Consider the following 51,723-nt stretch of genomic DNA (forward strand, 5'->3'; position numbering starts at 1 on the left):
AACAGCTTCTCCAAGCTCCTCCCTTTGACCACCTTGTGTTGCTCGTGCCCGCCTCGGAACTCCGTCTCGTGTGGACCCTCCACCGCTCCAATTTGTACATTACAATTTGAAACTCGAGTTACATTCGAGTCTAAATCTAATTTACAACCAGAATATAAGACGACGCGCAGGCCGTGGGAAAAAAATAAAAATACAGCACACACAATCATATGACGGCACGCAGGCCGTATTATGAATTACAACACAAATCCAATCTTATTGGGTATTTTGGGCCATGACTATCACAAATTAATATAAAATTCAAAATTATATATTTTTCATAATTTTTCTGTAATTTTAAAAATAATTTTTACAATTTTTATGAGTAAAATTTCCCGGCGGTCCCGTTTAGCGGTTTCGGGCGCAATCGCGGAACGGATCCCCTTGCGGGGCCCAGGGGCAACGCCCCTACCCGCGATCTAACCATCGCGAGGGTTCCTTTGCGATCCAACAGCGTCTAAACCCGCTGTCCCAAAATGATTTGGGTCGAGACATTGCCATTTCGGAAAAATCTTCCCGGCGGGTTCGTTTTTAGCGATTTCGGGTGCAATCGCGGAGCAAATTTCCTTGCGGGGTTAGGGGCAATGCTCCTACCCACGATCTAACCATCGTGAGTTGCTCCTTTGCAATCTAATGGCACCCGACCCCGCTGTCCCAAACGGATTTGGGGCAAAACGAAGCCGTTTAAAAGAAAACTTTCCAGTAGCCGAAGCCTACAAGTGCCGAGACACTTGTGCTTCGCTTCTACGGAAAAAACTCTAAAAACTCAATTTTTACAGAAAATCACAGAAGGTATATTTTTCATAAAAATACAAATGAACTCGTACAAGTCTTTGCACGTGACTCTGATACCACTGTTGGGTTCTTCGGACCGCGAAAACCGCTTTTTCGCGTCGCGGAAACCCTGAGTCACCCAAAGCCATGGATCTCGTGTAAAGATTCGTAAACAAAAATTATCGAAAAACCTTTTTCTTGTACGAGTTTGTAAAAACTTTAGATCTACACTAGATGAGAGTTATACCTTCGAAGCGAGCCCTTTCGCGTTCCCGCTCGTCCAAGGAGTTGCCGGATCTCAAGTTGTCAAAGTAGACAACCTCTATATGTATCCACACGGACACGTAGGTGGAGAAAACCTTACGCAAAGGTATGCTAGCACCTTGGTAAGATTCGGCCAAGGCAAGGAGGAGAGAGAGAGGAAGAGCTTCAAGAGGAGGAAGAAGAAGATACACCACTTGAATGGAAAAAATGAAAAATACATGAATCCCAAAGTGGCCGGCCGCTCTACCTTGTGAAAACTCCCAAATTAATTGCATTAATTGCAATTAATATGAAGTTATTAAGAAAATGACTTTGTAACTTCCATGAGGTGGCAACCATGATGATGTGGTGCATCATCATTGGTCCACATCAATGCCAACTCACCAATGAGGTGGCATAAAGTCAAGTCAAACTTGACTTTTAAACTTCCTCTCAAGTCAAGTCAAACTTGACCAAATCTCTTCCATGGTTGATCTAATCTAACCATTTGAATCAAGCCAACTTAATATAATGAATCTAATTCATTAAATTAAGTTGATTTAATGAGTCATAATCTAAATTAGACTCATTGAATACATGAATCAACTTGAGTCCAACTCAAGTTAGCCCAATTAGGATTACTCTTAATCCAATTTGATTCATCAAATGAATCTAATCCTCTTGGTTCATCATATGAACCTAATCTCCATCTAATTGTCCTTAGTGTGTGACCCTATAGGTTCTTGTAACATTGGCAATGTCCTAAACACATTTAGAAGCATAAGTAATGAGCGGTATCTAGCAACACATCATTACTACCCAAGTTACAAGAATGTCGAGATCCGACATCACCTTGTGACTACCAATTGTGACTCCTCACAAAATAATGACAAGTGTCCTTCTATCCTAGACATCTAGATTGATCAATATGAGGCATAGACCGTGTCATCCTCTAATCAATCTAAATCTTGAACCCCAAGTAGACTCACTCAATCAAATGAGCTCAACATCTCATATTGACTCATTTGGGCATGGCCATGCACTTAGTGGTCTCACTCTATCAAGAATATTGATGTCTCTCCCGTCATATGGGAGGGATAGATCTCATCTACATCACTCACATCCCTCTGCATAATTTGTTACATACCCGGTAATCGCCTTTATAGTCCACCCAGTTACGGGTGACGTTTGACGAAACCAAAGTACATAACTCCTTATGTAGGGATCCATGGTGACTTCAGGTCTAAGGACTAATAGTCACACTAATAGCCACATGAGAAAGTATATGACACTCATATAACGATCCATGATACTTTCTCATGGCGGGTCATTCAGTATACATTCTCCAATGTATACCCATGTGTCAGCTTGATATCTCTATATCCATGACTTGTGAGATCAAGTCATCGAGCTGACCTACATGCTAGTCTTATTGCATTAACATTATCCCTGAATGTTAATACTCGACTAGGAATGATTTAGAGTAATGTTCCCTACATCATCTCACTATCGATTCAACTAATCGATTGATATAGGTATGAACCTTCTACTCAAGGACGCTATTATACTTAGTCTATTTGGCACTAATACAAATAAGTATAATAACCAAACAAATGCCTTTATTAATATACAAGAATATGATACAATGAGTCCATACAATCATCAAATGATTGGCTCTAGGGCTCTAACTAACAATGTCATGTGCAAGATGTCTTAAAGCATATCATATAATACTTAAACATAATATCAACATGAGGACCTGACTTGTACCACATACATACATAAATACGTGCAATCCCTAGGACAGGGTAGCTAGCCCCAAACCTACTAGGGAACTAGGTCTGTACTACGACCGTCGACCTAGGGGCGTACTAAGGAGCTCATCCCTTTTTACTAGACTCGTTCATAGTCCGTCGGCCTAGGGGCGCTTATGGAGCCACCCTTGATACAAGTCATATAAAGTAAAATAACATGTCATAGTTACTTATCATATCATGAAGAGTGCTCTTAGTCCCAACTAATAGGGAAGCAACTCTTAGGTCTTTACTTGTCATATCATAAAGAGTGCTCTTAGTCCCACTTCATAGGGAAACAACTCTTAGGCATTTACTTATCATATCATAAAGAGTGCTTTTAGTCCCACTTAATAGGGAAGCAACTCTTAGGCCCTTACTTATCATGTCATAAAGCATGCATACTTGAGCATAGCACATCATAAGAGTCATCATAATACATGGTTCATAAGCATACATGAATGAGTATATTACTACATCATAGGAACATAATCATGCATGGAAAATATTAACTAGCATCTCCTACTTCATATCATAGCATGTGAGACACATAGTAAAATCATAATTGGGTCTCTAACCCTAATTTCATGTAGTGGCCGAAAGTTCCAAGCCTAGATCTAGGTTACAAGCAACATAAAAGCATGTTAACCCTAAATCAATTTCATATCATAAATCATTAAGAACCTCATGAGCATATTCAGTTTAGGTTCTAAGCTTCCTAGGTCCTCGGTCTTGTTATGGCCGAAAGTTATCATGCCTAGTTCTAGGTTATAAACCACATAAAAACATGTGAACCCTAAACCAATTTCATACCATAAATCATAAAGAATATTATGAGCACATTTAGTTTAGATTCTAAGCTTCCTAGGCCTTTTAACTTGGTTGTGGCTGAAACTTTGGGGTATGAAACTAAGTTCCAAACAACATACAAGCATAAGAATATCAAGCTAACTTCATATCATATCATAAGGGAAATCATGAGCATGCTAGATTTAATTTTAAACTTCCTTAGACCCTAAAACTCATCATGGCCGAAACCATAGAGAGACATGTATCTAGATTTCAAGCAACATTCAAACATGATAACCCTAAGTTAGCTTTATATCATGCCATAAGGAGAGTCATGAGCATGTTAGACTAAGTTTTTAAGCTCTCCTAGGTCTTAAATCCCATCATGGCCGAAACCCTAATTCCCTAAGGTGGCATGCATTTAGGTTCCAATCAACATACAAGTATGCAAACATTAGGTACTCTTCATAACATATCATAAAGCAAGTTATGAGCATGGTAGACTAAATTTTTTTAACCTCTCCTAGCCAATTATTTCTATCATGGCTGAAAACTTTATGAGCATGAATTTAAGTTTTAAGCAACCTACAAGCATAAGAACACTAAACTAATCTCTTATCATAGGGTACATATCATAAAGACATAGTGAGCATGTTTAGTTTAGGTCTTAAGCCTTCCTAGGTCTCTTATTTACACCTTGGCCGAAAGTTTAAGAACATGGATCTAAGTTTTGAGTAAGCATACAAGCATAAGATCATTAACTAACCTTCTATCCGAGGATACATGCCATAATAACATAGTGAGCATGCTTAGTTAGGTTTTAAACTTCTCTAAATCTTTTATTCATGTCTTGGCCGAAAGTTCAAGAAGTGACCTTAAGTTTTTTTTTAAGCATTCTAACCTCATGGAAAACACATAAACAACTTGTACCACATATGAGGGGATACTTACATCCTCTTGCTTGTTTTTCCTAAGGAAGATGGTACCCTTGTGAAGAGGAAGAAGAAAGCTTCCCCCTTCTTGTTCTTCCTTTTGTTTTCTCTTATTTGTAAGGAGTAGGTCTTGAGGGCTCCTTCTTGTGAGCTAGTTTCCTTAGGAAGGAAACCTTAGCTTGGATTTCGGAGATGAGAGATAGAGCTTTAGATCTCAGTGGATGAGGAAGAAGAAGGAGGAAGAATTAACCAAACTTTCTTTCCCTTTTCTTCTCTCATTCCTATTTATTCCCAATGAGGATGAAAAGTGTCCCAATTCATCCCCTTGCCTTCTCTATCTTCTCACTCTCTTCATTCCCACGAAAATAGCAAGAGAAGGAAGAAAAAATGCAACTTGTTCTTTTCTTGCTTCTTTTCTTAACCAAGAGAAAGAGGAGGAAAGCCACTTGTCTTTCTCTTGTTCCCTTATTTAATCATACTCTTTACCTTTATCTATAATTTTCATTCTTTGCTATTCATGTGTCATTCATGATTCTAGTGGTTATTATACACCAATTTAACTTTATCATTTGTGGGAAGTTCAAACCTTAACTTATCTTTCTTTTTATTTCTTTTTGGTTCTATTTCCATTTCCCTTTTATTCTAAAAGAAAAATACCCATAGGTATAACTTATTATTTCATGGGTGTTACAATCACCTCCTCTTCAGCGGGTTTGTGGAACCTTTTTCCTCTACGGTGTAGGTCTACTACCGACCTCGTTCCTTGTCTTCCCTGTTGTATCATCAAGTTGTGCCCTGGCATCGTCGCCACCTTCTCTGTCCCGGCTCGACACCACACTGGCATTTGGATTTCACCAAAGAGGAAGCTTCGGACCTGTTTAGGGTACGATGTGTTTGGTATCAGGCTTGTAAGGATCTGATCACACTTTCTGTATGGGTATATTATGCTTAATTGGCTGATCGATCTTTGTAGCTTCAACCAGTCCTATTGAGGGTGATCCACAGATCATGTCACGCCCCCAGAGGAGTCTCTGCCAGACAAAAATCCGGCAGCATGTCCCCTGTACCGGTGACAATCTGAAGCATCAATACAAGCAAAATACATCAGCCACATGCGGCTGGAATATTTATATACACAACCACGCAGTTATAATAACAGCCTATACGGCTGGAATGAAACAATCACAACCACGTAGTTATATATAAAACAGCTCACACGGCTGTACTAAAAACCAACAAAGCGGAAAAACGAAAACAGAAAGCCCAATACAACACAATCAACACACTGCTAGCCGGCTAGGCTTTATACAACAAATAGAACACCAAAACCATAAGATAGCCACATGGCTATACACAAATACAATGCCAAAAATAAGAAAAGAATATACAAAAGAAAACAATCACGATCTTCAGATGTGACGTAGGACCCGGCAGACAGGATACTCCAAGTGACACCAACCATCTACAGGCTACCTGAAAACATAAATGTATACATGCGGTGGTGAGTATAGGTAACTCAGCGGGTAATAGAAAAGATAGTGCATAGTCCATAAACAACATGGAGATCACAAGTATACAGTCTCAGTAGGGAATAAAGAACATGATCATACTATCATAATCACTGCATCTGAACATACCTGACATAATAACCTGACATAAAAACGGTACAAACCACAACTAACATAAGGACAGATACATATCCAATCCGGAATCGACGCAAGGTACAAAGATCAATAAACTCACTAGATCTGCAACAGACATACCCGTGACACCTGTGCAATATAAGTACGACTGCATATACATGTAAAATAAATGACATGTATGCAGCATGGCAACCAAATGCAACAATCATATCGCAAACAAATGCAACATACCACAAACACATGCAACTAGTATCTAGTAGGCATGTATGCAAATATAACCCCCAGATGCACCGTGCATGCATGCTCCATGGTCACCCCCGCCACCTCTCCGAACACCACGACCCCTGTATGGCCGAGAGGCTTGGGTCTGTGATGACTGTACTACCCTCCAGCCCACTATATAGTGGTCGAGGCGGACAGTCCGCTAGTAGCTATCTAACTACATAGCATCAGGGTCCCTGACTGCTCACAACGCCGGATCTCACTAAACCTCGTGACCGGGTGGCATGACAGGACTAGCAGCAACTGCTCCAACTACCACTACCCATGAGTGGCCGAGTGTGCGGTGCTAAACCAAACCAACTGATGACTCTCTCACCACAAGGGAGATAATGGTCATTAGATGCAATGAATGATGAACATGATATATATATATATAATCATCATCCATGCAACAACCCTAAACCCCATAAATACCTCCAACAAGAGTATAATCGTCATGATAAATCCACACATCCCACCAAACACATATACACAACTATACGCGTATAATCAACCAAAAATCTCCAATAATCCACTGGACACATATGCACCGAACGTAAGTACAATCAACATGTATCCTCCAATAATAACCACATCAGACACGTGTATAACCCATAAACATACAATCAACACAACTCCTCCAAAAATACCTAACCAAACACGTGTGTACACACAACATGCAAATGTAGGGTCAACATGATGACTCCTAAAATGCATACCAAGCTACATACAATCAACATTATATGCATAAATCAGCATGATAAATCCAACAACTCGACAATCCCCACTATGCATACACTACACACGTAATCCCAGCAGAGTAGATATCAAAAGTTGAGACTGTATATGATAAAACTAGATCATCTCTAAGCTCAAGCAAAGTATCAAGCAGGGAAAACAGCAACCGAACACGATATAAGGTAAAGTAACCTAATCCGTCAAATAACAACCATGCACTAAGCTCAAAGAAACTATAAAGAGGTCAAGGAAGAAATACCCGCCTTGATACGTAGATCGTGTCCAGAATAAATCCCACGTCATGATAATCATCCCATATCAAGGTCCTGCATCAATCAATATATATATATTTTATTTAGCTAAATTCATATGAATTAAAATTGCTAAATAAAATCCCTACCCAATTAGGATAACTCCACTCAAATCTGATCTCTGATTAATCCTCCAAATAATCCTAATCACACTCCTTCTAGATCCCAACATAATCCATAATCTATTAATCAATCCAAAACTCATTAATCAACACATCTTAAATCCAACTCACATAATTCATCATCAATCAAACACTAATCCAACTCATCATAAATCCTTCTAATCATAAACTAAACACCCCACATCTAATAATCAATCTAATGATCCCAATGACAAACCTGAAATCATGATATTCATCCACCCTACATAATCCATCATTTAATCCATTATACCATCTCTATTAAACAACCAAAATCAATCTCACATAGTTTATATACCACACTTAATCCAACCCAAAATTAAACAACAACTCACCTAAATTTATGAACACTAAATTAGATGCATACACCCTAGCAAGAACACCTAATAAATCACTGATCCACAAATTCCAAACCCATAATGAATCTATCCTCCATCCACAATTAACACCTCAAATTCCAGAATGAAATTCATCCAATGCAGCCAAACAATCAATGAATTTAATTCATCAATACATCATGTACTCAATTACTCCTACACATACCTCGATCAAGCTACTGTTGATGCTGGTTTGAGTGCTGCCGGCACCAAGAACACCACAGCAAGAACAGAACAAAACCTCCTGATCGGATCAAGCAATGAATCAAGCAAGAAGATCACCGATCCAAACACCAACCGAATTAATAACCTAACCTTACCTCATTCGGTTGTCTTCAAGGAATTCACCCAATCCGTGACCTAAATCAACCTCAAAGAAGAGGATCAAGATCTGATCCTGCGATGTCAGTAGGAAGAATCAAAGGGTATAGGTCTGAAGCTAGGGCACAAATCGAAGAAATAGAAGGAATAAGGTTCGGATTTCTCACCCTTGATGCCCTAATTGCCCCCTTCACGCCGGCGATCGAGTGGATCTCGCTCGATCCAGTGACATCAGTGATCGGCGCAAGGAAACGTGAGTGTCTACAGCTCAGAGACGAAAGGCATCGACCAAATCTGAGCTCCATCCAGCGGCACGAAACAGGAACTAGGGTTCGGCACACACGATCGATTAAGGGCGGGGAGAATCGACCGCAGAACTCATCGGAACAGACACCCCTCGACTGAAGACAACCCTAGACTCTGCCGATTCTGTCGATCTCCAACGATGTACTCCTCAGTCGACGTCGACGGTCGCTGAAACTTCGCCGGCTTCGGTTCATCCGCGAGAGAACAGCGAGAGGAGAAGAGGGGAAAGGGTTCGAGTCGGGTGGAGAATCGGCAATTTGGTTTTGGGAGAAAAGGAAATAAAGGAATTTATATATTAAACATTTCCTCACTTAAACGGGTATCTCAAACAGGCTTTATTCGCACCCGCCGAACGATCCCCTCAAAACTCGTCGTACAAGTTCCGAAAAATTCCTAGAAAATTTCTAAAAATTTCGAAAAAATTTATAAGGCTATTTCTCAAATAATCCTATTAATTAAATTTTCCGATATCTCACAGATCAGGTACTGTTTCCCGATCGTGAATCCCTCCGGTCGTGAGCCATCAGTGAACATTATCGAGTTAGGTGAGTTTTGGATTAGTTCATGTACTAATCTAATCCAATTTGATTGTAGACTATTGGGGATACCTAATCCATTGTAATTATGAAATGGGTTAAGTTAAACCTAGTTGGATTTGGATTAATGGTTGGTTAGCTAATTAAATGCATAAGGGAATTAGCTAAATCTGTATAGGTTTGATATTACAGGACTTTGATTCGGGACGAGCACATCGACATAGAGGTTGATTAGCTCGATCTACATTGGAGGCGGGTACCTTGACCTATCTATTTTGATATGTCTTGTTGATATGTTTAGTAGATTTTAGCAAGTAGCAATAATTATGTTTATATATGCATGGCATGTCACTATTGCATGATTTGTTTGTTACTTGTTTAGCGTTCATGCCCTGTTTATTATTTATGTTATGGAGGTAGTGACATGTCATGCTTTATGATATATCGGACTGGTTAGATATCATACCTGACATGTGTACCTAGATCATATTATTTGATCCATGTATATGGTACATGTTTTTATGGAAGTAGATAGGATCAGAATATTTCTATGCTTAGTGTCATGCACCATCTCGCATGATTGCATGATGTGCGCAGTCGGCTCCATTATTGTTGAGCGCATCGCCAGTTACATGGATATGCACACACAACCATTCATGGATTAGTGATTTTTATTCAGGCAGTGTGTGTGCAGCATGTTGCTCTGTTTGGATCCGTTGGTCCGCTCATGGGTAGTGTGACGCAGCGTGGTAGCCGGCAGGGATCCCTCCTCTGGATTGTCTCGAGGAGATGAGAGCATTGCGCTCCCCCACTTATGATTTGGGGTAGGAGGATAAGTGTACTCTAACAGCATCCCGTCCATTCGGTCACTCATCAGGAGCAGTGACGACAGAGTACACGGTTGTCACAGCCCTATCCACTCGGTCTCACCATCGTGTGTGAGATGGCTGACTGGCGTCAGGGGTGACCAGGACATGTCATTGACATCATTTGCATAATGCATTTATTGCTTGTGGTTGATGCACTTTATATGCTGCATTTTTAGTAGATGCATTGTTTGATATGCTTACAAGATATGCATTTATTGCTTGTGTTTGCTGTACTTTATATGCTGCATATTGGATGGATGCATTGTTTGACATGCATATAGGATTTACGATACTCTGGGTCTAACGACCTTGATAATCCTATACCCAGGTCCTGGTTAGTACAGATACTCCTTTGTTTTACAGTTTTACATTTTCTATATGATATTCAGGATACTGTATGCATATTTATTATTACTTGTTATTATTTACTATGCATGTCAACTAGACATCCGTTGAGTGTTGGACTCACACCTCGTTATTACTATTTTCAAGTTGAGGTTGTTCAGGAGGTTCCAGTCGCTAGTCCCCCACCACTGCGCGTCGCGACGAGTTTGCACATTTTGGTTTATGTTATTGTCTATGTTATTTAGACTATGTTTTCAGACTTGTAGCTTTTAGCATTTCTATCTTCTATGTTTTGTTATGTGTCGATGAATTTGTATTTGAATGTATGCTGGAGTTTTGTGTTTTATGAGTGTAGTTGAGTAGGATATCGGATTTGTGTTTTATGGGTGTAGTTGAGTAGGATATCGGATTTGTGTTTTATGGGTGTAGTTGAATAGGAAGTTTTGCGATGATTTCCTTATCTTTGCTTTAGTTTAGTTGTTACTATTAAACTGCGTCGATGCTTGCTTATTGTACTTGTATTTTTATTGTTATTGTTTTGGCCATGTTGGCCGATGTATATGTGGCCCTGAGGGCATTGTAGAAAGTTTCAGATTGTCACTCGTACAGGGGAGATGCTGTCGAAATTTATTCTGGCAGGGACTACCTGGGACGTGACAATTTATTTGGTATTAAAGCCAGGTTTGCAAGTCAAACTCGTATTTTCGGATTTGTACGAATTTCCGTTATGATTATATTTCGGACTTCCGTTTTGGATTTGTATGGATTTTCATCGATTTTCTCATACAGGATTCCGAGGTTATGTATGGGGGCTGGACAACGATGGAACATCTCCTGACAGCAATTAGGTAAAAGGTAATTTTATAATTTTTGTTACTTGTAGTAATATTTGGGTTATAATTGAACAGATATGAGGCGAGGTGCACGTGCTCCCGTGCCGAGACATGGTGCAAGATGACCACGCAAGAGGACGTTGGAGTCCCTGGCAACAGAGTCGCCCGAGACGTCTGCTGGAGTCAAGCCTGCTGGTCAGGGACAGACTCCGCATGGTATTGCGGGCGCGCCGAGCTCTCAGACTCCGATGGTTTCAGAGGTAACTACCCCGACCATATCCGCCGTACCCACTCCTACCGTATTTACGGTACCACCAGCGGTACCACTGGCATACCCAACACCACCACCACCAGTGCCTACGGTATACCAAGCACCACTGCCACTGGTGCCCACTGCATACGCGACACCCGCACCAGTAGCAGCAGTTGCTCCACCTCCGGTACCACCACCCATCGTACCTCCTGCCTCGTCTACCTATGCTGACCCTACAGTGCCACCAATGACACCTGCCTCAGTCTATGCAGCAGCACCGGGGATGCCTCCCCCGGCCTATGCAGCGGTACCACCTGTTATACCAGCTCCAGTGGTTCTGCCAGTTCCTGCAGCCGTCCCTACTCACCTCACTGATATAGTCGCGGCACGAGCTCGGATCCCAGATTTGGTAGAGTCGATGAAAAGTTGATTCACCCTCTTCTGCGGAGAGACCGATTCGAGTATGGCCCACTCATAGATAGAGACCATGGAGCGGACTTTCTTCTACATAGCTTGCTTCAAGTGGGAGAAAGCATAGCTGGCTGCTTTCCATTTACGGGACGATGCCGATATCTGGTGGGATACGCAGCGCTCCATCCTAGGCGAGCAAAACATCACCTGGGCGAGATTCAGAGAGGCTTTTGAGAGTTAGTACTTGTCACGGGCGTATCAGACGACTTGTCGACGGGATTTTCTGAACCTTCGGCAGAACTATTGCACCGTGACATAGTACAATGCTGAGTTTAATCGGTTGGCCAGGCTTTGTCCAGAATTAGCTGCTGAGGACAGATCCCGCATGCTACAGTTTGTCCAAGGACAGGATGGGCATCTGCAAGTAAAGCTTGTCGATTTTGGGAGTTCATCCTATTTAGAGACGTTGGACAAAACCCTCATGATTGAGTCAGCTCAGCAGAGAGCGTTTCCGGACAGAAAAAGGAAGCAGATGGATCAGACATCAGGACAAATCCAGCAGGCACAAGCGACTGGACAACAGCAGAGTGGTCGCAGTCGGCCAGGTCAGGGTACTTCTGGGGTTTCTGGTCTGCCTCAGAAGTCAGGGCGATCTTCATCAGGATGTTCCCGGTCTTCTCAGCAGAACCGGAAATAGTCAGCCAGCGACACTCACTGCACCAGATGTGGGTCTAGAGACCACGTCATCACAGCCTGCTCCTTGGCACAGTTAGTTTGCTATTATTGCAAACTGCCCGGGCACCTAAGCCGAGATTGTTCGCTGAATGCTCAGCATATGGCTTCCGAAGTATCTGGTCATAGGGGACAACCCAGTCAGACAGGAGCTTATCGAGGAGGGCGGAGAGTCAAATCTTCGCATAGGTAACAGAGGACAGCTCCCCCGGCAGTAGCTGCATATGACATGCATGGACAGGAGCACTCTGGTGCCCTCATTGTACCACAGAGTTTTGTTCCGGGACCACAGTATCTGACTCAGGGGCAGTATTAGCCACTGGTCCGGTACCAGTCACAGCCCTAGCCGTTGGTCCAGTATCAGTCACGGCCTACCTATCCGTCTCTGGCTCAGTACCCGGCACTGTCATAGTGGCAGGCTCAGACTCAGGCGCCGCAGCCTTTGGCAGCACTACCACTTCCACCACCACCAGAGACTGGACGTATTCATGCGGTTACCAGAGAGGATGCACAGCGGGCTGACAGATCCGTTTCCCGCGGTACGATTTCTATTTATGCCTTATCTGCTGATATGCTGATAGATACTGGTAGCTCGCATTCATTTATATCCCGTACCTTTATACAGGAGATTGGTGGACTACCTACTCTTAGACCGCAGAGACTGACCGTCTCCCTACCGTCTGGTGATACATTGGACGTCACTCAGGAGGTCAGAGGTTGCCCATTAGATTTTGGCAACATGATACTTATGGTTGATTTATTAGTGCTTGAAATGGTCGAGTTCGACATTATCCTTGGCATGGATTGACTGTCTGCATATAATGCCACAGTTGATTGTCAGGCGAGGGTGGTCACATTTCGATCTCCGAACCAACCCTCATGGGATTTCACTGGCATCAAGGACGATGTCATATCAATTCTTGTGTCTATGATTCATACTGAAGAAGACAGTAGTTCTCAACTCCCCGACATTCCAGTAGTTCGAAAGTATCCGAATGTATTTTCAGAGGAGCTACCAGGTTTGCCTCCCAGAAGGCAAGTGGAGTTTTCTATTGAGTTGATTTCAGGAACCGCGTCGACATCGAAAGCTCCTTATCGTATGACACCAAAAGAGTTGAACGAACTGAAGGTTCAACTCCAGGAGCTTTTAGACAGGGGATTTATACGTCCTAGTGCTTCTCTGTGGGGTTCTCCGGTATTATTTGTCAAGAAAAAAGATGGTACTCTGAGGTTGTGCATCGATTACAAACGGTTGAATGCAGTGACCGTCAGGAATAAGTACCCCTTACCACAGATCGAGGATTTGTTTGATCAGTTTGTTATCGTTTTCATCAATGACATATTGGTCTACTCGTGTTCCGAGGAGGAACATGCGCAGCATTTTTGCACAGTCTTGGAGACTCTTCGATGACATCAGCTATACGTGAAGTTCAGCAAGTGTACTTTCTGGTTATCCTCAGTCGATTTTCTGAGACATGTGGTCTCTAGCAGAGGTATTTCAGTAGACCCTCAGAAGATCAAGGTTGTCACCAGTTGGGAGCAGCCGAAATTAGTTCAGGAGATCTGCAGTTTTCTAGGACTAGCTGGATATTACAGACAGTTCATCGAGGGTTTCTCCCGGATTGCTATGCCGCTGACACGCCTAACCAGGAAAGGCGTGAAGTTCACTTGGACTGAGGACTGCGACACCAGCTTTTAGGAGCTGAAGCGGAGATTAGTGTCGGCTCCAGTTTTAGTTTTGCCCGCTGGAGAGGATGGATTCGTGCTCTACACCGACGCGTCTCTTCAAGGTTTGGGCGTTGTTCTGATGCAGCACGATAGGGTAGTCTCCTATGCTTCTCATCAATTGAAGGAGCATTAGAAGAACTACCCAATTCATGATCTGGAGTTAGCCGCTATTATATTTGCTCTGAAGATTTGGCGACATCATCTGTACGGCATTATATTTGAGATTCTTACGGATCATAAGAGTCTCAAATATATTTTCACCCAGAAGGAACTTAATCTCTGACAGAGGAGATGGATGGAGTTCCTGAAGGATTATAATTGTACCATTAACTATCACCCGGGGAAAGCTAATGTGATTGTCGATGCACTCAGCAGGAAGTCCAGAGGGACTTTAGCTTGCCACCGGGCTTCAGTCACAGACTTGATTCAGGGTTTCTCCGAGTTAGGCCTTGAGGAGCAGGGACAGACAGAGCAGAGTATTCTTGTTACCATGGTTGCTCAGTCATCGATCAGGACGAGGATCCGAGAGGCCCAGGCCGGTGATTAGCATTTTCAGTTCATTGGCAGCCAGATAGCTTTCGGGCAGCAAACCGAGTTCACACGAGATGAGGAGGGTATTATATACTTCCGAGACAGATTATGCGTACCTCAGTCTCACCCGGTCTTACAGGAGCTACTTTAGGAGGCTCATCACTCTCGATTTGCGATCCACCAAGGAGGGACCTGCATGTATCGAGATTTGAGGCATTCCTACTGGTGGAACGGTATGAAGAAAGATATCGCAGAATTTGTAGCTAGATGTCTTGTCTGTCAGCAGGTGAAGGCTGAGCACTAGAGACTTGTCGAATTACTTCAGCGGATTCCTATTGCTGAGTGGAAATGGGAACACATTACCATGGACTTTGTGGTGGGTTTGCCGAGGACACGACGAGGCCATGACGTGATTTGGGTAATCGTTGATCGATTAACCAAATCAGCGCACTTCTTAGCGATCCGGAAGACTGATTCCCTGGATCGATTGGCAGATCTGTATTGCCAAGAGATCATCATATTACATGGTGTCCCTTTGAGTATTATTTCAGATAGAGATCCACAGTTCACGTCCCGGTTCTGGTAGAGTCTGCAGCAGGCCTTAGACACTCAGCTCCGTTTTAATATAGCCTTTCATCTGCAGACTGATGGACAGTCAGAGCAGACCATTCAGACTTTAGAGGACTTGCTGAGGTCTTGTGTATTGGATTTTGGAGGCAGTTGGAAGGACCATTTGCCATTGGTAGAGTTCGCCTACAATAATAACTTTCATTCGGCTATCCAGATGGTACCGTTTGAAGCGTTGTATGGTAGACCTTGTCGGACACCCACCCTCTGGGATGTGGTTGGGGAGGCCCAGCTGTTGGGACCTCATAGAGCTCAGCAGGAGGCAGAGTTGGTCCGTACTATCAGACGAAGAATATCAGAGGCGCAAGACCGCCAGAAGAGTTATGCTGATCGGAGATAGAGACCCCTGGAGTTCTCTACAGGTGATCATGTATTTCTGCGAGTCTCACCCACGAAAGGGGTGAAGAGATTTGACCTCAGAAGTAAGCTAGCTCCGCGCTACATTGGACCTTTCCAGATCCTGGAGAGGATTGGAGCAGTAGCTTATCGTCTGGCACTACCACCAGCCCTGACAGACGTCCACGACGTATTCTATGTATCTATGCTGAGGAGATACATACCCGACCCGACACATGTGCTGACAGATATCTCAGTTCCCGTTCAACCTGATGCTACCTACGAGGAGGTTCTGGTACGGATTTTGGACAACAAGGAGCGTCGCTTGCGGAACAAGACTATCCGGCTGGTTAAAGTCGGATGACGACATCATTCAGACGAGGAGGCTACTTGGGAGCTCGAGGATACGATCCGAGCTCGATACCCTCACCTGTTTACTTGAGATAGTGGATTATTTTCCATTCAGCATTTATTCTTTCTGTCTATTGTTAGTACCTGCTGATGGTAGATAACGAAAATTTGGGGACTAAATTTTTATTAGAGGGGAGAATGTAAAATACCGAAAGGGCGTAAACCATAAGGGAATTTTTCGGAATTTTCAGAAATTTTTCGGGAATTGTTCGGAGACAGTATGACTCAAGTTATAAGAATCAATATTAGACCTCGGGAAAATTTGTTAGACTACCCCATTTAAACGAGGAAAAATTCTATTTTTCTTTTCCTTTTCCCTTTTCCACTTTCTTTTCTTTTTCTTTTTCTATTTCTTTTTTTCTTTTCCTTCCGTTCACGCCGTGCCCGATCCTCTTCTCCTCTTTTCTCTTCTCCTTCTTCCTCCCCGAGCCCGATCCCCTTCCTCTCCACCGCCTGCGCCCCCGCCCGATCGCCGGAAGGAAGGGCCAACGCCAGCCCTCATCTCGTTGATGCCCTAGATTTCGTTGCTGCCACACCGATTTTTCCCTTCCTCTCGGTGCCAGCCACCTATTCCTCTCTCCCAAACCCGATCGACTCCCAACCTCCACCGTTCTCACCGACGCCGATCACCCAAGTCCCGATCCGGTCATCTTCCTCCTCATCCCCTCTGCCCTAGCGCCGCCTTGCGACATCGCTGACCATCGCCTCCTCTTCAGCGGGTTTGTGGAACCTTTTTCCTCTGCGGTGTAGGTCTGCTACCGACCTCGTTCCTTGTCTTCCTGCTATATCATCAAGTTGTGCCCTGGCATCGTCGCCACCCTTCTCTGTCCCGGCTCGACACCACACTGGCATTTGGATTTCACCAGAGAGGAAGCTTCGGACCTGTTTAGGGTACGATGTGTTTGGTATCAGGCTTGTAAGGATCTGATCACACTTTCTGTATGGATATATTATGCTTAATTGGTTGATCGATCTTTGTAGCTTCAACCATTCCTATTGAGGGTGATCCACAGATCAGGTACTGTTTTCCGATCGTGAATCCCTCCGGTCGTGAGCCTTCAGTGAACATTATCGAGTTAGGTGAGTTTTGGATTAGTTCATGTATTAATCTAATCCAATTTGATTGTAGACTATTGGGGATACCTAATCCATTGTAATTGTGAAATGAGTTAAGTTAAACCTAGTTGGATTTGGATTAATGGTTGGTTAGCTAATTAAATGCATAAGGGAATTAGCTAAATCCGTATATGTTTGATATTATAGGACTTTGATTCGGGACGAGCACATCGACATAGAGGTTGATTAACTCGATCTACATTGGAGGCGGGTACCTTGACCTATCTATTTTGATATGTCTTGTTGATATGCTTAGTAGATTTTAGCAAGTAGCAATAATTATGTTTATATCTGCATCGGCATGCCACTATTGCATGATTTGTTTGTTACTTGTTTAGCGTTCATACTCTGTTTATTATTTATGTTATGGAGGTAGTGACATGCCATGCTTTATGATATACTGGACTGGTTAGATACAATACCTGACATGTGTACTTAGATCATATTATTTGATCCACGTATATGGTACATATTTTTATGGAGGTAGATAGGATCAGAATATTTCTATGCTTAGTGTCATGCACCATCTCGCATGATTGCATGTTGTGCGATAGTCGATTCCATTATTGTTGAGCGCATCGCCAGTTACATGGATATGCACACACAACCACTCATGGATTAGTGGTTTTTATTCAGGCAGGGTGTGTGTAGTAGGTTGATCTGTTTGGATCCGTTGGTCTGCTCATGGCAGCGTGGTAGCCGGCAGAGATCCCTCCTCTATATTGTCTCAGGGAGATGAGAGCATTGCGCTCCCCCACTTATGATTTGGCGTAGGAGGATAGGTGTACTCCGACAGCATCCCGTCCACTCGGTCACTCATCAGGAGCAATGACGACAGAGGCACGGTTGTCACAGCCCTACCCACTCGGTCTCACCATTATGTGTGAGATGGCTGACTGGCGTTAGGGGTGACCAGGATATGTCATTGGCATCATTTGCATGATGTATTTATTGCTTGTGGTTGATGCACTTTATATGCTGCATTTTTTGTGGATGCATTGTTTGATATGCATACAGGATATGTATTTATTGCTTGTATTTGCTGCACTTTATATGCTGCATATTGGATGGATGCATATTTTGACATGCATACAGGATTTACAATACTCTGGGTCTGACGTCCTTGATATTCCTATACCCAGGTCCTGGTTAGTACAGATACTCCTTTGTTTTACAGTTTTACAGTTTTGCATTTTCTATATGATATTCAGGATATTGTACGCATGTTTATTACTACTTGTTATTGTTTACTATGCATGTCAACTAGGCATCCGTTGAGTGTTGGACTCACACCTCGTTATTACTATTTTCAGGTTGAGGCTGTTCAGGAGGTTCCAGTCGCTAGTCCCCCACCACTGCGCGTCGCGGCGAGTTCACACATTTTGGTTTATGTTATTGTCTATGTTATTTAGACTATGTTTTCAGACTTGTAGCTTTTAGCATTTCGATCTTATACGTTTTGTTATGTGCCGATGAATTTTTATTTGAATGTATGCTGGAGTTTTGTGTTTTATGGGTGTAGTTGAGTAGGATATCGGATTTGTGTTTTATGGGTGTAGTTGAATAGGAAATTTTGCGATGATTTCCTTATCTTTGCTTTAGTTTAGTTGTTACTATTAAATTGCGTGGATGCTTGCTTATTGTACTTGTATTTTTATTGTTATTGTTCTGGCCATGTTGGCCGATGTATATGTGGCCCTGAGGGCATTGTAGAAAGTTTCAGATTGTCACTCGTACAGGGGAGATGTTGTCGAAATTTATTCTGGCAGGAACTACTTGGGGCGTGACAATTTATTTGGTATCAGAGCCAGGTTTGCCAGTCAAACTGGTATTTTCGGATTTGTACGGATTTTCGTTATGATTATGTTTCGGACTTCCGTTTTGGATTTGTACGAATTTTCGTCGATTTTCTCGTACGGGATTTTGAGGTTATGTATGGGGACTGGACAACGATGGAACATCTCTTGACAGCAATTAGGTAAAAGGTAATTTTATAATTTTTGTTACTTGTAGTAATATTTGGGTTATAATTGAACAGATATGAGGCGAGGTGCACGTGCTCCCTTGCCGAGACGTGGTGCAGGACGACCACGCAAGAGGACGTTGGAGTCCCTGGCAGCAGAGTCGCCCGAGACGTCTGCTGGAGTTAAGCCTGTCGGTCAGGGACAGACTCCGCATGGTACTGCGGGCGCGTCGGGCTCTCAAACTCCGATGGTTTCAGAGGTAACTACCTCGACCGTATCCACCGTACCCACTCCTACCGTATTTACTGTACCACCAATGGTACCACTGGCATACCCGACACCACCACCACCAGTGCCTACGACATACCAGGCACCACTGCCATCGGTGCCCACTGCATTCGCGGCACCCACACCAGTAGCAGCAGTTGCTCCACCTCCGGTACCACCACCCACCGTACCTCCTGTTGCGCCCACCTATGCTGACCCTGCAGTGCCACAAATGACACCTGCCACAGTCTATACAGTAGCACCGGGGATGCCTCCCCCGGTCTATGCAGCGGTACCACTTGTTATACCAACTCCAGTGGTTCCACCAGTTTCTGCAGCCGTCCCTACTCACCTCACTGATATAGTCGCGGCACGAGCTCGGATCCCAGATTTGGTAGAGTCGATGAAAAGTCGATTCACCCTCTTCCGCGGAGAGACGGATTCGAGTGTGGCCCAGTTCTGGATAGAGACCATGGAGTGGACCTTCTTCTACATGACTTGCTCCGAGTGGGAGAAAGCAGAGCTGGCTGCTTTCCATTTACGGGACAAGGCCGATATCTGGTGGGATACGCAGCGCTCCATCCTAGGCGAGCAGAACATCACCTGGGCAAGATTCAGAGAGGCTTTTGAGAGCTGGTACTTGTCACGGGCATATCAGACGACTCGTCGATAGGATTTTTTGAACCTTCGGCAGAACAATCGCACCGTGATAGAGTACAATGCTGAGTTTAATCGGTTGGCTAGACTTTATCCAGAATTAGCTGTTGAGGACAGATCCCGCATGCTATAGTTTGTCCAGGAATTCGATGGACATCTGCAAGTAAAGCTTATCGGTTTTGGGAGTTCATCCTATTTAGAGACGTTGGACAGACCCTCATGATTGAGTCAGCTCAACAGAGAGCGTTTTCGGACAGGAAAAGGAAGCAGATGGGTCAGACATCAGGACAGATCCAGCAGGCACAAGCGACTGACAACAGTAGAGTGGTCGCAATCGTCCAGGTCAGGGTACTTCTCGGGTTTCTGGTCAGCCTCAGAAGTCAGGGCGATCTTCATCAGGACGTTCCCGGTCTTCTCAGCAGAACCGGAAACAGTCCGTCAGTGACACTCACTGCACCAGATGTGGGTCTAGAGGCCACGTCATCACAGTCTACTCCTTGGGATAGTCGGTTTGCTATTATTGCAAATTGCCCAGGCACCTGAGCCGAGATTGTTCGCTGAATGCTCAACATATGGCTTCCGGAGTATCTGGTCATGGGGGACAACCCAGTCAGACAGGAGCTTTTCGAGAAGGGCGAAGAGTCAAATCTTCACATAGGCAGCAGAGGACAGCTCCCTCGGCAGCAGTTGCATATGACATGCATGGACAGGAGCACTCTGGTGCCCTCATTGTACCACAGAGTTTTGTTCCGGTACCACGGTATCTGACTCAGGGGCAGGATTAGCCACAACCACTACCACTGGTCCTGTACCAGTCACAGCCCCAGTCGTTGGTCCAGTATCAGTCGTGGTCTACCTATCCGTCTCTGACTCAGTACCGTCACCGTCATAGTGGTAGGCTCGGACTCAGGCGTCGCAGCCTTTGGCAGCACTACCACCTCCACCACCACCATAGAGTGGACGTATTCATGCGGTTACCAGAGAGGATGCACAGCGGGTCGACGTATTCATGCGTATTCATGCCTCGCTGATATGTTGATAGATCCTGGTAGCTCGCATTCATTTATATCCCGTACTTTTATACGGGAGATTGGTAGACTACCTACTCGTAGACCGCAGCGACTGACCGTCTTTCTATCGTCCGGTGATACATTGAACGTCACTAAGGAGGTCAGAGGTTGCCCGTTAGATTTTGGCAACATGATACTTATGGTTGATTTATTAGTGCTGGAAATGGTCGAGTTCGACATTATCCTTGGCATGGATTGGTTGTCTGCATATAATGCCACAATTGATTGCCAGGCGAGGGTGGTCACATTTCGACCTCCGAACCAACCCTCGTGGGATTTCACTGGCATCAAGGACGATGGCATATCGATTATTTCAGCGATTCAGGCTCAGAAGCTGCTGTCACATGGCTGTTAGGGATTTCTTGTGTCTATGATTCATACTGAAGACGGCAGTAGTTCTCAACTCTCCGACGTTCCAGTAGTTCGAGAGTATCCGGATGTATTTCCAGAGGAGCTCAGAAGGCAAATGGAGTTTGTTAATGAGTTGATTTCGGGAACCGCGCCGACATCGAAAGCTCCTTATCATATGGCTCCAAAAGAGTTGAACGAACTGAAGGTTCAACTCCAAGAGCTTTTAGACAGGGAATTTATACTCCCTAGTGCTTCTTCGTGGGGTTCTCCGGTATTATTTGTCAAGAAAAAGGATGGTACTATGAGGTTGTGCATCGATTACAGATAGCTGAATGCACTGACCGTCAGGAATAAGTACCCCTTACCACGGATCGAGGATTTGTTTAATCAGTTTGTTATTGTTTTCATCGATGACATATTGGTCTACTCGCGTTTCGAGGAGGAACATGCGCAGCATTTTCGCACAGTCTTGGAGACTCTTCGATGACATCAATTGTACGCGAAGTTCAGCAAGTGTGCTTTCTGGTTATTCTCAGTCGGTTTTCTGGGACATGTGGTCTCTAGCAGAGGTATTTCAGTAGACCCTCAGAAGATCGAGGCTGTCACCCGTTAGGAGCAGCCGAAATCAGTTCAGGAGATCCGCAATCTTTACAAATCTTTCTATCATTCTTCCTAACCATAAGAAAGTTAATTTTTGATTTATTATTTCCACTTTTAAATGTGACTAAGTGTTCTTCTCTTTTCTTAAAAAAATGTATTAGCTAATATAAGGTCATATGCTATCGCAAAATCTAATATAGTTTTCCCTTCCTCATTCCTTGTTCCAAACACATAACTCCCATGTACTCTCTCATATTACTCATTTTTCACTCCGACATGCCCATTTAGATTACCTCATATTAAAATCATTTCATTTAGCGGAATATTTTGTAATATTTCATCTAAGTTCTCCCAAAATCTTGATTTGGTAGCTTCATCTAATCCTACTTGTGGTGCATATACGCTAATTATGTTCATAGTTTCTTTCGCCACTATTATCTTAAGGGTTATAATTCTATCCCCTTTTCTAACTACTCCTAAAACTTTATCCTTTAACAAATTATCTACAATAATACCCACTTCATTTCTTGCTTTACTCTTTCCAGTGTACCATAACTTAAAACTTGAGTTCTCTATCATATTTGTCTTCTCGCCTGTCATGTCCGGCTGAAGGCATAGGCCAATAAGGCCTATGCCTATAGCCTGAATATAATTGGGGCCCATTAATATTATATTTTTTAAAAATATATTTAATAATTGAAATTTAATTTTAATTAGAACTGGACGTTTCATTTCAAGAATGCCGCTTCGGTGCTTTGATTTCCGTGCAGGCATGCACAGTAATATATACTTTACCGTCGCCGCTTCGATTTTCTACTGTGCACATTGTACAACCATCAACCATCTTTGAAGATTGCCGCTTCGATTTCCATGCACAGTGATACACTGTATAGCCACCTATTCCAACGAAAAACAAAACTTCAATTAATTATATAAAATAATTCTCCTAGAATTCTATATAAACCACTACAGAATTTGATTTACTCATGTTTTCGTTCTCTAAGTCTCATACTCTCATCCTGCTCATATTTTCATCCTCTATAATCTGTATTTTTTGTCCCTCATCATCTTGACGGTGATTCTTTCATTCTCAGAATACTGAATACGACAAAACGCCCTCGGCCCTTCGTATTCCTTAATCGCCAAGTAATATTTTTTTAATTTTTTCTTCATTCTTGAAATGTTCTTTATTGTTCTGTATAAATAATAAATTATTGATGAAATGTACCCAAATATGAAATATGGTCGGAAAAATAGATTATTAGCAGTTGTATGAAATTTTTTTTTCGCATTTTTCCTCTCTCGCAAACAAATTACTACCATCGCTAACTTGATTTATGCACTTATCTCATTTATTATATATTTGTTAAGTATAGTTTATTATAAAATATAAACGGCTTAAATTAATCGATTCAAATCAAATTTAATATTTTATATTTTTTATTATATTTGTGCAGATAATACTCAATAATTAGTTTGAAATATCATCAAATTAAAACTACACGGCATAAATTAAGTTTTATTATTCATTTAATTCTAAGTAATTTTATTTTGATAAAATAATAGAGACTTATATTTTCTTTTCTAATATTATTTTAATATAAATATGTCTATGAAAAAATATGATTCTGGATATATGAAACGTATGAAAAAAAAGAAAAATAGAAGAATTTATTCAATCTCAAAAAGGCGCACTCGATAGATTTATTATTAATAATCAAAATTAAAACTCAGAAAATAATATAATTGAAAATTTAAATGAAAAACTAATTGAATTTTCACTGGAAGATAATACTTTAGGACAAAAAGAAATCTATCAAGAACTTTCTAATGATCACAAAACAAATTCATCAAATATTAATATTAATGAAGAAAATAATTATAATTTAGAAGAAGAAAAAGACGACTTAATAAATCATGAAAATAATTTTTTTAATAATATTGATGAAACCATTATTCAAAATATATATGATCCAGCACAATGGAAAAATATAAATACAAATTTAATAAGATTTATTAGTTGAAAAGGGTCCAATTAGAGAAATTAATATTTCTTTTCCAAATGATGAAAATTCTAGACATTTTTCTATGATTCATTACATTCGAAAATTATCAAATGGAGAAAAACATGATAGAAAATGGTTAATATATTCAAAAGAATTAGATAAAGTATTTTGTTTTTGTTGTAAATTATTTAGTCAAAAATCAATTACAATTCAATTAGCAAATGAAGGGTGTCGTGATTTGAAAAATCTTAGTGCCAAGCTTAAAAGTCATGAAACAAGCAGTGAACATATTATAAATATGAATATTTGGTTTGATATTGAAATGAGATTGCTTAAAAATAAAACCATTGATCAAAATTTACAAGAAAAAATAAATAAGGAAAAAGAACATCGGAAGAATGTATTAATAAGAATTATTGTTATAGTTAAAAATCTTGCAAAAAATAATTTGGCATTCCGTGGCACAAATGAGAAAATTTATCAAGATAACAATGGAAATTTTTTAGGTTTAATTGAAATGATAGCAGAATTTGATCCTATAATACAAGAACACATTAAACGTATTCAAAATGATAAAATTCATAATCATTATCTTGGTCATAATATACAAAATGAGTTAATAAATATATTAGGAAAAGAAGTAAATAATATTATAATTAAAAAAATAAAAGAAGCAAAATACTTTTCAGTTATATTTGATTGTACTCCTGATGTAAGTCATCAAGAACAAATGTCTCTTATATTAAGATGTGTAGATATTTCAACAAGTCGAATCAAAATAGAAGAATATTTTATAGAATTTTTAAAAGTAGATAATACATCAGGAAAAGATTTTTTTGATATGCTTATTAATATAATAAAGAAAATTGAACTGGATGTGAATGACATAAGAGGACAAAGATATGATAATGGAGCTAATATGAAAGGTAAACAACAAGGTGTACAAAAGAGATTGTTAGATATAAATTCTAGGGTTTTTTATACACCATGTGGTTGTCATAGTCTTAATTTAGTACTATGTGATATGGTTAATTCTTGCCCTAGTGCTATAACATTTTTTGGTGTGATACAACGTATTTACTCATTATTTTCTTCTTCTACAAAAAGATGGAAAATTTTACAAGACCATGTTTCTAATTTCTTAAACCATTATCACAAACACGTTGGAAAAGTCATCTTGAAAGTGTTAAAGCAATAAAATATCAAGCTCCACAGATAAAAGAAGCTTTATATAAACTTGCAGAAACTAGTGATGATTCTAAAACAAAAAGTGAAGCAAATTCTTTAGCAACATATGAGTTTGAAAATTTTGAATTTTTATTAGGTATGGTTATTTGGTATGATATATTATTTGCAGTTAACACTGTTAGTAAATTTTTACAATATAAAGATATGAACATTGCTATTGCATTAGATCAGTTAAAAGGTCTTGTTTCTTTTTTTAATGATTATAGAGAAAATGAATTTATATCTGTTGTGATTTCAGCTAAAGAGATTGCAAATGAAATGAATATAGAACCAAAATTTCGTGAAAAGTGTGTAATTAGAAGAAATAAACGATTTGATGAGAATAAAATTAATGAAGTGAAGCTTTTATCTAAAGAATCTTTTTAAATTAATTACTTTAATTATATTATTGACCATGTCATTTCTTCACTTCAAAGTAGATTTGAACAATTTAAAATATATGAAGATAATTTTAATTTTTTATATGATGTAGAAAAGTTAAAATTGCTTGATGATGAGTTTTTAAAAATAAAATGTTTAAATCTTGAAAACTTAACACATGACATGTTATCTGATATTGATGGTTTAGATTTATTTTTAGAATTAAAAGTTTTAAGAGAAATAATAAATCCAGAATTAAAAACCGCACTTGAGGTATTGAACCTTATAAAAAAATTAAATTCTTTTCCTAATGCATGGATAGCTTATAGAATATTATTAACTATACCTGTTAGTGTAACTTCAGCAGAAAGAAGTTTTTCAAAATTAAAATTAATAAAGTCTTATTTACGTTCAACAATGTTCAAGAAAGATTAAATAATCTAGTAATTTTATTAATTGAAAAAAAAATATTATCAAAACTTGAATATAAAAATTTAATTAATAATTTTGCATCTCAAAAAGTTAGAAAACTAAATTTTACATAAAAAATTATTTTAAATTAATATTTTATTTTTTAAAAAAAAAATTAAACCCACCATTGTCGGTCCCAAGTCCGAATGAAAAAGGGTGAGAGAAATTTTTTTGTAAAAAAATATTAAAGGCCTAAATGTTTTTTTTTTGCCTAGGGCCTCGTAGAATCTTGAGACGGCCCTATCGCCTGTCCATTTTGTCTCTTGTACACACAAAATATTAATTTTTCTCCTAATTATCATATCTACTACCTCCATTGATTTACCAGTGAGAGTTCGTATGTTTTATGTTCTAAATCTTAGATTATTAGTTTTCCTATCATATTTGTTCTTATCTAACCTATGGTGAGAGAACTCTTGCCTATTTAACACTATACCCAAGTTCTCATGGAGATGTAGCGATCTTTGCTGAGATGTTACAATCGGACCTGTAACGCGAACTCTTGCATATTTTCACTACACCCGAGTTCTGGAGATGTAACGGTCCTTGCCGAAACGTTATAGTCGGACCCTGCAACGCGTTCCTTCCGGGGAACAACCTAGCATTAGCACAATAGTTTAATGGATTCATTCATTGAATATTTGTCATAGTTTGACGCTGGCTGACAATCTAACGTAACCCTCCTCCTTTATTCGGGTTTGAGACCGGCCATGACCAATCGTCATGGGCGGAGTTAACCGATCTCCACGAAAATTTAAAATTTGTCATGCTCCAAGTTTGAATCGTGATACTCTAAATCCATCCAACGTTGCCACTGTATTGTACCGGGCGTCAAGTAGCTATCCTTGATAGTGCAACGGTCTCGATTGATTTAACACTCAGATGGCCTATTTGTTCTTTTCCACGTCTTCCAAGAGATTACACTGAACCGTGAGATGAACCGGGTTTATATATATATTGTTCCTTGGTTTATCCCGCAACCCTTCCTCGATCCCTGTCCCGATCGCCTCCTCCACGTTCTCTCTGCGAGCTCCGACGAGAATCTTTTCTTCCCGATCGTCGTCATCGACTGGAGGCATAGATTTGTGGACGGTGGTGGATTTTCTTCGAGGCGGATCTCCTTCCTCCTCCCTCGAAATCTTCTGCCACAAGGTCCATTGCGGCTTCTTCCTTTTGTTCGATTAGGTAAATCCTTCTTTGTCTGTGCCCTACTTGAGTAAAGGTCCTGGTTACAGTTCTACGTGCGTGTTACATCATGTGAAATCTTCTGAATTTAAATTATTGAATTTTATTTTGTGCTTTTGTGATTCAAGGAAGTAATATTTTCTTATGCTGTCAGATTTTGATATTATCACTTAAGCATTGTTGGTTGATGAGTGTTAGCAATTAACCCTGGTTGTTTGGAGGAACTAATGCTTAGCAATCAACCCTGGTTGTTTGAAGGGTATTAGCCCAAAACAAGCATTGAGAGTGAATGCTTCATTGGAAGATTATAAAGGGAAAGAAAACATTTAGGATTATATGTGCTTGATATTATTGCTTAAAAAACATTAACCAAATCTGTAGCTATGACATGATGAATTCTATAAATAAAAAGATTAAAATATAATAAGATTTAATAGTATAAATGCAATGCAATTATTAAGGATGCACTTCTTCTTTACTATTGACTTTGAGCCTAAGTTACCTGTTGACAGGGTAGAAACGCAGATAATAGTTGATAATTTTACACTTAGATAGGACACGCAAGGACTTTACTTACTACTGGGATTGTTTTTGGCAACACTTGTAAGCATTGACTTTTGGTATTATGACGTTGTGTTAGTTTTTCTTCCTTCTTTCTTTTCAATTGAACTATTGTATTTTTTTTACCACTTAACGTTCGTGAATTAGCTTACAATAGATTGTCTTGTCTTGTTTCGTTGAATCATCTTAATTGAATTACAGGCTATTGGGATTTAGGAGCATGTACCAATGGGATGGAACATTGTCTCCAAGTGAGTTTGATATTTCTGTTGCTGATCTTTGTGAGAGATGGAGAGAAGTTGGCACTTCTCTTCCTCAATGGGTTTGGCTACCTGATCGTGCACTAGGTGCTTTGTCATGCAATGTGGTAATACAGCATGCTATTTGTTTTCCTCTTTTTGTTGTCCCATTAATTGATCTATTTCATGAAGGTGGCTTTATCTTAGCTATCCATTACAGGCAGCAGGATACCTAGCAATCGAAAATATTTATCATCAAAATGCAAGTGAGGTTAGTGTGACTGCTAACTACTCTTGCATTAGTAGAAACTTCTAGCATCTAATTTCTTCCGTCTCTTTTCTTCTTCAGGAAGGAAGTTTCGAGGAAAGCATATCCAGGGACGAAGAGCCTTTTGATGAGGCTACCTTGGTAAACTTTACCTAATAAACCTCTTTTTTAATGCATTGGCCATTAGGAAAATTAGGTATTAAAATATTCTAAGCTTTAAATTAAAAGCACATTATACCCATAGCAGTGGCATGTGGCTTACTGATCTATTTGAAAAGTTGTCTAGCTGAACAAATATTGATTTACATATACCCAATCTGATTCCACTCAATATTGGTGGAAAAAACATCATTTGTATGCAATAAAGCTCAAATCTTATATATATATATATCTATATATATATAATCAGTTTTTTATTTATGCTTTATAAATGTGTGTGTAAAGGGCAGTTCGGTGCACGAAGTTTCCGCTAATGTGGAGTAACGGGGAAAAATTTATTGTACGCAATTTTATCCTGTTTTGTAAGAGACTGCTTCTAAGACTCAAACTCATGACCTCTAGGTCACGCGGGAGTAACTTTACTGTTACACCAAGGCTCCTCTTCAAGAGGATTTATAAATGTGTGTGTGTATATATATAACATTACTTATAACATTTTTTTTTTAAAATCCCTCTTCTTATAACATTTTTTTTTTAAAATCCCTCTTTCCTTTCCACCAAAGAAATTGTCACTCTTTCCATCCTTGGTTAGGAGGGAGATTATAATTTCCTTCCCTCCAAGGGTATACGAACTGCGTAATATTTCTTTTCTTTTAGTAAGACTTTTTCTTATTCTCTCTTTCCTTCCCACTTATCTATTTGGGTCTTATGCTTGGTTTACTTGGGTGAAAGATAGGAGATACTAAAAGACTAACAAGATTACATATGGAACTCCATACATACACTTTTTTACAACTTTCCCTCCCCTTCCCCTCTTCGCTTGTATCTTTCCATCCAAGTAAATCCACCCTTCATATTACTACTATGCTTATTCACTACAGGTAATATATATATATATATATGCCTTAACTGATTATTATATCCAACTCTTTTATTTTAGGTTTCAAGTAACAAAAATGACATGCATATCTATGATTACCACATACTCTACAGCTTCACTTAATATATATATATATATATATATATATATATATATGCTTTAACTGATTATATCCAACTCTTTTATTTTAGGTTCCAAGTAACAAAAATGACATGCATATCTATGATTACCACATACTCTACAGCTTCACTTTCAGGGTTCCTGTTCTTTATTTCCGTGGATATCAATCTGGTATGCCAATTACAGGAGATTTGTCCATGAAGTTGCATTTGCCTTCCACTAAGCCAAGAATGATCTTTATGCAGATGGTTGTCCTTTGAAGTTAGTTGACATCGAGAAAGACCTGCCTGCTTACTCTCTCAAACTACTTAGGGAATCAAAATGGGCATTCATCACCCAGGAGGTAATTCATACATCCTTTTCCCCCTTCGTTTTCATTATATTACATATCGCCAATATGCCTAAACCAAGTTCAACTCTGGAGACATCAGGATCATCCTTACCTCCATCGACCATGGTATACTTTACATCCCTGTGGTACAGGTGATTGGATGAAGTTTTTGCTTTGCAGTGATGCTCCAAATAAGATCCCTCCTCTTCATGGCTATTTATCTGCGTGGCTATCAGTCATAGGTCAGGTTGTTGGGTTGAGAATTCCTATTGGGTTATTTAAATCAGTGTAGATGGTCTATGGCTATGACTGACAAAAACTTTGTAATTTCACAAAAGCTTATTAATGCTAAATTTTCACATCTCCCTCGTAATGGATTTGTACTTTTTCATGATATTATGGTATTGCATGTGTAAGTTGTCAATTGGGTTTGGCTGTTGGAGCTGTTAATTGGGTTAGGTTGCACCTGTGGCCTGGCTCATCCCAATTGAAGGAAGCTGATAGGAGGTGGAGCCTAGCTCTTCTCAATTGAAGGAAGCTGATAGGAGTTAATGACTGCTCTACAGTAAGACCTAAACACTTATTTAACTGAAAAGCATCTATTTGAAGTACAAAGAATTAGTCTTAGACTGAAGTTGTCAAAATTGAGATTCTATCTAAGATGTGAAAAGGTTATTGTAGTGTAGATAAATAAAATTATTTATTTTGTACTTGTGTGTTTCTAAACCATGTTATGCAGATGCTTATAGATGTCAAACTCTATTCCCAATGATTTTTGCCCCCAGGGTGTACACAGCTGGGGGCGCATAGTTTCGTGGCCGAAAGGTCCAGGGTTCGATCCTCGGGGTGTCATTGTCTGGGGTTAGCGTCCCGGCTATGCGCTTTCAGCTGTGTACCTGCATTTACCTCCCTCCATATCCGTGGGACTGGCTCTAGGGGGGCCGTTGATGTGGCGGTTCCACAAATTTTTTATAGATGTCAAACTCTGGGCTTTTGTTTTTCACGAGATACACCCAAGCCTTTCTATAAGCATCATCTATGAATGTAATAAAAAATTGATTTCTAATCAATGACTTCACCTCAAATAGACCACAAACATTTGAATGTATTAATAGTCTATCTTCTGCTCCTTTCTTTCCGTATCAATTCCAAAGGATATTCTATATTCACTTCTTTTTGAGCAAACAATAATCATAGTATTCGACTTTTTTTTTATCATTGGTGAGTTTACTTCAGGACTGACTAAACCATGCATTCTAAATCTGTCTCTTTTCTAGGACTGGATCTACCATTCCACAAGTCAGATGATTCATCCTTCACTACAGTAAGCTATGCAGAACTAACTTTTGTATGTGTTTTATAGTGTGTAATAGCTTTCTGATTGCTACTATTAGTTGAGTTATTCAGTTTACCATTAAAGTATTCTGAAAGTTTTCTTTGTTGAAAGTCCCCTGTACTACTTCTAGATATGTATCTTAGGGACACTTCTGTTGACTGACTTCATTTATCTAGACTTTAAGTGTTCGTAGGTAGTGAAATACTTTTTCCTTGGAACCTAAACGATATCAATTGAACCAATAATCCACTCATTTACAATGTGATAGCACTTGGCTAATTGTATCATTTGTTGGTGATGTGGCGACAACAATACTTTTTATCTTTATGGAGCAACCTAGAGTTCAACATCATGTCACTGAGCTTACAGCAATAGTGCTTTAGAAGTCTGGTTTCTTTCTTGTTTCAAACGCAATCATAGGTGAAATAGAAACTCTTGTGTTGCATAAAGGCTTTTCTAGGATCCAAAATTCCTACTCGGATATCTTTTTCTTCTCATTTTTTGAGGTTTGTATTTCTGAAGACATCCATTGGTGAACTTAATGGATATGCACCACTGTACAACAAACACTTTCATCTTACCTGTCTGTGTATGAGCTTGCTTTAGATTTCTAAGTCCTTTTCTTGTTATGCATTCTATCGAGAGTATTTGTGGCATTACATACCTGCTCATACAAATTCTTTTTCCTATTGATCTGAGTGTGCAATTGCCTTCATCAGAAAATGGAACCACATGATAAGTCTCTGAATTGCATCGAAAGTCAGGTTGCTGGTTGATTGCTCTCTATGTAAAGCAGTGTTTAACCGCCCTCCGACGGACTTATACACAGTGTTATTCCTACCTTTCTCAAGTCCTTTTTCTTTGTGTTGTGCCCGCTAACATGGAAAGAGTAGTATTGCCCCTTGTTTATTTGAAGAGGAGATGATAGATCATACCAGTTAGCGAAACTTTACCACTCTTTCTTTTTCGCGAGCTTATAGGGTGATAGGCGCCTCTCCATCCCAAGACTTGTGGAAGGGTGGGTAAATCACGGTAACGAGCTGTTTTCTAGGTGAGAGGAACTTATTCCCTAAGGGAATGAATCCCAGAGGATTCAAACCTTTTTCCTGTGTGACATTTCTATCACCCGAGTACTAACTAGGCTATGCTCGTGGAGGCTTTTTTTTCTTCACAAGCTTATAGATGCACATGTTGTGATTTTTGTTCCTGTTAGCATTAGTGGTGTTTCATCAACGTTAGTAGTGATGTTTAATCAAAATATGGATAGAAAGATAAGAATGAAGCTAAAGAACATGTAAAATGGAGGAGGGAATAATTAACCATACCTATTGCAAGGGGAAGAAAAGAAATTAAAAGAACATATTCTCTATGCATATGGCCATTTTCTTTTTTTATCATAATATTTGATTTAGCTGATATTATTTCAGAAATTCAAGTTAGGAGAGATTTTAATCTCTACACTTATGATTCTGCAAATAAGATCTACTTTCAAGGTGAAGCATAGGATTCTAACTTAATACTAATTCATTTTTTTAGAGTAAAATTTTTTGAATTATATAACCAAAGATAATAAATGCTTGATTTACTAAGTTTTGTGAACAAAAGTAGCACTATTTGTGAAAAATAAAATATTCGTTATAATTACACTGATCATGGCTGTTTACACGAATGCTTGTGAGAATTGATATCAATATTATTAGTTTAATTAACTTAGTTTATTGAATTAAATTGTTGTGGAACTGAGAATATGAAAGTGGATAAGTGCATTCTGAAATCTGAGTGACACAAAGTATATCTGTTATAATGACATTGATCATGGCTCTTTTACACAAATGTTTATGATAATTATTATCAATATTATTAGTTTAATTAACTTAGTTTATTGAATTAAATTGTTGTGGAACTGAGAATATGAAAGTGGATAAGTTCATTCCGAAATCTAAGTGACATAAAGTATATTTGTTATAATTACATTGATCATGGCTCTTTTACACGAATGTTTTTGAGAATTAATATCAATATTATTAGGTTAATTAACTTAGTTTATTGAATTAAATTGTTGTGGAACTGAGAATATGAAAGCGGATAAGTGCATTCTGAAATCTGAGTGACATAAAGTTTGCAAGTCATTTGAAATTGATGGCAACAGAGGAGAAGATGCCAAGAACTTTTATTCATTAAAGCATTATAGCTAACTTGTCTTCTTTAGTTCCTCTGGTAAATGATGAACAACTACTGCAATTAAATCTTTAAAATTTTTGTTTTTTCGTCTCTTTCCAACTTTACTTTCTGTAAAGTGCTGATCCAGATGCCAAAATCTTATCATATCCACTGTCAGTCCCAGTTAAAGTTAAAAACTGCATGCCACATGCAATTTCTTTACACATTTTATTTCATATACAAAATCAATGATAGAGCCAACAACACATGTTTTGTTCTCACCCATCTTTATCTGATAAGTAGGCCAAGTTGAAATCAATTTTGCCAACTATGACAAAAGTCCCTTTTGCTCGTAAAGAAAATTGTACTGTTCAGTCATCATCACATTCATTCTTGTTCCACAAAAAGTACCTAGAGCAATCAAATTGTACACTACAACAGTAAAAAAGAAAGACATGATTGAAATTTAACCCTTAGGATTGGTGTTAGGATTAATGGTGTGATAATTATTTATCATGTCATTAATCTTTATCTCGCGAACCAAACGGAGCCTTAAGGATAAGTAATGTACGTTATTAAGGTTAACTAATGACCTTTCTCAATCATTGATGCCATATTGAGGCCCCCATACTTCAACGAACTTTATCTCCTCTTTTTCTGTCCCTCTCATGCCAAAAGTTGAGAAAAAGACATGTTAATGGCATCACATCTAACCCTAAAAGCTGACTCCCATTTTCAAAATGACATTATGCTAATTGGGGTAGAGTTTTATCCATGTAGCTTTGACTTTTAAGCTAATTTGTGGTTTTGGATTATTTTCTCCCGACTCTTTAAATTGCCCTCTTCATTTCCCCATTCACACCACTACTACATCGATAGAGAGAGCGTCTGGACTTCTCCCTCCTCTTCCGCACCGTTTCATTCCTCCACGATTTTTTTTTTTTTAAAAGGGAAAGAAATCAGTGGAAATAAATTAAATTGGATTTCTTTTTTGGAGAAAAAAAGGGGGGAATGAAGGGAGGGATCAAGTGTTTCCTGTCGTGTCTCCTCCCCTGCGGTAGCCTCGACGTCGTCCGCGTCGTCCACCCCAGCGGCCGCGTCGATGAGATCGCGGCCGCGGTCACCGCCGCCGACGTCATGCTCGCGCACCCCAACCACGCCGTCCGCCACCACCCGCCCTGCGAGCTCCTCCCGCCGCACGCGCGCCTGCAGCGAGGCCGGATCTACTTCCTCGTCCCCGTCGTCGCCGCCCCCCACAAGGCCGCGCCGCCGCGGCCTCGCGCCAAGGCGCCGATGAAGAAGAAAGGGGCGGGCGATTGGGACCGGGAGAATGCAGACGCTGAGAGGGGCGCGCTGGAGAAGGGGTTGCCGGCGCAGTTGAGCAGGGATCGCTGGAGGCGGGGGGGCCGGAGGGTCGGCGCGTGGCGGCCGCATTTGGAAAGCATCGTCGAGATCTCCACGAGCGAATTAAAAAATTAGGCTTTTCCGCCTCTCTAATGTTCAAATTAAGGCATATTGCAAAAATTTAGTAAAGTTTTTTTTTCCTTATTTAATCTCTTTTTTTTTTAAAAAAAAAAAACTATTTCGATTGGTATTAATACACATATCAAGTGCGTACACTTCCTGCAAATGCGGGATGTTTTCGTGACTTGAATTTGTAACCTCCACGCCACATGATATTAACTTTTTGTTTTGATCCATATTAATACATATAATATACTGAAATTAATACACACATTATTTTGGGTACGATATGTTTTTTAAAAAGATATATTGTTTTCACTCCCCCTAAAATCTAAACTATACAATTTTTTAAATTTATTAGGAGATCTTAAATTATGAAGTGAAACACGGGTATTTCCACTACATATTTTTAACTCGTCTTATATTTTCATTTTGCTCGATATGATAGGTGAGACAAAGAACCCTTAGTAATATTTTGGGACACGGAGCCCTACATTTAAAGATCTTTCTTTCTCATACGAATGCAAAGACAATGACACCGCCGTGGTGGTCTACAATTAGTTAAAGAGGTTGGCATGTTCATTGCTTATTTATCGGTTTAATGGGCACGTTCTAACATTCAAAAAGGAGGAGGAGATTTATGGACACCACATGTGAAGGGGAGGGACATTCCATGTGAGGTTTTGGTTGATTTAGGTATGCTACTATTGAAGGCTTTTAGGAGCAAGTCTTATAGTAAAAGAGAATGATATCTAGATAGAAATCCTTCAATTGAAAATAAAAAAGAAAAAAGAGAGGATATTTCACAAAACATTTTGTGTTCAATAAACATGTATAGTTTAATTTTCTTTTACCTACGTAGTTAGAAATGATATATGAAGAGTAACAGAAAAATCCTAATTTAGGGTTAGGGTTGCTCTCACTGAAGATTAAATTGAACTATTAATAATGGTTTATTCTAATTAACACATGTCCAATAAAAGAATATAGTTGAAACTAGAAGCTAACACATCCAACAAAAGAGTGGCGGGAAAAGTGTATCCATTGACATCCTCTAATTCGTCTATTTTCTTGACCTTGATAACATTTTAGTCCTAGTTTGTAGAATCATGAAGTACCAAATCACTTTTGGATCATTTGGAATCATTTTTACAGTGAAATTGGAGTAAGAATTAGTGGGATCGCATAGGATCAGTAAAATCAATACGATACCATATTACAACGATTTTACACATTTTTTATTAGGGCTGCTTTGTTTGAATTTAAATTTGATCATTTTGTGGTTCTTTTTTTTTAGGAGCCAGAAGCCCCATACCCTAAAAATTAGATCTTAACTAATTCCCAAATTGACTATGAACTATGACTTTAGTATCCAAAGTACTTTGATAGTTATCTCTGAAATTATAGCTAGCACTTTAGTCGAGTCCAAGAGCAATTGGAGAAATACCTTTTGAAAACTCTATATATTAGAAAGGCAACGTGTGGTATTTAGAGAAATAATATAAAATTTGAGTTTCAATGTCAAATGGAATGAATTTTTAGAGGTCAAGTTTCTAAATATGCTTAAGTTGAACTTTAAATTTACCTAATAAGGAATTAAAGAGGAAGGCCATCTGTGTAGAAAATATGTTTCTTTAATTCGTTCGGATCCCCTCGGTTCCCTCTTGATCCGATACACATTTAGATATCTTTTATCTAAAATATCTTAATTCTGATAATTTTTAGCAATTTTTTATTTTATCAATATATAAAAACTCAATTAAATATATTGATAAAGTAAAAAAAATATTAAAAAATTATAATTTGTGTACGGAAGTAGAGAAGTGAAGAGAAATCCTAAATCCAACCGTAAACCCTAACCTCGAAGCAATTAATATCGATCTGCTTGCCCGGTAACGTGGAGTCAAAACCGGCCGGCCACCTGCTCCCATTAACTGCTCGCACGGATCTCCCGTCGCCATCGCGCCCCCCTAACTCCCACGGCAGCGTACCATCTTCTTCGCTGGAACAGCGACCGCTGTGTCACGGTCTCGCCCACAACCTGTTCGACTCAATGCCCACGACACTGATCGTTCAATCATTTACTGTGCTGGTTTCATCGCCTCCTCACGATTCACATGCGCAGTGCAGCGGCTGAAGCTTCCGCTCGCTGGGTATAAATTTGGATGAACTCCATGTGTATCATCACTCAATTACCTTCTTCTCAACGAGGAAGCTAAGGGCAATGGAGTTGCACCATGGAAGTTTCTGATCAAGGTATTTAACTATTTCACCCAAGAAGAAGGTATATATATATATATTTATTGTTAGAATTAGTTTTTGTTGAATTAAGGAAGCATTTTCTAACATATTTGATGATATATTTTCTTGAAAAACATGAACCATTCTCTGTCTAAAAGAAATGCTATGAAACATGCATCTTGTTCATGATTGTTGTGTCGTCTATTCTCCATCGCCAGAAGAAAATTAAAGCAATGAAAAAGAAAACGGAATTGTGTACTTTCAAATTTAATCAAAAATACTTTAATTTTATCCAAATTACTTTAAAATTTAAAATTATTGTAGCAACTATATAATAATTGTAACACTATTAATTATAATTTTAAAGTGGGTTGGATAAAATTAAAGCAAAGACTATTTTGATATTAATTATAGTGCTTAATATAGAGTAATTTTGAACTGGATATATATAATTTTGTGATAAAAAATGATAATTAATGTTTTAAAGCCTGTGGTCTTGCGACACTTGATCTATAGAGAAGAATCAAAATTTTGTGTCTACTTTCGGATAAATGATGTCTTTAATTGAATACATTTTTCATAGCAGCTAAAAGCTTGGATGAGGCAGTAATATTCCCCTCTTACTTACTTCAGTGGTGCTCTGCTTAATCTTCAATTGTGGTTCCAAAAGCTAAGGTAGTAAACAAGTTTTATGATATTCAAGCTTGTTTAATTAAAAAAAATCATGTCAAGTCAAACCAAACCTAAAATAAAAATCATTGAAATAATTATTCAAGTTTGACTTAATATTTTTTTTTATGAGTTTAAACTAGTTCAAGTTTAATTTAAGATTGATTCATTTAGATGTTATTGAACTCTTAATTTAAATTTTTAGATTTTAAAGTTATTTAGTTGGTTATTAAATTTAATAATACATTTATATATTTTTAAGCTTATTTATTTATTTAATTAGAAGAGTTATTTAGCTTATTTATTTAATTGATTAATTTTATGTGCATTGAAGTACATAAATAAAATGAGTTCTTATCAAACTGAATAATAAACTTAAATTTAATAAATTCATTTACAACCCTACCAAAAGCTGTAACCAGCTTCCAGTCCAGCTTATGCATCATTTATTGAGCAGGACCATTCCACCGGACCTTCATCTCTGGCATCCACTTTTTGACCTTCAGCTATTGACAGTAGAGCTGAAGATCCAGGCAGATAACAAAAATAAATAAAATGATGGAAACGTATTCTGAATTTTGCATGCATAACTTGAGTGTCTTCGGTGGTGAGGTTGTGTGCTTCTTTTGCCTGCAGTTCTTTAGTTTAATGGCTGGTCGACGAGACGGCAGGGCGTGCAGTGCCACGGTCGAGCTGAAGAGGGACTTTCGTCGAGCACTTTGTTGTGATCTTGCGGGATACTGAGTGAGTGAGTGAGCAAGGCGGCGTTTTGATGGGAAGCAGAGGGTCGGAGGGACCTGACCGGCCGTCGCCGCGCGTGCCGCTGTACCTGCGGAGCACGGCCTGCTCTGAGGCTAACAGCGTGCGTCACCGCCCGGCTGCGGCCGCCGCCGCCGCCTCCGACCGCAGTGTCAAGGTGTCGTCCCTTGGCGGCTCGCAGGAGGTAAGGTGCGAGATTGGTGTTCTTCGCTTTCGGTTCTGTGGTTGATGCGTTCTGTTGAACAGAGGAAGCGGGGCACAAGGGTGGTGGAGCTCGAGACGAAGCTGAGCAAGTCCCAGGCGGAGCTGAAGAAGCTAAAAGAGCGTCTGGCCGAGGCGGAGGCCGCCAAGGTCGAGGCGGAGCAAGCTCTCGCAAAGGCGAAGAAGCGGACCCCACTCGCTGCCGCCGTGGCCGTGGACGCGAAGGCGGAGGAGGAAACGCCTGCTCAGGCTCCGGATTATCGACTGGAAGATGTTCGACAAAATGTCAACGAGGAGGAGACCGTCACTTCCCCGGCGACTATGGACGTATTCGAAGTAGTAGCGCCAGCCGAGCCCGTTCCGCCGGAGCATGAAGTCGACGGCGAGCAGGGGAAAGAGGAAAATGTGGCGGAGAAGCAGCAAGAGGAGGAGACAAAGGCAATGATTGAGAAATTAGAGAGACATGAAGACAATGAGACTGCTGCTGCTGCTGCTGTTGCAGAGGAAGAGGAAGAAGAGAAGGAAGTAGTCATTCTAGAAGCCAAGCTTTTGGAGAAGGAGAGGGAAGTGGCAGTTCTACTCGAAGAAAACAAGATCTTCAAGATCAAAGCAGAGGAAGAAGCCAAGCAGCTTGCAGAATCTGCTCAGGCCAAGCAAGAACACCTCGCGGCACAGCTGAATTCGATAGAGAAGAAACTCAAAGACAGCAAAACTAAAGAGCAGCAATTGAGCTCGCAGCTGGAGGCGGCAGAAGGCAGCAAGGCGACATTGGAGATGGACTTGAAGCGGATGAAGGTGCAAATGGAGCAATGGCGGAAGGCCGCAGAGGCGGCCGCGGAGGTACTTGCCACCGCCGGAAACGATGCAAGTGAGGAGATGAGTGACAGAATCTTAGCCGAGCGTTGCAGCTCAATGGACAAATACCTTGAGGCCGATTACAGAAGCTGGGAATCGCCGTCGATCGACGAAGATACAGATGAGGATGGCAGCGGCGGCGGATGGGGAAGGAGGAAGGGTGCCGGTGTGCGGATGTTCGGAAACCTTTGGAAGAAGAACCAGCATAAATGAAGTGATAGTAGTAGTTCATCACCCCCTTTGCTCCGTCTTCCTATCAGTTTAGCTTCTTATGCATTGGCCTGTGAACTCACCAATCAAACATGGAAGGTAGTAAGGTTATGAGGGTTGATGTTGCCTATGTATATTCTAAAGCTCGATATGGAGCTTCTAATGTTGAGCAAGATGTTGAAATTATGTTGGGAAAGAAGTTGTCTGTATTCATCTTTATTGTAATATGTGATCATTGTCTCACGGGGTATGGCACGGTGGTAAAAGGCAAGATACCCTGGGATTATAGTGCGGTAAGTAACTAATATTCAAATCTCACCTACGGCATATTATAATCAGAGCGTTTGAAAGATTTGTGATGTTGGCTCATCTGTCAAAATTATCTTTCAATTTATCTTAGTGATAGGTGAATCAGTCATTTTAGAATTAGTCGAACCGTAAAAGTTGATTGCTTGAATTATAGAAAGAAAACAAATGGTAAGAGACAAGACTCATTCCCATACAAGTAGGATTTAAATTTCACGTTGGGCATTTTTAAACACCTACGGGGTTTGAACTATTAGTAACGTTGGGTGCCTCACCTTGATCCACTTGTATTTCTTGGATTCCATCCACCTCTAGGACTAATTGGATTGAAGGCTTAAATATTCGGATTGTAATATGTGATCATTAAGTATTAATACGTTAAAGGTTTTTTTTGGATAATTTAGGTATCCAACTCTTCAAACCGATTAATTTTGAAGATAAATGATTCGACCCATATATTTTTTTTTTATTGACTATCAGATAAATCAAAAAACGTTCACAGAAATTCATTTAAATGATCAGTGTTCTTATAGATTTTGCAATCAGCACTGAGACTGAGTGTGTCCTGCATTCGAAGTTCCGAGCTTGGGGTACAAGCCGGTGTCCTCCACTGGCGAAAGGCCAGTGACAAAGCTAATGAAGGACATGGAATTGGAATGAAGCAGAGATCCTCGCACAACTTCTTTGAGGGATTGGAATGGAGCAGAGATCCTCGCTCAACTTCTTTGAAGGAATGAACTTTTTTTCTCCTTTATTGTGTTAATAAATTTGTCACAGAACTTTCATAATTCGAAAAAACACCTATTACACTTTTGTTATATCTCCTCCCTTCTTTTCATTTTCAAATATTTACTCATTTCAGTCAAAAATTTATTATTCTCAATTTAAACAATCTAATTCAAATTAATATATTAGAGAGACTAGCAAGATTACATTAATTTAAACGGGCCGATGGACCACGAGAACTTCAAATTAATTCAAATAAAAATTAATAGGCTCCTACGAACCTTTTTAATGTATTTATAGCAACGTAAATTAAAAATAATAAATTTTAAACTTATAAAAGTTCGATAAAATTTATCATAAGCTCATGTCCCCACATATTAACATAATTGATACATACATAAGTGTTTATTTTAATAGATCTTGGGGTCAATTTTTAACTAATATAAAATACATCTTTTACCGTGAGACCAATAATATTGGATCGCTTAGAGTGATTGATATCACCTTCTACTCCAATAAGATAATAATACTTATTAATCAACACCACTAATATATTCTTAGGACTCTTCTAATTCAAAAAATATCAAATATTAACGTAAAACTCTAAATTACTTTAAATCAAAATTAATATATCTCTTTAAAATATCCATGCCCTCAAAGGGCATTCACAATACTGAATATTTCTCTCAAATATATAAGATCCTCACATCCAAATCAAATATTTATAAAATAGACCTATTAAATATCTCACTTTTAAATATTTTAAATTTTATCATTAAATATATTTTTAAATCTTTTTATTAAAAAAAATTAAAGAGAAAGATATCACAATCATTTTTTTAACCGATTGAGAAAATTTTAAACGTGAAAGAAAAAAAATTGAACAGGAAAATAGAGGGTGATGTTTCGGTTCAATAAAATGTGGAACTTTTTCTATATCAATCTGACAAAACTGATTGAGCACTGAATTTTTCTAACTCAAATGGAATGAGAAAGTAAATTGATTATTAGTGCCACAAACTGCTTAACCTTATTCATATCACAAGCCTTCCATAAAAACAAATCTATTATTTTTGACCATTCTACTAGCTAAGATCTCTTTACATCGTGAGACAATCGTTAACTGGGCAGGTTTCGTAAGGGTGCTGGTAGTGATAATACGGGTGTGGGGCTGCAGGATACATGATGTAGTAGCTCGCCGGCATCGGCTGCCAAGTCATCGTATTGAACTCGGCCACAGTCGCTGGTTTCTCCTCTTTCTTTGCTACCGCGGGTTTCTGCTCTTTCTTTTCTTCGGCTGATCCGATGCTGACGAGGTCGGCAGTACCCATCTTCCTCCTGAGGATGGTGGTCAGCGCAACCGAGTCAACACCATCGCCAACCACGATGAGGCAGTCTTTGTCCAGAGCCACAGAGAGCACGCCGGGCAAGCCGACGGCGGTCTTGAGAGCTTTGGAGCACCTCTTGGCGTCTTTCATGGCCACCTTCAACACCACCTTCTGCTTAGCCATCTTAAGAATTAATCAAAGCAGTGACTAGTGTTGTAGCTTGATTTCAGATTGTGAAGGAAAGAAGCGTTTATATAGACGGAAAGCAAGAAAGGGAACAAGTGTTAGCGAACTCAGTAGGAAGTCTCCTCACGGAAGACTGATTATCCAAGTCAACTAAGTCAAGTCAACTAAGTCAAGCCAACTAAGTCAAGTCAACCAAGTTACATGACAGGAAGAGCAGACACTAAGCGGACTTGGAACAGTTAGATAGGCATCCAATTTTGACTCAAAAGGGAAACAGAAAAGAAGAAATGTTTCTCAAGCTTCAATTACTTGTGCAACAGTTGCTCGATTCTATATGGAGTTAGAATATTGAGTTATGATTCAAATAAAAAAAAAAAATGAGAATCACATAGATGATGTTAAACTAAATGCCTAGTATACAAAAATGGACAGAAATGAGAACGTTAAAAAGAAAATCAAAATTATACCTATTGAGAAGAAATTCTAAAAAATATATTTAAAATAGTACATAGTTATATTACTAATAAATATTCCAATTAAATAATATGAAATTACGATCAATATGCATATTAAATAAGAAAGATCAAATAAAATTTAGTAACAATAAAATAAGATAAAAAAATATAGATAATGATGATAAACCCAGCCAAAGCTGATCCCAAGCTCGGTTGAAAAAAAAACAAAGGTTGTTCGTTAGATTATCAGCCAGCGTAGACTTAGAGGCAAATGTTTAATGAATGGATCCATCAAACTATTGTGTTAATACTTGAATATTCCCAAGAAGGAATACATTTAGGGTCCGACTGTAAAGTCTCGATAAAGACTGTTACATCTCTATAAGAACTTAGGTATAATATTAAATATGCAAGAGTTTGCATTGTAAAGTTTGACTGCAACGTTTTGACAAGAACCGCTGTATTTCCATGAGAACTTGAGTTTAGTGTTAAATATGTAAGAGTTCTTACACCATAAGTTAGATAAAAACAAATATTATAAGAAATTTAATTGTCTAAGATTTGAAATGTCACGCCCCGAGGATATACTTATCCTCCAAAGTGAACGGTACCCTCTAGTGATAATATAATAAACAATCGATATTGAAATCAAATCAAGCAAAATAATGTAAAAATACCGATGTAGTATAACACCAAGTCACAAATAATAATAATGATAACTAACAACATAAACATGTGAGACATATTCAAATCGTATGTATGCATGTACATGTGAACATATTTAATTAACCAAAAACATAACTAACGACATAAACATTCAATATAAAGAGGAAACCTAAACTATAAGCAGCGGAAAGTAAAGTAACATTCATATAGAAATCCAAACTCAAAAATCCGAACTTGTGGGACTGACAGCTAGGACCTCTGAGCGACACACATCCTGTATCTGCTAACCTGGAGGATAAAAGAAGAACAACGGGTAATGAGCATAAAAAAATATACTCAGTGGATAGAAGAAAATAGTGCATAATAATATACTGACAGTAAATCAAAGGATGCAGTCTCAAATAACATACTTACTAATCAATGCAGGTGTCCCAACATAATCACCAGCTAACCAAAAGTATAATCAACAACATAGCATTTCACTAACATGCTCAACCAAGTATAACCAATAAATCGGAAGTACATACAGTACATCCAAACCTGCATGAACAAATATGTGACTGACCTATAGTAAGTATATAATAAACATTGACTGCAGGAGAACACTCTATCACGGATAGTCCGTGGGCAGTCAGGATAAATGACTAGTTACTATCTGCGGGAGAACACTCTACCACGGATGGTCCCGTAGATGGACAGGGTAAATAACTAGTCACTGTTTGCGGGAGAACGCTCTACCAAGGATGGTCCCGTGGGCAGACAGGGTATATACCAATGGCCACTAACGACTCTCTCTCACCCACGCATGAGAGACATGATATACTAATGATCGCTGACGACTCTCTCAACCACGAATGGGAGATATACCAACGATTGATAACGACTCTCTCAACCACGAATGGGAGACAATGGTCGACAAGGTAAAACAATCAAGGGCCTAGTAGGATCCTTGAAATCCTACACTATGGTATAATTCTATTAATGTATAGGTATAAGCCTATATAACAAGTATGAGTCTAATAGGATACTCGATACCCTATATTACGATATAATCATACTAATATATGGGCAGAAAATAGACAATCACATCTCCAAGTTACTAGTCACCTAACATTAATATCTCGATTAATTCCATGGAATCATCCCAGATATAACAAATAACGAGATCAATATCAAAAAAATCATAGGAGCTAATTCAAAGGGGAAAGCCTAGTGCAATACACTACCCTTTCACTAGGGAGTGATTTTCATCATGTCTAGGTCAGTATAATCTCACTAATATATACGCCTTCGTACCAGTATACAACTATACTACTTATAATATCAGTGCCCTGCAGGAACGAGCCTAAATATATAACCGTAATATAATACAAATTCACAAACATAAGTTATATGCCTAAATAACAACAAGGATGTATTAGGATACTCAATATCCTATACTATAGTATGAAATAACAAACACAAGTTTAGCAAGATGCCCAATATCCTATACTATAGTATGATTATCCTACACTAGGGTCTGGTAATATCATGTATATATATATATATCAACCCAATCATGAATAACAAACATAACTACATAGCTATTAACAATAGATCAACATATAAGGACAACCAATAAGGTATCAACTCAGGAGCACTATTAACCTTATTAGACATGACAATAAACAATCATGCATTATAATCAAAACTATCAAAAATATAAGCACGATTGTAAATCATCTCAATCGTCTTCGAATCCAAGAGCATGTCTTTAGCTCAAATCTCTACATGTAAGGTATACCAAGAAGTAATCTATTAATCAACCTATTTATTAATTAATTATCTACTAATTAATTAATCAATCAATAACCATCAATTAATCTGATTATTAAACTTTAACATAGTTAAATCAACTGACTATTCATTAGTTTCTTACATCTAATTAACCAAATATTAATCAGTTAACTAATCCTAATTACTAAATCATAGTATAATTAAAGTACTGTTACCTCTACGTCATCGCCGGAACAAGGGCGACGACCGATCGATACCGACATGGGGAAGTGAACCGGGAGGTCAGCTGCAGCCACGGCAGAGGAGGTGGCGGCGACTAGGGCAGCGTTGTTCTACTTGTGATGGTGGATCGCAACTATGGCAGCAACGATAATAATGCTGGGTTACGTCGTTAACTAATCAGCGCACAACCGACGGTGATGAGCAGTAGTAGACTGCTCGAAAAAAGGAGAGGAGTCTGCTGGTGTTGGCGGCTCGCAAGGACGACCGATCCTCGACGACGGCGAGGAGCGCAAGGGCAACGCCTGTCAGACGTGTGGCGCTGTGTGGGCTAGCACCAATGCGATTGTGGGCGGCGGGATCGGCGGAAAAAGAGGAAGGTGTCCGGCAGGGCCGGAGAAAGCTGGAAGTGGGCTACAACAGCAGCGACATGCACAATGCCGACAATACACAACGGTGAAATCGCGACAATGGTGTGCGTGCGACTGCTTGTGGGGAAGGGGAGGAGGTAGGGCAACGATCGACGATCCGAGAGACAGGCTGCGAGTGCGGTAACATCCCACAGACACGAAGCATGGCGACGATCGACGATCCGAGAGCAACGACCACAGTGCGTTGTCGCGACCAAAGGGTGAGACTCGGAAGAATGAACTTAGGTTTTGATTAAATAGACCTAACTTTTATATTCAATCAACTCATTTAAATAGATATTTTAAACAAGTTTTATTTCTTACCTATTTATCCTCATAAAACATGAAAAGATTCCTTTAAAATCCAAAAAAAATCCAGTAAATTTAATAAATTCATATAAACCTATTTCCTGATAAATTATCTGCTAAAATATATTTATTTCACTTAAAATAATTCAATTATATCAATTTTTAATTATTTTAAATCCTTAGCTATATTTTTGGTATATTACATGAAATATGGTATCTATGAACGCTCATCATAAAATAATGGAGGTAGTAGATACGATGATTAAGAGAAAAATTAATATTTTGTGTGTATAAGAGACAATGGATAAGAGAGAATACAAAGATAATAGAGAATTAGGATTTTAAATTATAGTACATAGGAATAAGTAAAACAAGAAATAAAATAGGTATCATTGTCGATAGTTCACTAAAAGATAAAGTAATAGTAGTTAAAAAGGGTGATAGGATTATAACTCTTAAGATAGTGGTGGCGAAAGAAACTATTAATGTAATTAGTATATATGCACCTCAGGTAGGATTAGATGAACACACCAAATCTAGATTTTGGAACGACCTAGATGAGGTAGTACAAAACATTTCGCCAACTAAAATAATTTTAATAGAAGAAAATCTAAATGGGCATGTACGCATGAAAAATGAGGAATATGATAGGATGAATGAGAGTTATAGGTTTGGAACAAGAAATGACGGAAAAATTATATTGGACTTTGTGATTACATATGACGTTATACTATCTAATACATTTTTAAAAAAAAAAAGAAAAAAGAACACTTGATTACATTAAAAAGTGAGAATAATAAATAGTAAATAGAGTTTCTTATAGTTAGAAAGAATGAGAGAAATTTATAAAGAATACAAGATCATCCCTGGAGAAAAGTTAACTAGTGTTGAATATATGCCTCAAGTGTATATCAATCAAAGGAAAACATACACGACTCCTAGAATTAAGTAGTGGAAGTTAAAGGATGGGAAACAAAACATATTGAAGAAGATGATAGGAGTACAAGTATTAGGAAAAATATACGACAACTCAAATATGGCATGAGATAAGATGGTATCAAAATTGAAAATAATAATCAATAGTGTACTTGGTGAGTCAAAGAGGCGTATATTACAAAGTAAAGAATCTTAATAGTGGAATGAGAAAGTACAGGAGAAAATGAAGGAAAAACAAACAATTTATAAAGAATTATATATTTATAAGAACGATGAAAACTTAAAAAGAATATACAGTCACCAAGAAAGATGCTAAAAAAAATAGTGAATGAATCTAAGAATGAAACTTTTGAATACTTATATCGAACATTAGATATAAAATAAGGAAAAAAAAAAGATATTTATAGAATAACTAAAGCGAAAGAGGAAAATAATAGATCTTATCCAAATAAGATGTATTAAAGATGAATGCAATATGATCCTAGTAAACGATGAGTAAATAAAAGAGTGATGAAAATGATATTTTCATCAACTTTTTAATGAAGATTTAGATAACCAACTTAACTTAAGTAATTTAAGTAGGTCAAATAAGTATAGAAATTTAAATTTTTATCGTAAAATTTAAACTTTAGAACAAGTTTTAAATGGAATGCAAAATGAAAAAAAGTAGTTGAACTAAATGATATTCTGATAAAAGTATAGAAGTGTCTTGGGAAAAAGAATGTCTAATTAGTTGATGGTAAATATTCTAGTTTTCTTATATAAGAATAAAGAAGACGTAAAAAATTGTAGCGACTATAAGGTTATTAAACTAATCAATCATACAATAAAATTTTGGAAAAGAGTAATAGGAAAAAAGACAGGATGGAACCCACAGTTACCAAAAATCAATATGGATTTATGCCTGAAAGGTGAAAGGTCGACATTAGAAATTATATATCTTTTCAGACAACTAATTAAAAAATATCGAAAACAGAAGCAAAACTTATTCATGGTATTCATTAACCTAGAAAAAGTTCATGATAATCCTAACGAAAATTATATGCAAAATTTTAAAAAAAAAGAGAGGTTAGCATTGAGTATATTGAACTTAATATTGGTATGAGAATTTAATGACAAGAGTGAAGACTTCAGACGAATTAATCGAAGCATTTCCCATAAAGATAAGATTATATCAGAGATCGACTCTAAGTTTATATTTTTTTACACTAATCATAGATGAACTTGTTGGTCACATCCAAGATACAATACCATGGTAAATGTTGTTTGCAAATGATATTTTTTTTCATAGATGAGACATGTGAAGGAGTAAATGTTAAACTTACATCTTGGTGGGAAACACTAGAATTAAAAGATTTTAAGCTTAGTAAAGTAAAGACGGAATACATGGAATTTAAGTTTAGCAATATTAAACATAATGAAGCAATTATTAAAATAGGAGATGACGAATTATCTGAAAATTTTAAGTATTTAGGATCATTTTTACGAAAGAACGGAGTGATTGAGAGAAATGTCTTACAAAGAATATAAGTAAAATTGTTAAAATGAAGGAGAGCATCAGGTATTCTTTGTGAACGTTATATAGAACTGAATATTGGATTATAATTCAAAAAAATGAGAGTTGCAGAGATGAGGATGTTAAGTTAGATGTGCGGCCACACAAAGATGGGCAAGAAAAGAAATAAAAATATTATAAAGAAAATCGAGGTTGCACCTATTGAGAGAAAACTCAGGAAACACGCTTAAGATGGCACAACCATGTACTTAGACGACCAATAAATGCTTCAGTTAAGCGATGTGAAACTATAACAAATGTACATATCAAACGAGGAAGAAGACCAAATAAGACTTGGCTAACAATAATAAAATAAAATAAAATTTATTTAAATATAAATGATAATATAATGAGGGATAGAGCCCAATGACGTAGGAAATCTATATAGTCAACCCTACTTAATGGGATAAGGTTGAGTTGTTATTGTTATAGTAGTATAAATAATGATGATAAAGTAAGGGACAAAACTCAATGACGAGAGGATTTGTATAGCCGACCTCACTTAGTAAGATTAGATTTTGTTGTTGTTGTATAAAAAAAGCCCTCGAAGAAGACATTTCTTACACTAAAAGGATCATTCCAATACATCTTTTTGAGGAGACAGAAATGACACAGCTAAAGCAGACTTTCAAAGTTCTCCAATTTTGGGTTTTCCAACTTCACTCTCCTTACTCTTAAAATGCCCAATCAAGCACCTTTTTCTTCACACATCCAAAATATCATTGGTTCAACAACATTAAATTCCTCTATTTCTGAATTATTTTAATGTCTCAAAATTGCACATTTTGGAACAAAAAAAAATTATTAGAGGGTGATTTGTAAAAATAGACCATTGACCATTGATGTCTTTTGGTCAAAAACCTTGATGGCCTAAAGAGCATTATTTTTGGCAAAAAAAACAAAGGCTCTCTGGGATCTCAAGTGAAGTGTACAAATGATTTTGAATAGCTTGTTTCCACTCAAAAGGTTTATGGTTGAACCTCTCACTCAACTGGGGCCAAAAGTGGGGTGCGCCCTTATGGAATATTTGCCTCCAAACCCCTCTCGAAAAATATCAGACGCAATTCCAGGAACGACACACGAGATAAAAATTGTCTAAGAAAGATTTTTTGACAAAACATTGCAAAAGTGTATTTAGATGTCATCTCACTCGATGAGAAAGAGTAGTTACAACAATAACAATCAAATCTTATCCTATTAGGTGGGATCGGTTATATTAATTCTTCTATATTATTGGATTCTAATCCCTTACTATATGATATCTATATTTAAATACTTTTTATTTTATTTTATAATTACTAACCAAGTTTTTTTTTTTGTCTTCCTATTCCTTATTTGATATGCATATTTGTCATAATTTCACATTGTCTAACTTATTAGTCGTCTAAGTACATATTCGTACCATCATAACTAAATGTGTATTTCGGAGTTTTCCTTCAATAAATGCAACCCAACTTTCTCTCTAATGTAAACTCATAAATAAATAAAAAATTAAAAAATGTTTTGATAACAAAAAAGTTGAAATCAACCCGAATGTAACTCATAAATACAAAATATAACTTAGAAAAAGAATATTAGCATTATACAAACCTGATTTTGTTAGGAGCAGAAACATAATTTACTAGATTCCACCAGGTAAATGTTACAGGTCGTCATTCCCAGCTGTTTGAATGCATAAAAATCAGTACATGTTTCGAATCATCATATCAAAACATATAATGTGGTTGGACCAATCCAATTTAGATGTGATGAAAGGGAACTTAACCAGAACATAACAAGGTGCATTATCAAGAAGATTTAGTATCAAAAATAAATAATTGGCTCTGAAGTTTCAGAGAAAGAAATGTCCAATTAATTGTAGCAAAAAGGTTCTGTCCTCAAGTTGTGTGAGGGGAGTTAAATCACGGGATCAGCTTATAGCCGACTGCCAAATGGCTAAAGGGTGTGAGGGTTTTTTTTTCCCCGAGGGCATGCGTCCGCCGGGAATTGACCCCTTGCCCCATTGTAGCAAACGGTCACCCTCTAACCAACTTGACACCCCCGTGGGTATAGAAATGTCCAATTAATAAACTTTATTCAGAAAAGTATAATCTTATTGATTCATCAGCTAATGTAAGTCTAACTAAAAAATTTGATGTTGTATAGTCATGAGGTAACATAATTAAGTTAGCCACTATATCTGTAGGATCATACACATCTAGATTCTAGACTAGATAAGAGAATATGCTAACAAATGAAGTAACACATCAGAATTTCACTAACCCTCTTGGCTTGACCAATTATTAGTTCTAAATAATAAAGTCAAGGTCATTCCCAATCACTCGTTTTCACTTTGAAAGGGAAAGAAATTGAAAACAGCTGATCATCAGTGCAACAATTAGCATAGCCCATACACAGCTAATGTATAGTCAATGGAAGGGAAAGAACCAACAAAATGGAGAGCCAAGCCATGTTTAAGCCAAACATACATGGTGAGAATAACTCCATCATATCCAAGTAACAGAGTATCTTATAGTTATTTTCCTATAATTTTGTGCACAAGTAAACCACCAATTTATCCTAAGACTATATCTAAGTGCAGGAAAAAACATTTTTTTAAAGGTAAAAAAACAAGAATGCTCCTTTGGTAAGTTAAATACAGTTAAAGATAGCAAATTTTGCATCATATCAATATGTTCTAGTTTCTGAAATTCACCTTGAAGCAATAAAGTAGCAGATATGGCATTGGGTTAAACGTTCATGGATAGTGATCATTCATTCTTTCATTTTTTTACACGCAGTAGTTGTGCAGAACACTTCTTTCCTTTCATGCAATTGTTCTATC

At 38.4% G+C, this 51,723-nt stretch overlaps 5 protein-coding genes across 10 annotated transcripts; 4 read left to right on the top strand and 1 right to left on the bottom strand.

Annotated features, from left to right (window-relative positions):
- Positions 1-19,675: 19,675 nt before the first annotated feature.
- Positions 19,676-21,068, top strand: LOC122004465 (wiskott-Aldrich syndrome protein family member 2-like). Its single transcript, XM_042559350.1, has 2 exons — positions 19,676-20,082; positions 20,819-21,068. Exons 1-2 carry the CDS (start codon positions 19,676-19,678, stop codon positions 21,066-21,068), a joined length of 657 nt encoding a protein of 218 aa, XP_042415284.1.
- Positions 21,069-27,381: 6,313 nt separating this feature from the next.
- LOC122006096 (ubiquitin-like-conjugating enzyme ATG10) lies at positions 27,382-30,493 on the top strand. 5 transcript variants are annotated; one of them, XM_042561447.1, is made up of 7 exons: positions 27,382-27,574; positions 28,337-28,502; positions 28,595-28,645; positions 28,724-28,783; positions 29,873-29,972; positions 30,047-30,144; positions 30,226-30,493. In XM_042561447.1, the coding sequence occupies exons 2-7, from the start codon at positions 28,356-28,358 to the stop codon at positions 30,286-30,288; spliced, it is 519 nt and encodes a 172-aa protein (XP_042417381.1). In that variant the 5' UTR covers positions 27,382-27,574; positions 28,337-28,355; the 3' UTR covers positions 30,289-30,493. The 5 variants fall into 5 exon arrangements, with proteins under 5 accessions (XP_042417381.1, XP_042417377.1, XP_042417378.1 ...); XM_042561443.1 differs by having other exon boundaries at positions 30,233-30,493; XM_042561444.1 differs by having other exon boundaries at positions 27,382-27,541; positions 30,233-30,493.
- A 4,146-nt stretch (positions 30,494-34,639) lies between these two features.
- LOC122004466 lies at positions 34,640-35,107 on the top strand. Its single transcript, XM_042559351.1, has one exon. The coding sequence runs from the start codon at positions 34,640-34,642 to the stop codon at positions 35,105-35,107; it is 468 nt and encodes a 155-aa protein (XP_042415285.1).
- A 2,035-nt stretch (positions 35,108-37,142) lies between these two features.
- On the top strand, positions 37,143-40,246 carry LOC122006097 (interactor of constitutive active ROPs 4-like). 2 transcript variants are annotated; one of them, XM_042561449.1, is made up of 4 exons: positions 37,147-37,348; positions 37,920-38,008; positions 38,639-38,945; positions 39,008-40,246. In XM_042561449.1, exons 3-4 carry the CDS (start codon positions 38,775-38,777, stop codon positions 40,028-40,030), a joined length of 1,194 nt encoding a protein of 397 aa, XP_042417383.1. In that variant the 5' UTR covers positions 37,147-37,348; positions 37,920-38,008; positions 38,639-38,774; the 3' UTR covers positions 40,031-40,246. The 2 variants fall into 2 exon arrangements, with proteins under 2 accessions (XP_042417384.1, XP_042417383.1); XM_042561450.1 differs by lacking the exon at positions 37,920-38,008 and having other exon boundaries at positions 37,143-37,348.
- Positions 40,247-42,042: 1,796 nt separating this feature from the next.
- LOC122006099 (heavy metal-associated isoprenylated plant protein 16-like) lies at positions 42,043-42,629 on the bottom strand. Its single transcript, XM_042561452.1, has one exon. The coding sequence runs from the start codon at positions 42,568-42,570 to the stop codon at positions 42,160-42,162; it is 411 nt and encodes a 136-aa protein (XP_042417386.1). The 5' UTR covers positions 42,571-42,629; the 3' UTR covers positions 42,043-42,159.
- Positions 42,630-51,723: the final 9,094 nt, after the last annotated feature.

The sequence above is a fragment of the Zingiber officinale genome, chromosome 7B, assembly GCF_018446385.1.
Source record: "Zingiber officinale cultivar Zhangliang chromosome 7B, Zo_v1.1, whole genome shotgun sequence".
Classification (NCBI taxonomy): domain Eukaryota; kingdom Viridiplantae; phylum Streptophyta; class Magnoliopsida; order Zingiberales; family Zingiberaceae; genus Zingiber; species Zingiber officinale.

Excerpts from the sequence above, each read along its gene's own strand:
- LOC122004465 (XM_042559350.1), top strand. The coding sequence starts at position 19,676 with ATGGTACCACTGGCATACCCGACACCACCACCACCAGTGCCTACGACA. Across the intron at positions 20,083-20,818 it reads ACGGATTCGAGTGTGGCCCA|GCACCTGAGCCGAGATTGTT; the intron begins GTTCTGGATAGA and ends CAAATTGCCCAG.
- LOC122006096 (XM_042561443.1), top strand. The coding sequence starts at position 28,356 with ATGTACCAATGGGATGGAACATTGTCTCCAAGTGAGTTTGATATTTCT. Across the intron at positions 28,646-28,723 it reads ATCATCAAAATGCAAGTGAG|GAAGGAAGTTTCGAGGAAAG; the intron begins GTTAGTGTGACT and ends TTTCTTCTTCAG. Across the intron at positions 28,784-29,872 it reads CTTTTGATGAGGCTACCTTG|GTTCCAAGTAACAAAAATGA; the intron begins GTAAACTTTACC and ends CTTTTATTTTAG.
- LOC122004466 (XM_042559351.1), top strand. The coding sequence starts at position 34,640 with ATGAAGGGAGGGATCAAGTGTTTCCTGTCGTGTCTCCTCCCCTGCGGT.
- LOC122006097 (XM_042561450.1), top strand. The coding sequence starts at position 38,775 with ATGGGAAGCAGAGGGTCGGAGGGACCTGACCGGCCGTCGCCGCGCGTG. Across the intron at positions 38,946-39,007 it reads CCCTTGGCGGCTCGCAGGAG|AGGAAGCGGGGCACAAGGGT; the intron begins GTAAGGTGCGAG and ends TCTGTTGAACAG.
- LOC122006099 (XM_042561452.1), bottom strand. The coding sequence starts at position 42,570 with ATGGCTAAGCAGAAGGTGGTGTTGAAGGTGGCCATGAAAGACGCCAAG.